Consider the following 72,089-nt stretch of genomic DNA (forward strand, 5'->3'; position numbering starts at 1 on the left):
TGTCAGGAGTTATGGGGCGAAGGCAGGAGAATGAGGTTAGGAGGGAGGGATAGATCAGCCATGAATGAATGGCGTAGTAGACTTGTTGGGACGAATTACCTATTTCTGCTCCAGTCACTTATTTCACATGTCTAATTTGCCTACAGAGAGGACAAAAGTGTTCTAAGCAAACACACTTGTTATTTTTGGGTTGATTGCTTTGGTATTATAGTAATGATATAATTTTGAAATGATACAGGTTTCTTTGGCCAAAAATTTTAAATGAAAAAAATGATTTTCTTTTCTATTTTTCAGTCCGAGGCCCTGGAAATGTCACCACAAATTGCTGCACAAGGGTGTCTCGGAAACGGATTACATTTCAGATTACTCATTACAAGATACAGCCAGAGTTACTACCTTGTGTCAATGCAATCATGTAAGTAACCTTTCTGTTTCCTTGTCCTCAAAGCCCATCTGTCTTATTTGAGACTGCGCTTGCCTTTAATAAAACATATATAAATGCTTTCAATTGGGTTTTTTTAAATTTTCTGTACCATCTAAAATATTTTGTAGAATAACTGTTTTTGGAAAATTGGAATACGCTCTTGCCTAACATTAAGCATATTTTTTGTATTTGTTTTTATGTGAAAACAGGACAAGGCTGTGCTTAAAATGAACACTGAGTTTAAAAAGAAAGTTGAACAGACATTAAACTTAAAAATACGTACTGTAATTGCGCATTATGAATTAGTTCAGAACCGTTTTGCAGAAAAGCACTAATTGCCGATTTGTGTGTTATGACATGCATAGGCCATTTAAAATGTATTTTCCAATCACTCATAGAGTCATACACACTCATATAACACAGATATTTCTGCTCTTTCAGATTTTACACTGTGGAAAAAGGGCCCCTCTGTGCTAACCCAAGAGCACCTTGGACAAGAAACAAAAGGAAGGAGATTGAGTAAGTAGAATTGATTAGGAAAATAACTGCAGATGCTCGTACAAATCGAAGGTGTCACAAAATGCTGAAGTAACTCAGTGGATCAGGCAGCATCTCAGGAGAGATGGAATGGGTGACGTTTCGGGTCGAGACCCTTCAGAAGGGTCACCCATTCCTTCTCTCCTGAGATGCTGCCTGACCCGCTGAGTTACTCCAGCATTTTGTGATACCTTCAAGTAGTATTGATTGTTCAGTTATAAGTGAATGACAAGGAGGTTAACCAACAAAGCAGTGGAACACACCCTAAATATTATCCTGAAAAACAATATTATGTTTTTTTTTACATGCAGTACTTATGTTTTATGTACAGAGGGTCATGACTTACAAGTTAATTAGATATATGGAAACATAATATGCAGCAGGGATTCTAACTGGGTGTACTGTACTAATTTAAACAAATATTGCATATTTGAAAAAATGTTGGATTTTAAGGATAATTATATGGAAAGTTAATGCTTAGCATTGAATAATATTCACTATATAAATGCTATGGCTGACATTTTTATCCATTTACTCACAAATATGTCCTTTTCATTTTAATATAGCATCAGGATTCAGGGTGGCACAAACTGAAGCTGGACGAATTATTTCTGATTTTAAGACTGAGAGAACATAAAATATGATGTTATTAAAAAGATTTGTATGTATTTATGTGAATGAGCTATATAGCGATTGCATATTTAATTTTGTGGGTGTGATATAATTGAAATATTCCTGTATTATTATCTCCTGTATTTAAAATTGCAGATTTGCATTTTATATTTTTACAATAAAATTATTTGTTGAAAAAACATTTCAAATGTGTTTTCTTGGAATCACTTATTAAGGAATAACATCATTTTTTATGATTTTCTGAAATGAATAGTCAATACTGACTACCATAGATGTGAATAAGAGGCATTGGGATGGTAATCTTTGATCTCTGGTATGTAGCTTCAAATCTATCTCAAAATATTGATTGGATGAAAACATATTCTCTGACAGGTTTAGTACCTCAAGATATTTAAATGTGTCTGAAGAAGGGTCTTGACCTGAAACGTCACCCATTTCTTCTATCCAGAGATGCTGCCTGTTCCACTGAATTACTCCAGCATTTTGTGTCTATCTTCGGTGTCATCCAGCATCTGCAGTTCCTTCCTACACCAAGATAATCTGTTCACTTCCTCAGAGGGTTTAACAACACAATGTTATTTTATAAACAGACACTCAATTGTAAAGTAAGAAGAATGTATCTGATAAAGACTTTAATTGGATTATGTATTTGAGCAACACAATGGGGGGAAATATGGTGGGACATTTTCTTTGATTTTTTATTCTTAGCATAAGGGTGGCACATGTGATCGAGCTGCTGCCTCTCAGCTCTGGAGACCCTAGTTTGATCAACTGGTGAGGCTTATTTCCCAAACCAAGGTCCTCAGGTGGGACTATCCACATACTGTTTCAAAAATCCCTCCTGGATGCACCTCAGATATTTTGCACCGTCGAAGCCTTTGGCACTGAGCAAGTCCCTGTCAATATAGGGATGGTAAACAATCACCCACTAAAACAACCTTGTTGCATTGTCGTCTTTCAGTAATCTGTCTACACCTCTGTTCCTTTACCTCCTGCTTGCTATTGGGGGGTCTATCGTGGAATGCCTTTAGAGTGCTTGCATCCTTCTTATTTCTAATCTCTAACCATATCATCTCAGTGGACAAACCCTCCAGTATATCCTCTCTGAGTGCACATGTGACAGTCTCCCTGATTAGTAGCGCATCTGCTCCACCTCTTTTCCCTCCCTCTCTATCACGTCTAAAAAACATTGAAACCCTGAAGCATTGAGCTGCCAGTCGTGTCCCTCCTGCAATGGCTGCAAGATCATAGACCCAAGCACTAGCACTAGCACAAGATCATAGTCCCAAGCCCTGATCCAGGCTCTAAGTTCATCGAATTTCTCCACAATACTACTTGCATTGAAATAAACACATTTCAGCCCATCAGCATCACAATATGCCTTCACCTTTCCCTTCTTGTCCCCCCTTTGAGACTTACTGGTCCTAACTGCCACCTTCCCATCAATCTTGCCAATTTCTAAACCTACGACTCTGGTTGCCACCCCACTGCCTCTCTAGTTCCAACCCTGCCAGGCATTTTATTGTCAATTTTACAATGGCCAATTAATCCACCAACTTGGAATACGGAAGGATGCTGGAGCATCAGGAGGATATCCAAGCAGTCACGATGAGTATATGCAAACTTCACACAGATAGCACCGGAGGTCGGTAAACCCCCCAAGCCATTTGTTACATCCCTTGTTAAATTCATGTTAGCTACAACAATACAACATTGAGTCTTGTTTTTTTTCTTAAAAATACAATACTTGTGGGACACAAGATCTTCTTTAAAAAATCGACATTAACTGCCCTCCATTAACCTGTACCCATCTAAATACTGGTTTATGGTGACCTTCAGAATTTTCTCCCGTCATTTCTTCATGCACTGATGATAGGCTGACTGACCTTTGGATATTTGGACTTTCTCGTTTTTAGATGCAACTTATGCAGTCTTCCGAACCTCCACCATTGCACCTGTAGGCAAACATAATCACAGAATGGTAGTCACAGCCTATGTTATCATTTCCCCTTGTGTCTACGGATTTATCCACATTTAAAGATTGTACATTGGAAGTGCTCTCTGGGTTTTCCTCTCTTCTCTTTCTCCCTCTCTCTTGTTGTCTTTTTCTGTTTCTCTGCCTATCTCTCTCACCCTTTTTCTTTTTAATTCATCCTCTGCAAGATGGGTTTCTACATCATGAAGATAGAAGCATATTATTGATTCTGAACTGCATGCACCTTTTCCGCTCACGCAATTGGATCTCTAATGGGACTAATTATTTCTCTCTCTATAAACATGTCATTTTGGGAAAAGATAAGGGCTGTGGTATGGGATACCACAGTGGCTGTGGTAAACAGGAAATTGGTTTAAAAACTGAAAGAAAATACAACAGTGGAGCTTAAGGCCAGAGTCCCACAAAGACTCTTCTATCTGTATATTACAATGATTTGAAACAAGCCCGCAAAAGACTATTGAATAGCGGAATCGACTTGATGGGCTGAGTGGCCTAATTCTGCTCTTAGAACTTATGAACTTATGAACAAGGAACCAAACATGTAAACGCATTTAATCCCACACTAGTGCTGCCTTCCTGTTTGCATGAAGGTTTCTGGAATAACATTTCTGACCTACTACTCAGACCCCCACCCCACTGCTTCTCTTGTTTAAACTGCAACTTCTAATACAGAGCCATAAGTGCAGTCACTGAGCCACAGTGGTCAAATGTCATCCCAATCTTTTACCATAATTTTCACCACAATTTCTACTGTAGCTCCCCAGATTCTTCACTTGACCCTAATTCAGCAATGAGCTGATGGACAGTATAGAGATAATCAGACATGGTTCAATGGTTCAACGATGCTTTCATTGTCACCATTCAAACGCACAGTGAAATTATTTTTTTCTTACGGTCCAGTACAGTATTCCTATACCCAAGCATATCCTCGATTAGCAAGTGTACAGAAATACTGTTGAGTCTGCAAGCAAGGGGCGCCATGTTTTCAAAGCCCAGTCCGCACTCTAGTTCTTATGGACGGTGCCCGATCCAGGCAAGACGGTGCCGACCTCATGATCACTTCCAGGCAACCCCAGGCTGCTGCGGACCTCCAGCCATCGCCTTCCAATGACACAACGTCCTTCTCTTTGCTTGTCAACCTTTGTGCCCTGGGGGCTCCTCCCGCAGCTGACCTTGAGGGTTTCAATGAGGTCCCCCCTCAACCATCTAAACTCCAGTGAGTAGAGGCCCAGTGCTGTCAAGCGCTCATCATATGCTAACCCACTCATTCCTGGAATCATTCTTGCAAACCTCCTCTGGACCTTCAACAGAGCCAGCACATCCTTCCTCAGATATGGGGCCCAAATTTGCTCACAGTACTCCAAATGCGGCCTGACCAGCACCTCATAGAGATTTAGCGTTTCATCTCTGTTTTTGTATATAAGTCCTAGCATTGAATTTGCCTTCCTTACTACTGATTCAACATGCAAATTAACATTATGGGAGTCCTGCACCAGCATTCCCAATTCCCTTTGCACCTCCGATTTCTGGATTCTCTCTTCATTTAGGAAATAATCTACACCTTTATTCTTATTACCAAAATGAATGACTCCGCACTTTGTTACACTGAATTTCATCTGCCACTTCTCTGCCTACTCTCCTAACCTGTCCAAGTCCTTCTGCAGAATCCTTGCTTCACTACACTGCCTGCCCCTCCACCTATTTTAGCATCATCTGCAAACTTGGTCACAAAGCATTCAATCCCCTTATCCCAATCGTTAATATACAATGTGAAGAGAAGCGGCCCCAGCGCCGACCCTTGCGGAACTCTACTAGTCACCGGCCAAAACTAGTCTCAACCCGTAACATCACCCATTCCTTCTCTCCAGAGATGCTGCCTGTCCCACTGAGTTACTCCAGGATCTTCAGTGTAAACCAGCATCTACAGTTCCCACCTATGCAATAAGGGTCTTATTGCTGAGAATGTTTTGCCTGGTACAGGATGCTGGCGTTGGCTTGGTTCTCCTCTCTCTGTAGATATGGAGGATTTTGAAGATACTGCATTGATACTGTGAGTCAAGGGCATTGATGATCTTGCTGCAAGTAACCTGCGCCTCAGAACTGGACCTGTGGGCAGAGTCTGCAGTTTCCACTGTCCATTATTTTACAATGCCTCCTTAATCCTGTATCAATAACAAGATTCAAGTCATAAGCAGTTACCTTGACTCCAATATCTCAGCACTTCTTGCCTGTCCAGTGTATATCAATAACGTATGCTGGCTGCAAGGTCTTGATCTTCAAACACTTTGTTCTTTCAACATTCACAAGGTTTGATGGTGTGTTGTAGGCTTTTGTTGAGCAATGACCCGCTAACATAGATATTTTCCAGGGGCTCATTATGGATGTTTATTGTCAGAGAGCAGAGTTATACAGTGGGAACAGATTAGTAGGGAATCTTTGCTTTGCAGGTTTACGGCTGGTTATTTCATAAGCAATGGAGCTTTTTCTTGCAAAGGAAGGAACTGCCGATGCTGGTTTAAAACGAAGACAGACACAAAAAACTGGAATAACAGTGAGTCAGACAGCATCTCTGGAGAAAAGGAATAGGTGACGTTTCAGGTCGAGACCCTTCTTCAGATTGAAAGGGGAAAGGCAAACAAGCTTTTTCTTGCATTATAACCAATATTTACCCTCAACTAATAGTGACCACAGCTGATGTAATTTTGAAGAACTTAAGTCAGGGTAACTGCTTGCATTTTTAATCTTGTTTAGTTTAGTTTAGTTTAGAGGTACAGCATACCAGGTCCTTGCTGACCGACGATTACCCTGACACTAATCCTATCGTACACCCAAGGGACAATTTACAAAGGCCAATTAACCTACGTACGTGCACGTCTTTGGAGCGTAGGAGGATGCCAGAACACCCGGAGAAACCTCAAGCAGTCACAGGGAGAATGTACAGACTCCGTACAGACACCTGTGACAGGATCGAACCTGGATCCTGTAAAGCAACAACTCTACCGATGTGCAATTGTGCCGCCCTGTGATTGATTAATAATTACTGAGGCATGGTAAAATAATGCACTGCAGACACTGCAGATGTTCGAATCTTGAGCAAAATATGAATGGCAGGAGGAACTCAGGGGGGCAAGGAACGTATGGGGATGGAATGGACAGATGACATTTGCCCTCCCTCACATTTTACATTTCACTCTTCCTCCTTTTTCCTTAACTGACAGCCTTTGGTCCTTTTTTCATCTCTAGGTTTTGTCACATACTCCTCCCATCTGCTAATTACACCCCCCTCCCTCCAACAACTCACCTGTGTCCACCTTTCCTCCAATTCGACGACACAGAAAAAAATCATTCACGCTTTCATTTCCTCCCGCCTAGACTACTGCAACTCCCTATACACTGGGATCAGCCAATCTTCCCTCTCCCGCCTGCAACTGGTCCAAAACGCCGCAGCGAGACTCCTGACGGGTACCCGTAAAAGGGACCACATCACCCCAATTCTGGCCTCTCTCCACTGTCTCCCTGTACGGTACAGAATCAACTTCAAGCTCCTCCTATTCACATATAAAGCCCTAAATGGACACTCCCCCCCCCCCCCCCCCCCACATCAAAAATCTTCTAACCCCCCTCTCTAACTCCAGGTCCCTCAGGTCGGCCGACTTGGGGCTACTCACTATCCCGCGGTCTAGGCTTAAGCTCAGGGGTGACCGCGCTTTTGCGGTTGCAGCTCCTAGACTGTGGAACAGCATCCCTCTCCCCATCAGAACTTCCCCCTCCATCGACTCCTTTAAGTCCAGGCTCAAAACCTATTTCTACTCCCTAGCGTTTGAGGCTCATTGAGGAGGCGCTGTGAACTGTTTGCGTGCTACTGTATGTTTCTTTTTTTTTTCCATTGGAACCTAATCAGATGTACAGCACGTTGGTCAACGTGGGTTGTTTTTAAATGTGCTATACAAATATAATTGACTTGACTTGACTTGACTTGATCTGACCTATCACTTGCCCCACTCACACCTCTCTTTTCCAGCTAATGCCAAGTGTGACATTAACTCGGGGCTGACTGTAAATCTTCCATTTTATCTGTTTATCTTCTGTTTATCTTCCAATTTGTTCAGATGTGGTTCAACTGAAACAATATCTGTCCATTCTCTCCACAGATGCTGTCTGACCCACTGAGTTCCTTCACCACTTTGCTTTTTGCTCACGGTAAAATAATGGGATGTATGAACGAGGAAAGAAACGTTATAAATGTTTTGTTTAAGTGTTTATGCCAGCCTTTAGATAAGACTAGATAAGGTCTGAGCTGCATACATGTGGCTAAAGTTGTCAAAGACGTAAAAAATACAAACGTGCAATTTCCGTGTCTATGTTGCACATAATTGAGCTGGCTGCGAAGCAACACCAATTCTTGCAGTTTTAACAAGTTTATTTCCTTTTCACCTTTGTAAATGCTCAAAGGTGTGACATATCTCAGAGGAAATCCGCAGAAATGAGATGGTGTTGGATTTCTAAACAAAATACACATCTTAAAACAAAAAAAAAAGAATCCTCCACAGTTTTAATATTGTGACTTCTTTAATGTTTTATTTTTAACGCAAGAGGAAGATTCGGACTGTTCTGATCGGAATACTACTCGGATACCAATGCAGATCAGTGAAGCGATAAAAATTTAAGGCAGTAATAATTTAGTTTAGTGCTCTACGTGCATTTGCTCATGCGACCCTTTCCTAAGCTATTTTCTTTTGAAAATTCCAGAACTCAAATCAAATGAGTTGAAAAACAAAAACCTGATGCTGGAAATTTGAAATAACAACAGAAAATATTGGAGAATTTCAGCATGTCAGGCTGCATCTGTGGAGAGTGAATTAGAGTTGACATTTGAGGTTGACGACCTGTTGGTGGAACAAACTTTCTGATCGTTCTGGCAACAGGGGTTGTGAAGATGAACTGCTGACACTGTTTCTTTCAATGCTGAGTACCTCCAGCAGCAACTGTTTCATTTCTAAAATACTAGGGTTTGTTGTGACAACTCTCTCCCAAGTATAGCATTAGGTTCAGAGTTGCATCCAGAGATGCCGCCTGTCCTGCTGTTACTCCAGCATTTTGTGTCCATCTATTAGATTCATTAACTCAGGGCCCACTGTAAATATTCCATTTTTTCTGTTTATGCGTTTATCTTCCATTTGTTCAGAGGTCAATCAACATTTGCTTTCTTATCAAAACAATTAAATCGCTTCATTTTTATGTCTATGAATCTCAAAGCACTTTCCCCGATTATTTTTAATCAGAAAACTTCAACATCATTAGTCTGAAGAAGTGCCCTGACCCGAAATGTCTGACCCGTTGAGATTCTCCAGGAGTTTGCTCCAGCAGTGTGTTTTTTGCTCAAGATTCCAGTATCAGCAGCCTCTTGTGCCTCCATTTTACTGCTGCACTGCAAAATCTCCTCACAGTATGCCCACATTAGGGTGGCCCACATCAAGGCATCCACAGTGGCACAGCGGTAGAGTTGCTGCCTTACAGCGCTTGCAGCGCCGGAGACCCGGGTTCGATTCCAACTACGGGTGCTGTCTGTAAGGAGTTTGTATGTTCTCCCCATGACCACATGGGTTTTCTCCGAGATCTTCGGTTTCTTCCCACACACCAAAGACGTAAAGGTATGTATGTTAATTGGCTTGGTGTGTGTGTAAATTTTACCTAGTGTGTGTAGGATAGTATTAATGTGCAGGCATCACTGGTCGGCGCGGACTCGGTGGGCTGAAGGACCTGTTTGCGCTCTGTAAAAAACTGTTCCTCTCCTCTCTCTGATGGGTGTTCTGTGAGACCTTTTCTCATTGCTCCCCATTTGTGATTCCTTCAGCTCTCCTGGTCTTTGACCATGTTCTAAACCAGATTCAATTTACTTATCAATTGCCAGCTCTTTCCCCATCCCTTCCCCTCGCCTCCATCTCCCCCTCTACTCCATCTGTTGCAGTCTTTAGGTTTATGATTGATTAATTATACAGAGTCATTGCTGAGCATAAGGTAAAGATATTTGTTTTACTGCAACACCAAACATACTGTCTTAAATTACATACTGTGTTTTCAAAAGGGACATTTACCACATTGCACAACAGTAACATACCTTTTCCCAAGTTATGGAAAAATAATATCCTGTCTTTCTTAGTCTTTATATTTTTCTTTACTTCTTGTATTCCTTTGTAAAAGCAGCACCTAGGTATGAAGGAGGCTATATTTGATGGAAAGCATTGACTTATTTTGGGATGTATAGCATTGAAGCAACAACTGTGTCTCCTCAATTTCATGAGATTATGTGCTTTGCATTCTCAGGCACCACCCTGGCATTGAGGATGACTACCTTCCACTCAAGGTTACTCTGTAATGAATAGTTTGAATGCTGCATGTTTGGTACTCATTCAAGATCAGAAAACTCATTCAGCAGCAGATTGTCTCAGATGCATGCAATATTGATCAATTGTTTCCCTTGCTTCCTGCCTTGCGGAAGAGGATACAATTGTCACAAACACCACAGTCTCCTTCATGGCTGTGTATCATCAGTTGTGTGTGATTATATTTCAACAATATCCTGTCATTTTTCACCACCACTGTGTAACTTATTCTGATCATTGCCCTGTCAAACTGGCAAAGCTGATTTTATCCTTTGATAAATCCAAGAAAATGCAGACACAAGAGGCTGAAGATGCTGGGATCCTAAGGGATAAATGCAAACCACTGGAGGAACTCAGCAGACTGATGGAGGGGAGAAAAAGGGTAGAGATAGGTGGGGGGAAGGGGTTGGGTAAGAACAAGCAAGTGATAATGTGTACAAGTGAGGAGGAGTGACTAGTAGATGGTGGAGATAGTAACAAAGATTGCAGGTGAAGTGGAGACAGTGGAGATGTGGAATCTGATAAGGAAAGAAGATAGGGAGTGAAATGTAGAACCAGAGGGAGGGATAGTGGGTGCAAGGGAATTTTGGGGGGGGGGGGGGGGTGAGGGGCAGGGTGGGAGTATGGAACAGTTTAACAGGGCAATGATGTTGGGTATATGGAATGAGCGATTAGAGAAGATAGTTGAGGCAGATACTGTAACAGCATTTAAGACAGTTGGACAGGGACATGGACGGAAAAGGTTTAGATGGATATAGGCCAAATATGGGGAAATGGAACTAGTTTAGATGTGACATCTTGGTTGGCTTGGCACGAGTTGGGCCAAACTGCCTGTTTTCGTGCTGTATGACTCTACGACTCTGTGAGTCTATGATAGGAATAAATTACACTGTGGAGGAACAGAATAACAGGATATAAAGCAACATTATCATGCACTGCAGGTGACACATAGCCGCAAAGGAGACAATGGAGATTATGCGACAATCACATCCTCTTACACAAGGCAAGGAAAAGAGAAACAATTGCATACATTTGAGTAGCTCCTGAACATCCGGCACACTGAAAGATATCAAAGTAATATCAACAGAACGGAAGATGGCTTGGAATGTACCATAGACTTGGAATGTATCGAGTGCCATAGCTGTTATCATTCTGCAGGTATACAAACACACTGAGTATCATTGCATAATTGTGCTATACATTTAAGGTACATTTATATAAAAATGTACATTTATATATATACATTAATATATTAAGTATCAATATACTTATGTATATTTAAGTACATATACATACAATGTACATTGTGCTATACATTTGACTTGCATGGATTCAACTTAATTAGATTAGGTTTGAGAATTTACTGTCTCCGAGGAATCTGTGGGTTCATGGGGAGGCTAATTTTGAAACAAGATACATAATGGTGCTGCAAGAAATCCCATATAATGGAGAAAAAAACAGCGACTATCTTTCTATTTTGATTATCCAAAAACCAATATGGGTGTGAGGCCCATTCAATAGCATGGTCAAATATAGAACAGGGCAGCACTGGAACAGATCCTTTGGACCATAATGTCTGTGCAAAACATTAAGTCAAGATAAACTAATTTCATCTGCCTGCTCATGATCCAAATCCCTCAATTCTCCGCATATTCATGTGCCTATCTAAAAGCCTCTTAAACATCATTATCATATTTGCCTCCACCACCACACTTGGCCACACATTCCAGGCACCCACAACCCTCAAAATTTGCCCTGCACATCTCCTGGAAACTTTGCCCCTCTCAATTTAAAGCTATGCCCTCTCATCTTTGACATTTCCACCTTTGGAAATGACTCTGTCTATCCTTTCTCTACCTCTCATAATTGTATATACTTCTCTCAGGTCTCCGCTCAACCTCCAGTGTTCCATAGTAAACTTTAAGGTGGAGATTGACAGGTTCTTGATTAGTACGGGTGTCAGGGGTTATGGGGAGAAGGGAGGAGAATGGGGTTGAGAGGGAAAGATAGATCAGCCATGATTGAATGGAAGAGTAGACTTGATGGGTCGAATGGCCTAATTCTGCTTCTAGATTTCATGAACTTCTGACCGTTGGAAATTGGGAATATGTCTAAGGCCTCATTTGAAAGGAATAAAATTGTTTCAATATTTAAAAAATATGTTTAATGATATTTTCATAAAAATGACAATATGTTTTATGTGTTACTATTGTAACTCATATGTAATCTGATAAAATAACATTCAGGAATAAATAAACACAGGAACGTTTTCATTTCATGTTAAACCGTTTTTTGTCAGCTTTCGCACTCACTTCATGTGGTGAAAGCGATGAACAGCTCTTCACCAGATTAGGTATGTTTCAAGCATATTACCAGCAGTAGAAAATAAAAACTCGGTCCCCTTTACCGTTCCTTCTCATTCTTTCCAAAAATATCGGACATTTAGTTATCAATGAAAAGGAAATAATATTCTTCTAAAATGTATGAAATACTTTGTAAAATTATCACTTGATATTAATTTAAATGTGTTACATTGTAACCCTTGAAGATTTTACTGCATTTTTTTTTACTGTTTGTAAGATTTGATTACCTTTGAAATATGGCTTTCAGAAAAGGCTTGACAACAATCAGTTTCATGGAGCATATTTTAGCTAAAATAGAAATAAATCTCAACAAAAATATCAAAATAATTTGCACTACTATGGTTCTGCTATGTACTTTTTTTTGCACGATCATGGTTTACTCAGAAAAACGGATAATTAATTGCACATATACTTCTTGTTGTTGCATCTAATGTGCCTGTAAAGATGCAGCAAGCAATACTTTTATTATTCTGGATCACATCCAGTGCATATGACAAACACAGTTAAACTCTCTTGAACCTGAACTCTAATAAAACTCTCAATAGAATTTCAATCAAAGTGGCAACAGAGTGGCGCAGCGGTAGAACTGCTGCCTCACAACACCAGAGACCTGGGTTCAATCCTGACTACAGGTGTTGTCTGTGCAGAGTTTGCACGTTTCCCCTGTGACCACGTGGGTTCTCTCCGGGTGCTGCAGTTTCCTCCCACATCCCAAAAACGGCAGGTTAGTAGATTGATTGGCTTCTGTAAATTGCAGGAGTGTCTCCCAGAATCCTAGTGTATAGGATACAAAAGTGGAATGACATAGAACTAGTAAACAGGTGATTGATGTTCGGCGTGGACTCAGTGGGTCAAAAGGCCTGTTTCAATGCTGTATCTCTAAACTAAACTAAATAGGTTTAACATAACCTAGCCATGCTGGACAGGGCCCAGCCGCCGGCTGGAGCCGACCATGAGCAGGCGCGGCTGCCAGCAGAGCCATCGGTGAGAGAGAGGGACATCGTCGGGCTGTGCGACAGAAGGTGGCTTCCCAGTGAGCCGCTACTCGCTGCCACGGCAACGAGAACGGGCCCGGAGATGTTGCCGCCGAGCTCGACCTATGCTTGCACTGGAGAGGAGGAAGACGGACCAGGGGCCGGTAAGCGGACCAGCGGTAGGAAGCAGGGCTGGGTCTCGACAGTGGTCAGGGTCACTGGAGGCCCTGCAGCAGCCTGCGGCCAAACGTAGGCCCGGCTTGCTTGGAGAGGGTGGGCTGCTGAGCCCAGCCTCTGCTCGCCCTGTGGACCTGGAAACAGAGAGAAAGCTAAGGGAGACAGTGACGGTGGTGGACATAGGACAAAGGGCCCGGTGAGAGAATCTGGGGGGGGTCTTACCTTCCACGCCCTCAAGATCAGCTGCGGGAGGTGACCAACCTGGGAACGAAGGCTGAAGAGGGCCAGTAGTGGAGGGGGACGATGATTCAAGGAACGACCAAAATGGAGGAGGAGATGACTACAACGGGATTTTGTGGCCAGCTACTGCCGGGACTGCAGCATTAACTTGATGTCCATCATGATCACGATACTGGATTGGAAAGTAGAGACCTAGAATGTTAACATTTGGATCTGACCATGGCAGCTGGGCCGGCTAAATTTAACCAAATAAAGAAATCTGGAAAAAATAAATAGGGCAACCAAAATAACCATGAATCTATTGGATCGTCATAAAAACTCATCTGGTTGACTAATGTCCTTTGGCGAGGAAATCTTTTACTATAACTTAATTCGGTCTATATATGTCTCTGGACCAGCCAATGTGGTTGACTCTTAAGTTCCTTCAAAGTTTAGAGAGAATGGAGGTGACAAATAAATGCTGATTATACTAGTGACATGCACATTCTGTGAGTGAATATTAAGAGAAAGATCTCAATTTCTCACTATTGTGCTCTTTTCCACATTCTAACCACACTCGGGAAAAAGAGGTTCCTTCTGGTTTCCCCACTTAAATTATTGGTGACAATTTTAGGTTAACCATCTTTGACTCTGTTCTTCTCCGCAAGGACGGCACGGTGGCGCAGCGGTAGAGTTGCAGACCTTATAGCTAATGCAGCACCAGAGACCCAGGTCAATCCTGACTACTTGTGCTGTCTGTAAAACCCGTGACCTGCGTGGGTTTTCTCCGAGATCTTTGGTTTCCTCCCACACTCCAAAGACGTGCAGGTATGTAGGTTAATTGGCTTGGTAAATGTAAAAAATTGTCCCTGGTGGGTGTAGGATAGCATTAATATGCGGGGATCGCTGGTCGGCGCGGACCCGGTGGGCCGAAAGGGCCTGTTTCCGCGCTATATCTCTAAACTAAACTAAAGTTGGGTGTGACAGATATTGGGTTTGGAATTGCTCTTATTCATCCGGTGGGTGACGAGGCAGTCTTTTGACCAGAAACAAGCTGGTGGTGAAATAATATTACGAGGCAGAGGGATGCATCGCTTGTGAGATCATGTGATGCTGTCACATTGTAGTAATGTGGCTTTCATGTCCTGGAATATAATTACACATGAGTATCATGAACTGGCCTGCTCAAGACCAACTAATTATTGCATAATGGTGCCAATTAATTCAGTTCAATGCTCTAAACCAATCAGTTTAAATCTGAAATGAAACAAAATAGCCATCAGCATCCCTATTAATATTCCAGTTTCAGTTACCATATTGCATTAACCGCAGACAAACGTCTGTAAGAACAAACCTCACATATTTCCTGTCATCTAAATTTTGAAATTAGTTTTGCAATTTTATTGACCTCTCTCATAAATTTCAAATTGATTTAGGTGGTGATCTTCATTTTTGTTCAGTATATCCAGAGTACAAAAGCAACGTAAAGTTTCTCATTCGCAATTCAGACAAGAGAGCAAGCACTTGTTTTAATTCTAAATATTATTTCATTTTCGCCGACAATCATATATCTTATATTTTTTCTTCACAAAGTTAGATTTTATCCACTAGAGTCATTCCCCAGTAAATATCACTGATGGCTGGAGAAAAGAAAATTAATCAGAATTTAGGAGAATGTCCGAAGAAGGGTCTGGACCCGAAACGTCACCCATTCCTTCTCTCCAGAGATGCTGTCTGTCCCGCTGAGTTACTCCAGCTTTTTGTGGACAAATCTTCTCCTAAGATTATGTTATCTTAGGAGAACATAATTTCTGTTTATATCTCCCCAGATGCTGACTGACTTTTTGAGTATCTCTTTATTTCCAGATTTATGTTTTCCGTTATAATAAAAAAAGCTTACACCTTCATGGGTCAAACTGAGATAACAGAGAGTGAACAGAGAGAGGACTGCAAAGAAAAAAAAATCGCACAAGAATCTACAAATAATGATCAACAGCAGATGTTGCTGTACACTTTGAAGGAATTAACTTGATCTCAGAGTTCAGACCATTTGCTTACTTACCCATTGCAGCACCTGCTGCGGCCTACCATTGGCCAAACGCCTGGAGCTGACGGCCTCCAGCTGGGACCACCTGGGCTCTGGTTCGCAGAGCCCACGGACCGGACTTACCATCTGTGGAGCTGTCTGCCTTCGGAGGCTGTGGTGGCGCTGCGAGTGTAGCTGCGACTCGCCTTCGGAGGCTCCGGAGGCTTCGGCCGTGGGCTGCGGGCCGCGTGGATATTGGAAGCTCGCAGGCCCCTGGGTGGGGGTCGACCTCGGGAGCTCTGGCAGTGGCAGCGTCTTCGTCCGCCCCGAATCGCGGGGCTTGGGTCGGCCCGCTGCGGACCTTTCACCGTCCGGCGTGGCCTGGAACCGGCCGCGGGATTTTCTCCGCCCAGCGGGGGCTTCAATGTCGGGAGCCACGACCGCCTCGACGTGGCAACTTCAACTGCCTGACCGCGGGAGAAGACGGCAGGGAAAGAGAAAAGACATTCTGGCCTTCCATCACAGTGAGGAGGTGACTGGAGGAGACTCACTGTGATGGATGTTTCTTTTTTTTGTTTTGTGTTTGTTTGTGATTGTGTGTGTTATTGCTTATTTTTATTGCTCTTATTGTTGGACTGTGGGTAACGGAATTGCATCCAAAAGACTTGGGGTTTTTTTGGATGACAATAAAGGTTATTCTGATTCTGATTCTGATTATAACCTTAAGCAAATCTCAAACATTCCGTTTGCACTTTCTACATTGCGGCATCAATTTTCTTTATCCTCTTTGTGCCCCTCCCTCGCTTTGTTCTCCAATTCATTTTCTCAGCTGGCTTTGTGACTCGCCTGTTGTGCAGAGCCTTTACTAGTTCCTGCACAATGTTGTACAGTATACATTAAGTTAGTGTTAAACATGCCCCTATCTGGAAACCCTGACAAATGTACATTGAAATCTATGCACAGCTACTCCTGACAATGGAGCCATGGAGTGTAAGAGTAATGCAGCATGCAGGAAGAGTCGGCCCACCAAGGCCCATGCTGAATTTCACCCTGGCATAGGAAGGAACTGCAGATGCAGTTTTACACCGAAGATAGACACAAAATGCTGGTGTAACTCAGCGGAACAGACAACATCTCTGGAGAGAAGGAATGGGTGACGTTTTGTGTCGAGACTCTTCTCCCTGCTGGATTTAAAGCTATCACTAAGGTTTTCCAAGGAGCATTGTGGCAGAGTCTTTGAACAAAGTCGTTCTCTGAATCAGTAAAGAAAGCAGGTGCAAACCTGTAGTATTTATGGGCAGATTTGCCTGTTAACAGCTCAGCCCCTTGCTGTGATTTCACTGCCCCGACCCAAAAGCTAATGGACTCTCAGCAGAAACTAAAAATAACTTTTATTAATATTGTGTATGTTTTTAATTTACCACATTGAAGCTGATGATACAGTTCCCAAGTGGTGGAGGTGGGATCCATATTTTGTTCGTCTAGCTTGGATTAAATTCAGAAGTCAGCAAGTTGGGTCATAGATTTCTAAAGTGGCTCAGTTCCACTGCATCCAACAATCACATTTGCAAGTTCACATGCTCACAGTGGTTAAAATACTTCAGAAATTCCCAATAAGCTTGATCCGAGTGATATGGTCTTGCACTTTTTAAAGTTGGAGCAGGTGCAATGGAATTTTAATTGTGAAAGGATTTTCCATACATTCTATTTATAATCTCCATGTAGTGTCCAAAATGAAGTCATTTCTGTTTTTAAGTCATGAAGTTACTCATGGGAGGAATTCCTTCAGTATTCTTGAAGAAAACACGTGATCTTTGATCTTTGACACAGACAACAGCTCTAGGGGAAATTTCACTTCCTGAACATAACTCATGTCAAACAGTAGCAGTGGTTTCTAAGGGATGACAGTCATGAGATATAAGTTGCATTGTGAAATAAATGTCTTCATGACCTGCAATGAGATTCCAAATACTTTCCATAGCTTAGGTTTGTTCTGATTCACTCAATATTAACACATTTTCTGTCAATTGCTGCAACGTCTTAGATTTTTTTTTGTTGATGGAAATATAAGGTGCTGAATGAAAGAAATATCTTGTGACTTTGAAGTGATAAAAAAGGAAAATAAAATTAATGAAAAAAACTACATTCACAGGGAATTTTGAGATTTTTAGAAGTTGGGTTATTGGATTCTTGATTCTATGATCTCCTGCACAATATACAGTCAGAACATGTTCCCCAGGGAGAGAAGGAAAGTTTAATGGGTAGGAAGAAAGTTGCTATTGAGGGCGTGCAGCGTAGGTTTACTAGGTTAATTCCCGGAATGGGCGGGACTTTCATATGTTGAAAGACTGGAGCGACTAGGCTTGTATACACTAGAATTTAGAAGGATGAGAGGAGATCTTATCGAAACGTATAAGATTATTAAGGGGTTGGACACGTTAGAGGCAGGATACATGTTCCCAATGTTGGGGGAGTCCAGAACAAGGGGCCACAGTTTGAGAATAAGGGGTAGGCCAATTAGAACTGAGATGAGGAAAAACTTTTTCAGTCAGAGAGTTGTGAATCTGTGGAATTCTCTGCCTCAGAAGGCAGTGGAGGCAAATTCTCTGAATGCATTCAAGAGAGAGCTGGATAGAGCTCTTAAGGATAGCGGAGTCAGGGGGTATGGGGAGAAGGCAGGAACGGGGTACTGATTGAGAATGATCAGCCATGATCACATTGAATGGCGGTGCTGGCTCGAAGGACCGAATGGCCTCCTCCTGCACCTATTGTCTATTGTCTATTGTCTATTGAAGGAACTCCAGATGCTGGTTTATACCAAAGATAGACCTAAAATGCTGGAGTAACTCAGCAGGTCAGGCAGCATCTCTGGACAAAAGGAATAGGTGATATTTTGGATCAAGACCATTCTGTGCTGGGCAATTTTTTTACAGAACGCATTACTAGGAGTGGTAGTTGAGGCAGATACGATAATGGTGTTTAAGAGGCTTTTTAGATCGATAACCTGCTGATAAATATTGATGATTCTGGATCTCTCAGCACTTGCTGCAAATACAAAGCCCAAAAATCCCAGTATGTACTCTAACTACTACTTCCCACACTAAACCACTTGCGCAACCCATTCCCACTTCTGCATCACCCAGTATCAAACCCACCTGCCTGTACACCCACCCGCCCAAACCCCCACCCTCCCGCACCATTCATTCCAAACCCCCCACACCTATCCACCACAAACCCACCATCCACCTACGCCACCGACCCGCCCCGACCCACCATGCACCTACACCACCCACTCACCCCGACCTTCCATTCACATGCAACTCCTACGCACCCCAACTCTCCACCCATCTGTACCACCCATCCCAAACCCCCACGCCCAGCACTCCCTACCCACCCCAACATACCATTCAATTACACTACTCACCCGCTCCAACCCACCATACACCTACACCCACATTCACCTGCAACACCCATCCACCCCCTCATCACCTTCCTGCACCATCCACCCATCTATCCCAATCCTACAACCTCCTGCTCCACCTACCCGCCACCTACCCACCCACTTCCTGCTCAATCTACCCACCACCTACCCACCCACCTCTGCATTACCCACCTACGCCAGTTCCCCACCTCCTTCACCAGCCACCCACCACCACTATCACCTCCCAAAACTTTATGGATATTCCTTTGAAGTCTAATTGTCTATTTATGAATACCAGGATTGCATATGCTGAAACAATAATTTAGATGAAGATTTGTAGGCTCATACATCCAGGTCCCTTTGTGCCTTTACTTTAGGTTGTCTCTGCTCATTTTGTTGCTAAAATGTGTTATATTTCACATTATTAAATTTAATTTGTTTGATCTGGCCTTTCTGGAAGATTATCTGCGGTCTACTATTTAGGTGCCACCAACAACTTTACCATTTTCCACCCAAGCACACTATTCAACTCATTCACATGTTTCTGAGAGAGAACCGGTGTGAGCCCGCCCAAGGATCTCTGCTCTCTTTGTTACTCCAGTCTGAAAAGCATCCTGTACCTAAACTTTCTGTTTATGCCTTTAGCCAATCTCTTATCCATCCTTCCCCTGCTGTTTTATTCCCTGCTACCCTGACTTTAAGGTTCAAAGTTTATTATTCTTTTGACAATGATTCATTTTTTAAATATTTCTGAAAGTCAGCATTCTAAACTGATGACCAGGAGAGGAAGTTAGGATCAGCAGGAGGGAAAATGAAGCGACTGCAGTTCCTTGTGTCTGCAAATAATTCTACATCTAATCACAGGCAATAGAAGAAATTAAAAATGAAGACAAATGGAAAAAAAACCTACTAACTATATATCGAGCTCGTGAGCAAGCAATTATGCTGCATTTGATCTTTTATTCTCTTTTAGATGCTTCTTCTTATTCATAAACTGATATAGAAAAAAATACAGAAGAGCTTTTGACAGGTAGGGATTGATCTATATATCTGGCTGATACATTTGAAACAATAGCAGTTTAAAAAGTTTTAAAATATCAGTTTAAAAAAAATTATGTGTTATAATACTCGTAATTATGATGGGATAGCACTTAGAAATTATACGTTTTCTGTTTAAGTCAGTGGTACCGTTGCGGTTGAATGAGGTCATACAACCTCTAAATTGCAAGGTAAAAGACTTGTATTCTTCTGTTGTGGTGATTGTTTGATTTATATCTTTATGATTCCTCCGCACTTTTCTCATGCTTGTTCTCTTGCGAACACAACATAACATTTCATCAACTGCGTAACTTCCATAAGGTGTGAATTTGGTTCAGCCGTACTTCAGTCGTACTTACTCGATAAAGGGCAGTTTGTGAGCTGGCCACAATGTTGGAGCCAAACCGAGCTGGCGGTGCCCAGTGGTTGAGTCACTCAGTGGTATACACTTCCAGGAATTCACATTCTGTGAAGAAGCAGAGTGGTGCATGTTGCTAGATCTGTTTCATTTTGACCAATTAAGTAGTTCTAATAAATGTAGATATTTAGGTTTACGATACGATACAATACGATACGATACGATACGATAGAACTTTATTTATCCCAGGAGGGAAATTGATCTGCCAACAGTCTTAAAAACACAAAATACACAAAACACAAAATACATGAAACATGCAATTAGAGTGACGAGTGGAAAGGCTTGGGGAATGTGCAAAGATTGGTGGGGGGGGGGGGGGGGGGGAGGGGAGTCAGTCTCAGTCTACCCCCATGACAGAAGGGGGAAGAGTTGGAAAGTTTGATAGCCACAGGGAAGAAGGATCTCCTGTGGCTTTCTGTCCTGCATCTTGGTGGAACTAGTCCGTTGCTGAAGGTGCTCCTCAGGTTGACCAGTGGGGGTCATGGAGGGGGTGAGCTGTATTGTCCAGGATGCTCCGCAGTTTGAGGAGCATCCTCCCCTCCAAGACCACCTCAATGAATCCAACTCCACCCCCAGGATGGAGCCAGCCTTCCTGATGACTTTGTTGATCCTATTGGCGTCCGCGGCCATCACCCTGCTGCCCGAGCACACGGCAGCAAAGAAGATAGCACTGGCTACCACCGATTGGTAGAACATCTGCAGCATGTTACTACAGACATTGAAGGAGCAGCCTTCTCAAAAAGTACAGCCGTCTCTGTCCCTTCTTATACAGGGCCTCAGCACTCCTGGACCAGTCCAGTTTACTGTCCAGGTACACTCCAAAGTATTTGTACTCCCTGGTAAACCTTGGTTTAGGTTTATTATTGTCATTTGCACCGAGGTACAGTGAAAAGGTATTTTTGCTTGCTATCAATCAGATCAGATAATACAATACAGAAATACATTCAAGTCAATCTCAAGTACAAGAGATAGAGTAAAATGCAAGATACAGGGTGCAGAATATAGTTCTCAACATTGTCGCATATCAGTTCCATTTCAAGCTTCTGTATCTTCAGATGGACGGGCGCTGGGAGAAGAAGGTATGACCATGGTGGGACATGTCTTTGATTATGTTGGCTTCCTTCCTGAGCCAGCATGGTGTAGATGGAATCAATGGTGATAAACCTGGTCTGTGTAATGGACTGGGCTGCAACTACAACTATCTCAGTATATTGGAGGCATTACAAATATCTAATGAGGTTTGGCACACTTTGACATGAGTTGAGCTTGATGGCTGTTCCTAACAAGGCTTGCCTGGTCTCTCTTAGGTTTTGACCTCAGCCAGCATGCCTGCTGAGGCCTAGTCTCACTGTATCATCTTTCACTCAAGGATGTGTGGGGAAAGCACAAAGGATGAGGCCAGGTGAAAAGCCAGTTGTAAGGATATCAATAGTGAAACACTTCGGAAATTAAGAAGAACAATCTCTTAGCTTCTAAATAAAAAGGGATTTTCATCAAAACCCTGCAACCCATTCCCCCCCACGTGAGTACAATAAAATGAGATAGTGTCCTATTATGTTTCCCACAGTCGCACCTGCCCATTGTTTGATCGTCAATTGTCTATTGTCTTCAAATGCACGTCAGAATTAAATTTTGGATGAAGATGGAATAACATTTCATTTCTTTGGTGCATTTAATATTGTGACATTTCTCCTATGTTACAGGGTATGATTTTCTTTATAGAACACAGATGCTGGAAATCTGAAACAAAACAAAAGATGCTGGAAATACTCAATTGCCTGTGGAAGGAGAGACAGCTAACACTTCAGATCCTGGACCCTCCATCAGAATTCAGTGTGGACAAAGGATCCCAGACCTGAAATATTAACTGTTTCTTTTTCCACAGATCCTGTCTGTCCTGCAGAGTGTTATCAGCGTTTTCTGTCTATATTGTCATGGAGAGTGTTGTGCTTTTCTCTGTAGGTTTGCATTGTCATGTTTCCAGTGAGACAAATAAGTCAAAAAATGCTGTGTGTTGCCTGGGATTCATTTGTTACTAAATTTCTTCATGCTAAGTCAATGAATTATCTCAGCAGCTATGTCATTTCTGCTGATGCATATTCTTGGTAAAAAAATATTATGATCTCAACATTGCTCATATTACGATATAATTTGCTCCACAATCTTAGATGTGCACATATCTCTGATGATCTGGCCTGGGCCCATTACAAATTAGAATGAAAGGTCATTACGAGTTTACTTCCTCAAATTTTTGAGGAGCTCAGGCAGGCTGCTCAATACTCTATGAAACTATGACAGGCGAGCATACCTTCAACAGGAAAGCATATTGACTGATTATACTACAGCCTGATTCAGTAACTCCAATGCCCAAGAACAAAAGAGGTTGTAGAAAGTGGTGGACATTGCCCGGACTATCACAGGCACTGACCTGATCGCCGTCAAAGGGATCTGTAGGAATTATCACCTGAAGAAGGCAATTAATATTGTCAAAGACCCACACCACCACACTCTCATTTAGATGCTACCATTGGGAAGATGATAGAAGAGCTTGGGAACCAATGTCTCCAGGTTCAAGAACAGCTTCTTTCTATTAACCATTAGGGTCTTGAACATCCCTGCACAAACCTAACTAGAACACCCCCCCCCCCCCCCCCCCCCACCCCCACCATCCCCCCCCCCCCCACCCCCGCAGATCTTCCATGCACATTGAAAAAGGTTGCACTATGTACTGTATACTTTTGCTTGCATTATTATTGTCTGGTTACCCTGTATAACTAATAATTTTTTTGCGTTATTGCGTTTAATGTGCCTGTAAAACGCACCAAATAAGAATTTAATTTTTCCGGTCCCAGTGCATATGACTATCAAATACTGTTGAGTCTCTTGACTCTATATGTCTGCACAGCAAAAAATGTGAGAAAGCAAACAGATAAAGAAAAGATAACAGGAAATATTGGCGATAGGTGTGGACCACACAGATGAACCTTCCCCGCCACCCTATTTGCAGTCTGCACTAATGGTTCTGCACTAAAAAGGAAACATATGCCCAGAAATTACTCCACAGTCACAATAACAACTTAGGTTGAAGCAGAGTAAAACACTCAGATATGGCAACAAAATTTTTTTAGCAATCCCAATCAAAAATACATTTCTGAGAAATTGTACCTTAAATTGGACAGAGCTGGTACTTTTTTAATCTAGTTTCAATTTAAAAAAGTCAATTCATAGAAACATAGAAAATAGGTGCAGGAGTAGGCCACTTGGCCCTTTGAGCCAGCACCGCCATTCAATATGATCATGGCTGATCATCCAAAATCAGTACCCCGTTCTGGCTTTTCCCCATATCCCTTGATTCCCTCAGCCCTAAGAGCTAAATCTAACTCTCTCTTGAAAACATCCAGTGAATTGGCCTCCACAGCCTTCTGTGGCAGAGAATTCCACAGATTCACAACTCTCTGGGTGAAAACATTTTTCCTCATTTCAGTCCTAAATGGCCTACCCCTTATTCTTAAACTGTGACCCCTGGTTCTGGACTCCCCCAACATCGGGAACATTTTTGCTGCATTTAGCCTGTCCAATCATCTAAGAATTTTATATGTTTCTATAAGAACCCCTCTCACCCTTCTAATATTCTTTTATTCAGAGGAATAAAAATAAAAATAAACCTCAGTAATAGCTCATGAGCACATATCATCGTCTTCAGGTATGGATCTTCTTCCCCTTGGTGACACTTTGTCCTGTGCAGAGGGGAGACGTCTTGAAATATCAGAAGAGTCAGGATCACATGCATTATCATTCCACTTTCTCAGTATTTGTATGAGCAAATATCCTTATAAAACAGAGTTGCAATTTGCAATGTGGATATCAGCTGAAGATAAATATTCAAATTGGAAGTAACTCTTCCAAGGTGTGATCTCTATTATATTATATCTCTATTAATGCATATCATTATCATTAACTAGAAAAAATGGTTTTTAAAAATTGCTTTCAGCACAACTTGCAAGTTTTCAGGAGCAATTCATATTTTCACATCTCTCTGGTGTCAAGAGCTGTTCGAAGGCAAAGGTTTGAGACAATTGACAAAACATTTTTGCGCCTTTAACGATTTCCTACTTTTGGATTGGAGATGGCATTCCCACTTTCTCCTCTCAGGAATCTGGCAATGATAGATTGCGGGCTGGAAAGTCTGAAGTGATCAGACCAATCCATCTGCGTAGGAAGGAACTGCAGATGCCGCTTTAAACTGAAGGTAGACAGAAAACGCTGGAGTAACTCTGCAGGTCTGGAGAAAAGGACTCAGTGAAGTTTTGGGTCGAGACCCTTCTGTGCGGGACAATTTTTTTACACAGAGAGTGGTGGGGATCTAGCACGCATTAGTGGAGGCAGATACGATAATGGTGTTTAAGGGACTTTTTAGATAGATACATGAAAGTGCTGGGATTAGAGGGATCGTTTTGGGTCGAGACTCTTCTTCAGACTGAGAGTCAGGAGAATGGAAACCGAGAGATATAGAACAAATGAATGTAAAAAGCAACAATGACCATCTGCTCATTTTGTCCTGTGCTGGCAGCAACTGGCACTTCCCCTGCAGAACTGCTATATCGTTTGCTCTTCATATATGCAGTACATTTGTTGCATCCAAAACTCAGTGATAGATTTTACTTCTCACCTTTATCTGAGTGCAGCAATCCTTCAAGTACCAACCTCATAACAGGAGATCTCACAGCAGTAGACCATTGCTATCCAGAATTGGAACCAGGGATAACTCCTCCAGATCTGGCCATTCAGAATTCAGGCAGCCATATAATATACTGGCGGGCATTGGTGTCTGCTGATATATCAGCAGTGGAAAATCCACCCACAGATCACTTGCTTCAGCCAAGCAGCATGTCACTTCCTGCAAGTCAGATGTGTAGCCATGGGCACTTGCATGGGCCCAAGCAATGCCTGCCATTTTGTTGGGTATGTCAAACAGTCCCTTTTTCAGGTGTACACTGGCCCTACATTCCCCAACTCTATCCCCGCTAAATTGATGACTGCATCAGGTCTACTTCCTGTACCTGTGTAGAATTCATGGACTTTATTGACTTCACCACTAACTTCCACACTGCCCTTAAATTCGCCTGGAAGGAAGAAGGGTTCCGACCTGAAATGTCAGGCGTGCCTTTTCTCCAGAGATGCTGCCTGACCTGTTGAGTTTAGTTTAGTATAGAGATACAGCGTCGAACAGCGATCACCGCACACTAACACTATCTTACACGCACACACTAGGGAAAATTTACCATTTTTACCAAAGCCAATGAACCTACAAACATGTGGAGTGTGAGAGGAAACCGGCGCTCCCGGGCAAAACCCATGCAAGTCACAGGGAGAACGTACAAACTCCGTACAGACAGCACCCATAGTCAGGATCAAACCTGGGTCTCTGGCGCTGTAAGGCAACAACTCTTGCGCTGTGCTACTGTGCCGCCCAGTAACTCCATGCTGGAGTTACTCCAGCATTTTGTGTCCAAGTCACTTCAAGAATCTTGGTTAGAAAGGGATATGGAAAAAAGATCACAGGACGTAATTAGGATTAGATTCTGCTGCGTTGGCCAGTCTACTCTGTAACCCGGATGAGGAAGACCACCATTTGACGAGAGGCACTGAGATGCTTTGTGCAGGTATAGGTCTCCCGCAGGTCAGGGATAAACATTCTTGCTGGGGTCTGTGAACTCGCAGTAACATTCATGAATTTGACCAAGTCTATAACAAAACCGTCTTGTTAATTGGCAACATATTCATTACTTTAAAAAATTACTCTCTATCATCAGGGGAAAATGACAAGCCTTGAATTTCTGCAGGAGGCACTGTGCCATGATGTACGATTCATTCCAGGTCCCCTGACGCTAAAGAGAGTAAATCCCCCAGGTCCTACAATGACAATCTCAAACCTGTGATCTCGCTGACAAAATAAAGCTGATGAGATGTAGGATCACTGTTAACTAAGTCGTTCCAAGCAGCAATCTCTTGTTCCCCTTTCCCTGACTCTCAGACTGAAGAATGGTCTCGACCAAATAAGGACCCTATTCCTTTTCTCCAGAGATGCTGCCTGACCTGCTGAGTTACTTCAGCTTTTTGTGTCAATCTTGACTTACATGTTCCTTCATTCAGATTCCTTTAAGTACATCACTAACAGCTCCATAGGAGACCTTCACTAGATTCACAGTCTTGAAATGTCAAAAGACCACTGCCTAGAAGTTTATCTGCAAAGTGCTGACGGAAATCACACTTCTACAACATTAACAAATTTTGTTTTGGTTTTGAGGAGAGTTAAAGCTCACTATTAACATGGATGTTTCTTTTTGGTCAAATGATATCAAAAGGAGTACAACACACAGAATTCTGGTGAGATTTACATTCACAACAGTCTTCATAAAGTTGCCACAGCACACCACCAGAAAATTAAATTTTCAGAATGTGGAGGGACGAAGTGAATATCATTTAAAGGAAAGGGCACTTTTCTCTGCGGTCATATGCTGAACATTGCACAGCTCTACAAAAACATGTATCATGTAGACCAACCCAAACTGAGATACTATTCACTGTACTAACGGTTCCCTTTCTAATTAAACTGGCTAGAAATGCAAGAAGAAAAAACACTTCAAAAAGGGAGGTGAAGCAAAATTCTTCAGCTCAAAAATGATTAAACACAAAACATCTGACAAAAGCAATAGTGGGCAAAACCTCTCTCCCTTTCTCATGGAAAATGATGCATAAATGGGTCACACTGCAAGCCAAACAGAACCCTGTTAGCCATGGGGAAGTGCTGGCAATGAATGAGGGCATGATGCAGTGATGGGAGAGACCCCACCAACAGTACAGGTAAACCTACATGGGCATCTAAAGATGATCAGAGTTGCCAGTCAGGTGTCTCTGAGAGGAATGTGTGCATCATACAAATACTTGCACCTTTAGGTGCTCCGCAATTCAGTCAAATGCCATTTTTAAGAGTTAGTGCAAAGGTCCCATTGACCAAGGCAAGGCTAGACTGTAAGAACTCCAGGAGAAAGAGGCTGAGTACATGCATTGCATAAGAATAGATATTTCTTTGAAAATCTGTCATAAAACTAAAATAACTGCATTTGGTGTGTGTTTTTCAAAAGCACATTTTCTCATATCTAGAAAACCACATGAATGCAACAGGTCATGACTGCGCATGCTTTTCTGTGTATGACGTTCATTATGGGTTCAATAAAAGGAAAGAAGTGAACAGTCGAGAGCGGATCAAAGCTGAGCCACTTTTAGCTTCACTGCAACTGTTTCTGCCGAAGAGCTGGGTTGGAAAATAGCCTTTTAAGAAATCTACAATGCATTGCACCAAATTGCTTCAAATCACCATTATCCTCGTGCTAGTGGGGACAATCTTCGGAACGAGCTCGTGTGAGTTTTGCACCTTTTAGTTCTGTTATGTTCGACGAACAGATGCAACAGATTTGATTTGGACTGCATTTACTGTATGTTTCTTTTTTTTTTTCCTAATCAGATGTGCAGCACTTTGGTCAACGTGGGTTGTTTTTAAATGTGCTATACAAATAAAATTGACTTGACTTGACTTGACTTGTGTCTTGCATCTTGCCTTCGACTAAAAACGCTTTGTGTTTTTCAGATCTCCGACCAAGCAGGGTCACCACAAACTGCTGCAAGAAAGTGTCAAGAAAGCCAATTCCCTTTCATATCACACATTATAAGATGCATAATGCTCTTTTTCCATGCGTGGAAGCTATAATGTAAGGAACTAATTCTAAGCTCTTCATTTACAAGTTATTAAAAATTCACAGCTATTTTCGAAATGTTCTTTTTATCCTTTGCTCCTTTCATGATAGATTTGAATGGTGTTTGATGGATAGGGTTTGAGTTTCTTGCTAATGACAGGTATATTGCCTGCACATACTGCCAAGCAGCTGAAGGAGAGAAGATATTGAGCTTAGCCAAAAGATGCAATCTAGAAATGCCCAATAAAAGTAACTAGCTCGGTGAATGTGGAACCCACATCCCAACATAACTCTTGATGTCTATTTTCAACGATGCTTGCTAACTGGACTATATCTGCTCATTAACTTTGTATGTTCACATGTTGACCATTTACAAGAGTGGGTTTCTAAAGGAAGATTGTGGAAGCATTAAATAAACAGTAATCATTTAGCAAAAGATCACAACCCCATATTGGTGTGCAGTGGAGGGGGTTGAGGACTGAGGGAGAGGGGGAAGCGATACGTTTGGGAACAGAAATTGCTTGTTCTTATTTGGCATGGCAACAGTAGTTTGTTTTTAAAAAATCATAAGATTATTCTATTTTAGATTTTTTAGATTTAGATTTAGAGATACAGCGCAGAAACAGGCCCTTCGGCCCACCAGGTCTGTGCCGCCCAGCGATCCCCGCACACTAACACTATTCTACACCCACTAGGGACCTTTTTTACATTTGCCCAGCCAATTAACCTACATACCTGTACGTCTTTGGGAGGAAACCGAAGATCTCGGGGAAAACCCACGCAGGTCATGGGGAGAACAGACAGCGCCCGTAGTCAGGATCGAACCTGAGTCTCCGGCGCTGCATTCGCTGTAAGGCAGCAACTCTACCGCTGCGCCACCGTGCCGCCCTTTTTTCTGATATAGCATGAACTGCAAATTACATTGACATTATTTTTGCAATATATTAGAAAAGTCTTTTATTGGCAGAGTCAAAGAAATCATCGTTTTAGTAATGGTAATGTCTACTTGAAAAAAAAGTTCAAAATGACTGGCCCAGAAACTGAAACCAATGGATTCTTGTAAATTTTGCACGTAACTGAGCTAATGCATAAAATTGTACATTATCTGAGAATTCTGTGCCCATTTTAACACTGACTAAAGTTATTATGACATTACATCTGGATAGTGGAATTTCACAAAGAGCATTTTTATGCATGAAAACCTCGACATGTTTTCAGCTTTAGGACCTTTAATAGTAGCAATTTATTATTGCAGTTTTATAGGAATTTGACAACCATGGCTAATCTTCCACTAAAAACTACAAAAATCAATTGCGTAATATAAAAGTTAAATGCTATCTACATATCTTGTTGGTTTGTTTACTCAGTAATGTCTAATTAAAAACTTCAAGTTAAATTATTCCATACATGAAAACTACTCATGGTAAGTAGTTTAAAGATTTATCATTTGCTAGAAAATGGAAATGATTTTGCTGTCATTTAATACTTATTACATTTATTACAATATCTAACAAGCTATGAATGATGAGTTGTGGCTCCAGTTGTAAACTGAGTAAAAATATTGCATATATGTTTTGGTATCTAACTTTGTCAAAGTTATAAAATGTTCCCATCTCCATTGGTATTTTAGTTTCTACACATCGGAGAGAGGAGCTTTCTGTTCAAACCCTTCCGTACGCTGGGTATCAAAAAGGATTATAGCGATCACGTAGGTTAAACTTCATATTTCAGAATTCCAGCACATGCAATTTTGTTTTTTAATTATGCTTCTCTGATATTTTGCCTGCTATAGTACCTTACTACTATTGTGCAATATCTGATTCTCTAAGATATACATATTGTGCATTCAGTGGAATAAAGATGCAATGCGGTACAGTGCATGAACTTTCACCCAAAAGTCTACCTAATAATATTTAGTAATATATCTGACACCATCTAAAAAATTGTGCAATTAGGAAACCTGGTTGATCTTGAAATTACTATGCCTGAGACAATATTAAATATCATATTTTAGCGTAAAATGTTTGATAGCACTGGACTTTTGTTGAAAAATATTTTGATTTAAAGAAAATGTCCATAAGTAAAGAGCCTCATTTACATTAAGTGTACTTTTCCTTGGTTTCCTTGGAGTCTAATTTTTAGGTCAAGGTTTCATGATGGATTATCAGTATTCCCCCATCTTCACTTCTCTGACGATAATTCACAAAGCATTCCTTCGATGTTTCATCCCTTCCTTCGTCTGTCCTCTAAGTTTTCACTTTTTCCTGTATTCTCCCAGTGAGAGGAAGATTTATCATGTAGTCTTATCTTTATGTCTACCCTTTCCCAGGGTCTTAACCTTACATTTTTTTAATAACCACAATAGCAGTTAACCACCATTTTCTTACTTACTTCATCTTTGCTTTCACATTTCAATCTTGCTTGCTTGAGTTTTGATCCATCACCAAAGATTCTGAATAGGCAGCACAGAGGCGCAGATGTAGAGCTGCTGCCTCACAGCGCCAGAGATCCTGGTTCAATCCTGAACTCGGGTGCTGCCTGTGCAGAGTTTGTACGTTCTCCCAGTGACCACATGGGTTAACTCCGGGTCCTCTAGTTTCCTCGCACATTCCAAAGATGTGCAGGATTGTAGGTTAATTGGCGTCTGTGAAAGTGGGATAATGTGGAACTAATGTACGGGCGATTGATAGGAAAAAAAACTACATATGCTGGTTTAAATCGAAGGTAGACACAAAAAGCTGGAGTAACTCAGTGGGTCAGGCAGCATCTCTGGAGAGAAGGAATAGGTGATGTTTCGGGTGGAGACCCTTCTTCAGACTGAAATACGTGTGATTGATGATCGGCATGAGCCGAATGGCCTGTTTCCATGTTGTATCCCTAAACTGAACCAAACTGAACTAAGCTAAACTAAACTAAACTAAACTAATTTTGTTTTTAAATGGCTTCATTTATTTCAGCCTTGCTCCTCATCTTTGAGCCGATTTCCTCTGGATCTTGGAATTTGACTTTATTTTCAAGAAAAACATACTTGCATGTACAAATCACATCTCTTCTGAAATTTTAAAGCAGTTCATATAAACATACACTTTAAAGCATAGTAATTGTTGCAAAGTAGGAAACATGGAATATAATTGAATGCTAGAAACAGGAACAATAATGACTGAATAACATAACTTTTACTCATGTTAATTATGGGAACAATTTTGGCCAGAACATCAGCAAGTCAGTCCTACTTTTCTTTGAAATAGCTCATCCGCTTTTTTTCATCCACGTTTCCCGAAAATGCATTTCAGTATTATGTCTATTAATTCCTCTGAATTATGCAAATTCAGAGATGGGATTATGTGAATGATTTGAGATTTGATCATATATTCTTTCTCTTTATTTCCAGCAACCGGACAGAAAATGGCAGTACCTAACAATAGCAAAGAGATGAAGACAGAAAACATTTTTAAGTTTTGCTCTTTTGATCTCCAAATCAACTCTTTCTTACAGAAACTCCATGAATTCCAGATTTTCTGCTATAAATGATGATGAAATAAAACTTGTATTGGATATTGGAATCCACTAATTCTCTCAAAACACAATTATATAGTCATTTTTAACGATGAGCATAAAAATTGTTTGACTCATGCTACAAATTATATTTTTAGGTCAACTACAACATTCGGGCTTAATAAAATTATTCAGGTATAGAACATCAGAATACGTTTGAATATTTGACTGTAATCCAACAATTTTTTAATTATTTGATTACATATCTTAGTTTTACTTATTGTACAAAACATAGAAGTAAGTATGCTTGGGCATTATAGTCATCCCAAAAGGGAATGTTAAAATTATTTAGATGTGTGGGACAGAAGACAGGATTAGAGGCCCTGCTGGCATCTTGTGCAGATGTTATGCAAGCAATAGGAGATTTACCAACATGCTTCTTGCTGGAAACTGGGGCACAATTATTCTTCCTTGGGTGGGGGGTGGGGGAGAAAGCGAAAGATTAGGAAGCAACGTCTTTGGCTAAGGGAAATTGGAGATACTGGCTCACAATTGAAGGAGGGTTTGGGGATTGTGGTACTCTTCCTACGAGGAGGAGAAGGGAAAGGTGCTAGTGAGAGATCAACAGTCAAGAAATTGGCTCCAACGCTTTGGAGAGCCAGTGAGAAGTAAAAATATCAGTGAAATAATATATTTTACCATTTGAAATGTGACCATAACATGATCCTTGAGAGCGCCATTACATCTGAGGTTCCAAAGTAAGAGGTCTTCAGAGACTTCCTGGTTCCAATTACAAAGCCCATCTTAAGGTGTCGAACATATTTGTGATGTTGTTTTGCTCTTTAATTGTCAACATCACATTTTATGCAAAGTCATATGTGGCAATTAAAAATGCTCAGGACATGAAACTGACACAACTGAATTTCAGTTTTATACTCTTCATGTAATAAACATTTTTCCTTTGTTCAATTTATAGCTTTATCTTTTTTCAGGTAAGAGTATCGAGAGACATATAGTTTACAGTAGCTGGATAATGAATTTGAAGCAGGTAAACCTCGATCTAACATAGGCTGAAGGAAGTTAATGACCTACTGTAAGCTCCACAATTGTCAGCCATTAGATTCTTGGAAGCAAAGATGAAACAATGCTTGAGATTGCTGCAAGTTAGTTATGCATTTCAGGTAACATCATAAGTAAGCTTTAGTTGCTAAATTATTTCTTTTTGCGTTGTGCACTAATGTTAAAACAATGCCAGGGAAACTGCGAGAGCATAGTTTAGATCATTGAACAATTTCTGTCTATGAGGATTCTTTTATAGACTTGTTATTGGATTTGTTACATTTATTTTTCTATTCTATATAGTTAGATTGTTGTTCACTTCTTAATAAAAATAAATGTGGGCATCAAATCAGCTGTTTTTTGTGTTCATTAAAACCACTCTAGAACATGCATTGACGACAATCACAAGCTACATACTGTATTCCACCATCAGGTTCAGTTCATGTCAGCTCCTAACAGATTAGTCATATCACTTCCATTCCCCATATATATATATATATCTACTTACCATCCTGGAATTTAGTCATGCTTACCCAGCCTATCATCGCTGCTACTGTCTGCGTGGAGTTTGCCCGTTCTCTCTGAGACCACTGGAGCCAGGGGTTCTTGTAAGTTAATTGACCAATGTAAATTATGGTAAGTCGCAAAAGAATCAATGTGCAGATTTCATACAGACAGTGGTAGATATTTAGTTTAGTTTAGTTTAGAGATACAGTGCGGAAACAGGCCCTTTGGCTGACTGACTCCCCACCGACCAGCGATCCCCACACATTAACACTATCCTTCACATACTAGGGACAAGCATTTACACTTATATCAAGCCAATTAACATACAAAGCTGTACATGTTTGGAGTGTGGGAGGAAACCGGAGATCCCTGAGGAAACCCTCGTAGGTCACAGGGAGAATGTGCAAACTCTGTATAGACAAGCACCCTTAGTCAGAATCGAACCCGGGACCCTGGTGCTGTAAGGCAGCAACTCTACCGCTGTGCCACCGCGCCGCCTGAAATCTAAAATCTTGGAGGAAACCCTTGCGGTCACAGGGAGAACATACAAACTCCTTACAGACAGTACATGTAGTCAGGATCAAACACGTAATAATAATAATAATAATAATATTCATTTATTGTCATTGCAACGAGTACAACGAAATTAAAAAATAGCCAATCCTGACGGTGCGTACAAACATATATGCAATAAATGCAAAAACAAATAAATACATAAATACAATTATATTAAGTACAAGATTTTTTAACGGTGTTGCCTAGTGCAAAGGTAGTGTTCAGTTCTCGTATGGCCCTGGGGTAAAAACTGTTCTTAAGTCTGTTTGTTCGGGATTTGATCGACCTGAAACGTCGACCAGAGGGCAGATGAACAAACAGACGGTGGCCGGGGTGGGATGGATCTTTTATTATTTTGCCTGCTCTACTGAGGCAGCGTAGGCTGAACAGGTGCTCCAGGGAGGGCAGTGAGCAGCCGATGATCTTCTGGGCCGTCGTGATGACCCTCTGAAGGGCCTTCCTGTCCTTTTCTGAGCAGCTGGCATACCATGTGGTTATACAGTATGCCAGCACACTCTCGATGGAGCAGCGATAGAAGGACAACATGAGCTTCTCCTGCAGGTTGGTTTTCCTGAGGATCCTCAGGAAGTGGAGTCTCTGCTGTGCCTTCTTTACTGTGGTGATGGTGTTGGTAGACCAGGTAAGATCCTCTGCGATGTGCGTACCCAGGAACCTGAAAGCGGGTACCCTTTCCACACAGACCCCATTGATGTAGAGTGGGTCGTATTCTACACTGGTTTTTCTAAAGTCAATTATAAGTTCCTTTGTTTTGGAGGAGTTCAGGACCAGATTGTTCACTGAACACCATGCTGCCAGCCTTTGGATTTCATCCCTATAGGCTGTCTCATCTCCTCCTGAGATGAGTCCAACCACAGTCGTGTCATCCGCGAACCTGATGATGGTGTTGGTGGGATGGGTGGGGGCGCAGTCGTGAGTGTAGAGGGAGTAAAGGATGGGGCTCAACACACAGCCCTGTGGTGAGCCGGTGCTCAGTGTAATGGTGGAGGAGAGGTGAGGGCCTATTTTGACTGTCTGGGGGCGGTTGGTCAGGAAGTCTTGGATCCATTGGCAGATGGTTTGGGAAAATCCAAGGTCGGAAAGTTTGGTGACCAGTCTGCTCGGGATGACCGTGTTAAAGGCAGAGCTGGAGTCGAGGAAGAGCATCCTCACATAGCTCCCCTGGTGTTCAAGGTGGATCAGTGCAGTGTGAAGAGCAGTGTCGATGGCATCCCCTGTAGACCTATTTGCTCTGTAGGCAAACTGGTGTGGGTCGAAGGTGGGTGGGAGGCTGGCTTTGATGTGCTGCAGGACCAGTCTCTCGAAGCACTTTGTGATGACCGGTGTGAGTGCTACCGGACGGTAGTCGTTAAGGCCGCTGATGACAGACTTTTTCGGCAGTGGGATGATTGTGGCGGACTTCAGGCAGGGAGGGATGGTGGATTTTAAAAGGGACAGGTTGAAGATTTTTGTGAAGACCTCAGATAATTGGTCTGCACATTCCCTCAGCACTCTGCCCGTCACACCATCGGGGCCTGCAGCTTTCCTGGGATTCACTGCTCTGAGCACGCGCTTAACATCATACTCCTGCACAGTGAAGGTGTTGCTGTCAGGTGCTGGAGAGGGTGTTATGTCTGCCACTGTAGCTTTCACCTCGAAACGAGCAAAGAAACAGTTAAGTTCCTCTGCCAGCGAGGCGTCGCCGTCGGCAGTCGTGCGGTTGCTGGTCTTGTAGTTGGTGATGTGCTGGATGCCTTGCCATACCCGCCGTGGGTCATTGTTGGTGTCTCTGTTGCTGCAAGTGCTGTAAGGCAGCAACTCTACACGTTGCGCCACCGATCTGGATCAAATCTGGATCCTGAGAGCATTGAGACACCAGCACTACCTGCTGTACCACCACACCACCCACATAAGGATAGTCACAGTACATGATTTATTTTAAAATTATCTGAGATTGTAGATGACAAAGTTCTTCATGTTAAATTTACTTCAGATCCCCCACTGATTTTCTGGCACCCTTGGTTCCAGAGGTTTACTGGATTATCCATTTTGCCAGACCAACAGAGGCCATGGGCTCCAAGAGGAGTCCAATGGTATCAGAAAGATCTTCCTGGGCCGTCCAAGATACCGGCCCACAAAGTTGGCCTCGGAAGTTGACTATGAGAAGGAATCCTGCTGGACTGGAGTTCCAGAGCTCCGGCCACAGAAGGCAAATTCAACCCGCTGATCAGCACGGAGGTCCCTATGAGGTCGAGATCGACCTTCTCACCCGGCCTGGATACCACATTTTCGGGTGGTCTTCCGAGCGGGATTTCAAGTACGTTCTGTAATTTTGTCCAGATTAAAGGAGGTGCGAGACCACCAGCTGCTAGAAACTATATTGCCTTGACAATGGTGAACCTATATTGCCTTTACAATGGCTTGACCATTGATGAATTATCAATTTGGTGTCATTGTGGAGATATTGATGTCTGCTCAGCTCAGTCAGTATTACATTTCCCTCTGAATCAGAAAATTACATCGCTAGCCCATCAACAAAATATGCTCATAAATTCATGTTCATAAGTGATAGGAACAGAATTAGGCCATTCATATTCCAATACCCATTCCATTGATGTCAATGAAATGAATCTTGGAAGCAGAGTACGACCACTGACATCATGATATAGCAGATTTAGAACTATTGATTAGGCATGAATTTCTAGGTAATTGTTTCTTGCCTTATTGGTAACTTGATCATTTAATCGTATGTAAGCCCCGTATTGTTAATACATCCTATGTAGATCAGACATTTAACTCAGCCTCTGATTCCCAACTTCGGTAGTTCTATAACACTTGGACATTTGTGAAGCAGTTGAATGTATTCCCTTATGTTCTGGTCATATCTCCTTCAATTGCAGCCACATCTGCACTTTGTTTAACACCACCTAAAACACAGTTTCTGTTGACTAAGTTAATTCTTGTTGACGGGATTTGGCTGAGTGAAGAATAATTCAAGAGGCGCCACTTTGGGAAACTTTCATTTAAAAGGAAATGATCATGTATGTGGCAAGAGAGAATAGAGCAGAAAGTCTTTTTTTTAAATAATTAGTCCATTAAGCAAAAGGATTTGGTGCACTGCTATTTCCTTAAAGTGATTAAACACATTTTTATTTGCATTACTGCCCTGCAGTTCAAAAGAGTGAACTTTTACCATTTGGGAAGTCGAAAAAAGGAAGATCACTCTGCAGAATAACTCATGAAAAGCTTTGGAAATGTGCAGGCCAATTTAAAAGTTGGAACTGACCCTGGTTTGCATCCAATTCCCTTCTTTCTCCTCACTGACTTTTAATCGTGTGCCCTACTTGAGGCATTCCCCCTTATATCTTTTGATCTCGCCCTCGGTTGTCTCTTTTAAGATCCTCTAAACCCTAGTCCTTTTCGGTGGACAGGTATCTGGATAGAATAGATATGGACCAAATGAGGCCAGAATGCCAATTTGGTGGGCATGGCCAAGTTGGGCAAATGGGCCTGTTTCTACACTGTACAGCTTCATGCCTGGATGGCTCAATGTAACAGTCCCATTGCAACTATTAGAATTGCATACCTGCTATTACCTTTGTGCATGAAGAGCATAAGGACCTCATGGTTTGAAGTCAGAAAGATTCTAATATGAGATGTTCCAATTAGGGTTTATGCCTGAATAAAGATTTTTCACATCTACAGCTCTGGTCTCCCTGTGGCTCATTCAGTCAAAACAACTTGTTGACAGGTTAATACTGTTTGTTTCCCCTGGTGGAAGAATCTGGAATGAGAGTGCATTTTCAGGATAAGATATTACCCATTCAGGATGAAGGTAAGAATCAATTTCTGTTCTCAGCGGGTCATGAATCTTCAGTGTTCTCCACCCAGAGACCTGTGAAGGATGTAATTGAATCCATTCATTGCTGAGTTAGACAGATCATTGTTACAAAGGAATGTCATGGGTTGTGGGAAACAAGCAGAACAGTGACGCTCAGGTGAAATTAGATTAAGCATAGTTGTGTCGAAATGGCAAAGCTGTCAAGAGTGGACATTTGGTCTGCTCCTGTTTATTGTATTCATTAATTTATCTGTTCTTTGGCAGAGCTGAAAACTCGTAATGGACCGACTTTCCAATACACATAATGTTTCATTTTCCATTCTATTCTATTCTATTCTATTCTATTCTATTCGCCACATTGAAAAGGAACATTGCACAGAGTATATAGGAATAGAGAGACCATTGACAGCAGATGTGGAAATGGTTCAGGGTACACCACATTGCCTTTGAGAGTTACAGAGGTCAACTAACCTCAATATTTATTCACTCTCATTCCAATTTATTCCCCTGTCTTTGGCTTCCTACAATATTCTAGTGAAGCTCAATATATTGAGCAGGTAAACGGATAGTAAAGGTTTAGAGATTTATGGGCCAAATGCAGGCAAATGGGGCATCTTGGTTCCACACAGGAAGCTTGTTTGTATTGGTAAGTGGAGACATGAAACTGAAAGAGCTTGCCAGGCAAAGCAAGTAATGAAGATGGCAAAATATATGTTTTCTTGTGCCTCAATAGTGGCTAGATTCCTACTATTCAATATATAAAGCCTTGTTTCATTAGTCCTTCCAAAAAGTATCACATCACATTTTTTAGGAATAACTTCCATCTCCCATCTTCTAACTGGTTAATATCATGTTGTAGCTAAAGACTACTCTCCTCACTACCAACACCACCATCAGTCTGTGTGTTAACTTCAAACTTACTTATCATATCTCCCATACCCACATACAGATGATAAATGTGCAGAACAAATGATAAGGATTCAACATCGATCCCTATGATAAAGTATTGGTCAAAGTTTTACAATCACAAGAACAAACCTTAACCATCAATCATCTGCCTTTGATCATCAAGCCAATATTGAATCCTTTAGCAAATTGCTATGGGTTCCCATGGGTGCTTATTGTTTGATCCTGATCCGTGACTTTATTGAAAGCCATGTAGACTGCATCAATCATCATAATCAGTAGAGTTGCTGCCTTACAGTGCTTGCAGTGCCGGAGATCCGGGTTTGATCCCGACTCTGGGTGCTGTCTGTACGGAGTTTGTACGTTCTCCCCGTGACCACATGAGTTTTCTCCGAGATCTTAGGTTTCCTCCCACACTCCAAAGACGTACAGATATGTAGGTTAATTGGCTTGGTGTATGTGTAATAAATTGTCCCCATTGTGTGTAGGATGGTGCTAATGTGAGGGGATTGTTGGTCGGTGCAGACTTGGTGGGCCGAAGGGCCTGTTTGCACGCTATATCTCTGAACTAAACTAAACTAAACAATGACTTTGCTTATTTCTGTTGCCCTTTTGAATAAAGTTACCACATTCACTATCCTCCAGTGGTGTGCCACTTATTCTGTTGTCAGAAAAGATTTTTAAGAGCCCCAGCAATCTCCTCCCATTGTATTTTTGGGATACGTCTCATCTGACTTTGGAGATGTATCCACATTTATCTAATACGTCTAATACCTCCTTTAGTAGGTATTACCATCAATGTTATTTTTCTCTAGAATGACATTATCCCTTCTTCCTGTATTCTCCAACCACGTTGTCCTTCTCTTTGATGAGCACAGACACGAAGTATTATTTAAGACTCTCCATCTTCATGCACGGATTGCGTCCCTGCACTCTAATGGGCTCTACACTTTCTCTGGTAAACCTCTTGCTCTCAATTTAGTTTAACTCAAGAGACTTGTTCTTGTTTACGACAAACCATTGTGGACACAGATATATTGATTATATGTAGAAAAGATAAATTAAGTAAGTTGTGCCCAACCAACAAAGCAATACTTAAGACAGTAATCATTATCTGTTCCGTGAAACTTCAGAGGTTTGCTCTTTCAGTGATTGCAGCATGAGCCACCTTTTCTCTTGCTTTTCTCTTCACAAAGTTCTGGAGTAATTCAGCGAGTCAGGCGGCATCTGTAGGAAAAAAATGGTTGGGACCCTTCTCCAGACCTCCAGATTTTTCAGAGCAGCATGCCTGAACTACTGAGTTACTCCAGCACTTTGTGTCTATCTTTGGTATAAACCAGCATCTGTAGATCTTTGTTTTTACTTTTCTCTTGCTTTATCATGTTGTCAACAGATTATATTTGTTCTGGTTGTGCTTGCCTCTGTCCATGCCTCTGTCCATGCCTCTGTCCACATCTGTCTGTGTCTGTGTCTGTGTCTGTGTCTGTGTCTGTGTCTGTGTCTGTGTCTGTGTCTGTGTCTGTGTCTGTGTCTGTGTCTGTGTCTGTGTCTGTGTCTGTGTCTGTGTCTGTGTCTGTGTCTGTGTCTGTGTCTGTGTCTGTGTCTGTGTCTGTGTCTGTGTCTGTGTCTGTGTCTGTGTCTGTGTCTGTGTCTGTCTCTGTCGCTGTCTCTGTCACTCTCTGTCTTTGTCACTCTCTGCCTTTGTCTCTTTTTTTCCATATTTTATTCTCCTTTTGATTTTACCTCAAACCAATTTTCAGAGCAGAATTGTTCCTTTCAAAACCCATAATTTCTGTTTCATTTATTATCACCCTAGCTTCTCTTCTGCAGACTGAAACATTTCATCATCTTTTATCTACTTTCTTGCAGACTGAGTTTCTCTCTGAATGTTTCCCTCACACGGATTGCTTAGAATTCTGTGACAAATGTTGCTTGGTTCTGCTATATGGTCCTGTGCCTTAAAGGATCTTATTGAGTTGTGCCAGAACAACATTAGCAATCAAAATGAGCAAGACCATGGGTCTGATTGTTGATTTCAGGAAGAGAAAGCCAAGGGACTGTGCATCTGTCTTCATCATTTGGTTGGAAGCGGATGGAGTTAGTTGTTTAGATTTCACGGGTTCACACATCTTTGAAGATCTGTTGTGGGTCTAGCACATTGATGCAATTACAAAGAAGGCTTACCAACAACTCTATTTCCTCTGATATTTGAAAAGATTGAGCATGTTGCTGAATACTCTATTGAAACTCTACAGATGTATGTTGGAGAGCACATCGATGGGTTACATCACGACCTGCTATGGTAAGTTGATCCACCAAGAATGAAAGAGGCTGCAGAAAATGGCAGACATTGCCTGACCCATCACGGGCATTGACTTCCTCACCAGTGAAGGGATCTTCAGGAAGCACTGCCTCAGGAAGGCAGCTAATATCAACATAGGCCCACACCACAGTGCTATGCTCTCATTTCACTGCTACCATTGGGACAAAGGTACAGGACCCTGAGAAACGTTCTATCTAGGGGTCGAAAACAGCTTCCTCCCATAAACCATTAGGCTATTCTACCGCCCTGTACAAACCTAACCACAATCCTACCTCAGCACCAAACTATCATGGACTTTGAACTAGTAAGGTTTCACTGCATGCTTTGGCTTGCACTATTATGGTCTGGTTCTTCTTATCGAGACTACATCACAAGATTAGAAATTATTCAGCCAGAGCTGAACACAACTCTCGGCATCTGCAGCCAATGGCACCTTGCATTTCTTGTGCTTCTTGTGCATAGTGGTGGAAAGATTGGTGGAAACAGGGCCGCAACATAAATGCTCTTTCGTTTACCGAGGATAACTGAGAATTTATTGTTTGTTTACTGGTGTTTTTGTTGTGTCAATGTGACTATTTAACATATTTGCAGCATTTAACAAATTTCATTGTTCCTGTCCCAGTGCATATGACAATTAAACACTTGATTCTTGACTCCCTTTTGATGTTGGAGCTCCTCCTTTGCTCTCTCTATTTCTTAATCAGTCTTGACCATACTTGTTTTAAGTACTATACTTTCTCAGCATGTTCTTCGTAAAATTAATGTTGTTTTATATGGCATGCCATGTTGCCTGTTTCCAATGCCACAGCCTAAATTAGTGCTCTAACTTTCACACCCTCTGAGTTGAAATAAAATTCTGATCAGCACAATCTCTGTGGTTACCGTTTCTGATAACTGACTGTTATGCTTTGCTTTTCAACCTTGTACCTTTTGAAGAGAGTTTAGGTGTTTAATATTTGTTTTTTGCAATCCTTAAAACACTGTCCCATTAAAACATGATAACATTAAAATACAATGCTTTAAAGTATGGTTATTTGCTTTTGCTACTTTCATCTCTTGACTAGATTTCAGCAAAGTGTTTCATGCAAAGTTTTTCCCACAGTACTCTGCATACTTTAGCCTGACTAACTAGAATGTAAAGCAGCGCCCTCTGCTGGCTGTTTACTATATTTGCTGCACTGATATGGCAAGTGGTATAATGATGCAATGACACAATCACATTAACCCGGCAAGCATTTGGATCAACTATACTGGCAGCAGGCAGGTCCAGTTAGCTTTCATCACCCTTTCCATACCACCCACTCCATATATTTATGACCAGGGCTTTTGCCATCCATAAGGTTCTTGTGATTACACACATCAACATTATGACCCTGAAATAAAGCAGATTGAGATGTGATAACACAATTCCCTCCAAATTAATCCTCTCCTCCAGATGATATCTTCCATCACATGCCACCATCCAGATTCCCATGCCCTTAGCACCAAATTCAACAAGGTTCCACTTGGTCGACTGCTCTAAAAGGTTAGAGCTCGACCTTTTGCATGGGATCCAAGGAGAGATAGCTGACTGGATAGAAAATTGGCTTCATGGAAGGAAGCAGAGGGCGATGGTGGAAATTGCTTCTCAGACTGGAGCCCTGGTGTGCCTCAGGGTTCGGCGCTGGGCCCATTGTTATTTGTCATGTGTATCAATGACTTGGATGAGAGAGGACAAGGCATGATCAGCAATTTTGCAGGTGACACAAACGTGGGTGGTATTGTAGATTGTGAAGATGGTGGTCAAAAATTGCAGCTGTATCTTGATCAGTTGGGCAGATGGGCTGAGGAATGATTGGTGGAATTTAACACTGAGAAATGTGTGGTGTTGCATTTTGGGAAGACAAACATTATTTCGATTGTATGCTGAAAAGATGCTATGTATGATTCCATGTTTTTCCCACTGCTAACAAACTGCCTGGGTGGTGGGTTTCCCCCAGGTCTCCCTGGCTCATGCAGATTTAAGGACAGTCTCTTCCCCATGGCTTAGGTGAAGAGACTCAGACCTGAAAATTTAACAGTTTGCCTGTCCACAGATGCTGCCCAACATGCTGAGTTTTTCCAGTGTTTGCACTCTTTGGCACCATCTGTTGAACTGAAGCACAGTATGATTGCACTCATTAGTATAAGAAAATAACTGCAGATGCTGGTACAAATCGATTCACAAAATGCTGGAGTAACTCAGCAGGTCAGGCAGCATCTCGGGAGAGAAGGAATGGGTGACGTTTCGGGTCGAGACCCTTCTTCAGACTGATGTCGGGGGTGGGACAAAGGAAGGATATAGGTGGAGACAGGAAGATAGAGGGAGATCTGGGAAGGAGGAGGGGAAGGGAGGGACAGAGGAGCTATCTGAAGTTGGAGAAGTCGACGTTCATACCACCGGGCCGCAAACTGCCCAGGCGAAATATGAGGTGCTGCTCCTCCAATTTCTGGCGGGCCTCACTATGGCACTGGAGGAGGCCCATGACAGAGAGGTCAGACTGGGAATGGGAGGGGGAGTTAAAGTGCTGGGCCACCGGGAGATCAGTTGCGTTAATGCGGACCGAGCGCAGGTGTTCAGCGAAGCGATCGCCGAGCCTGCGCTTGGTTTCGCCGATATAAATAAGTTGACATCTAGAGCAGCGGATGCAATAGATGAGGTTGGAGGAGGTGCAGGTGAACCTCTGTCTCACCTGGAAAGACTGTTTGGGTCCTTTGATGGAGTTGAGGGGGGAGGTAAAGGGACAGGTGTTGCATCTCGTGCGGTTGCAAGGGAAAGTGCCCGGGGTTAGGGTGGTTTGGGTAGGAAGGGACGAGTGGACCAGGGAGTTGCGGAGGGAACGGTCTCTGCGGAACGCAGAGAGGGGAGGGGATGGGAAGATATGGCCAGTGGTGGGGTCCTGTTGTAGGTGACGGAAATGTTGGTGGATGATATGTTGGATCCGCTGGCTGGTGGGGTGGAAGGTGAGAACGAGGGGGATCCTGTCCATGTTGCGAGTGGGAGGAGGGGGAGCAAGAGCGGAGCTGCGGGATGTAGAAGAGACCCTAGTGAGAGCCTCATCTATAATGGAGGAGGGGAAGCCCCGTTTTCTGAAGAACGAGGACATCTCGGAAGCCCTAGTCTGAAACACCTCATCCCGGGCGCAGATGCGGCGTAGACGGAGGAATTGGGAGTGGGGGATAGACTTTTTGCAGGGGACCGGGTGGGAAGAAGTGTAGTCCAGATAGCTGTGCGAGTCGGTGGGCTTGTAGTAAATGTCCGTCACTAGTTTTTCTCCTGTGGTGGAGATGGTGAGGTCCAGAAACGGGAAGGAGATGTCAGAGATAGTCCAGGTATATTTAATGTCTGGTATAAACTACCCGAATAGTACGCAAAACAAAAGTTTCCACTGAATCTCAGCACGTGTAACAATAACAAATCAATATTAATGTCAATGCTACCATCTGGTGGCCCAAGTGGTACTTGTAAGATTTGAGAAGTTTTCCCTCATTCTGAAATCAACACCAAACCAAAGAGCTGCAGTTTGGACATTTTAAACGGGATACTGGGGCTGATAGCGGAGAAAGGCTGCGGTCAGTTTACCAAGGGATGTCACAATCTGTGGGTCCTAAGATGGCTGCAGGACCTCGTGACCAGCCACAAAAGTAAAAACCTTACAGCCCAGTCTCTAGGTTTCTGCAAAGCCACGGCCAGAACAATGGATGGGTATTGGCCATGCAGAAACCTGCGAAACCAGGTCGAAGTCCAGACACTGGGGCGCTGACATCAGCATACTCACAATGCCCCAAGCCGACCTACACAGTTAATCTCGTTAAGGGGGCACAATAGCCCATAGAAAACTACCTGGTAGGTGATGGGAAACCAGTTAAACCCATCACCTCGCAACGAAATACCAATTAACACCGTCTGGCCATCCCCGGTACCCCTGGACATAAGCACAGATCAAAGGGAAAACTCATACATATCGTTTAAACAAAGAGATCCCGAGATCTGGCGGGAGATAGGACGGGTCAGAATAGTATAACTGGCCACGACTTTTGGGTTTTAAACTCAAGAAGAAACCTGCAACTCAGGAATGCAACTCAAGTCAAACGGATGCAGGAGGAAGAAAAGACAAGCAAGAAGAAGCGAAGTGCAAGAGAGAGGAACCGGCACGCAACTCGAGAAGAAATACTGCAAGAAAACCTGCAAGGAACGCAAAAAACGGAAGGAAGAAACTCAGGGGACAAGCACGACCCTCACGGAAAGCAGCGGAGAAGCAGCACGAACAGCCAGTAACCCCAGTAATAGCCCCATGGTGAGCATGTACTCCGATCCTGCATATCCTGGACATAGTTTAGTGTAGAGGGGAGGGTGGTTTGAATAAACGTGGGTGTGTAAAGGAATATGTGTTGGTCAATTTTGCGATGTGTCGTACGTTCCCCATCTTACAGTCGTGTATATGTCTTGTAGAACTGTGCGTTTTAGAATTCAGAGTAAAAGGTATTCATGTATATGTCTTGTAGAACTGTGCGTTTTATGATTCATAGTCAAAAGTATTCATGTAATTCGGTATGTGTCTTATAGATATGTCTTATAGAACTGTATAAGTATTCATGGACAATAGTCCCAAGCGTTCAATAAAAGCCTTTTCCATTTAAACCCTGGTCTTCAAATCTGGTTTGGTTGAATTTTTCTGCACTATAAACGCTCCTGCATCTAAGCCCAGTGTCTAGAACCGTAGGGGGTGAGTGGGTCGAACCACTCACGGGGAACCAGTGTGCGCTGCCTGGTCAAGGGATCAGAGCAAGGCACGGGGACCTTAGGTCGGGCGAAAGCTCGGCGCAGAAACCCCTTACATACTTTCAACTGATGTAATGATTCACTTGAACTTTATCCAGTCTAGGGCACTGAATTCAATGCCCGGCACATGGCCTCATCCACCTGGAAGAATTCAAGAGTCAATTGGGTGACTACTTTGTGAAATCCTCCTTTCATTGACAAGGTCCTCACTGGTAGGGATAGGCTATTCCGGGAGGTTGGATCACATAGAAAATTGGACCGCCCTGCACAGGAACAGGTCTTTTGGCTCACAGTGTCTGTGCTCAGCGTGATGCCAAGTTAAAATAATCTCCTCTGCCTTCACATGATCCATATCCTTCATTCCATACATATCCATGTGCCTATCTAAAAGCATCTTAAATGCCGTAATCGTGTCTGTTTGCACCATCACCCCTGACAGTGTGTTTCAGGCACCCACCACTCTCTGAGTAAAAGACTTGCCCCACACACATCCTTTACACTTTCCTCCACTGACCAGAAAACTATGCCCATATAAGAAAATAACTGCAGATGCTGGTACAAATCGATTTAGTTACAAAATGCTGGAGTAACTCAGCAGGTCAGGCAGCATCTCGGGAGAGAAGGAATGGGTGATGTTTCGGGTCTGAAGAAGGGTCTCGACCTGAAACGTCACCCATTCCTTCTCTCCCGAGATGCTGCCTGACCTGCTGAGTTACTCCAGCATTTTGTGAATAAATAGAAAACTATGCCCTCTATGTCTTTGATATTTTCATCCTGTGAAAAACTTTCTGACTACCGGATATCAATGCTATCCATGTTTCTCATAATTGTATATACTTCTCCCCTCAACTTTTAATGTTTCAGAGAAAATAATCCAAGTTAGTCTCACCTCTCTTTATAGCTGATATCCTCTAATCCAGGCAGCGTTCTGGTAAACCTCTTCTGTACCCTCTCCAAGCCATTCACATCTTTCCTGTAATGAAGCGACCAGAATTGCACACAATATTCCAAATGCGACCCCACCAAAAGTCCAATAAAACTGCACCATGAATTCCTGGCTCTTATACTCGATATTCTGTATTCTGTATGCTACATTCTATGCTAGCAGAATCAAGGCAATCCGAACTTCAGTTAAAAGTCAGAAGGCTTACTTTCTTTACTCATGATCACCTCAAGGGTATCTAACCAACAATCTTAAATTGAAGGAGACAAACTACTCACAGACATTATAAACACACTAACTCCCATTTACCTTGACTACCTCAATACAGATGCAGAGCACAGAATGTAGTTCTCACATTGTAGCACATTGTACAGGTGAAGCAAACAGTGTTCTAGTTTATGGTAGGGTACTGTGCAAACGAAATAACAAACCAAACTTATATCACCACATAACATACAAACTCATAACAAACAAAATATACTAATGCCCCCAATGTTTCTGCAACAAAAAAAAAACAAAGTCATTAGTGCAGGTGGGAGTAGTATAGATGGGGCATGGTGATCGATGTGGGCAAGTTGGGCCAAAGGGTCTGATCCACGCAGAGTGACTCCATGGATCTGGAAATGGTCCATCGTTCATAGTTGTGGTTGGTATTGTGTAGTGTTTCAAGAGTCTGACGGATGTTAGAAACAAGCTGTTTTTGAACTTAGTGTTCACGGTTTTCAGACACTTATATTTTCTTCCCAATGTTAGCAGTGAAATGAGAGTGTGGTGTGGGTATTTTAATGATATTGGCTACCTTTCTGAAGTACTGTGATGGACCGGGCATGTAGAAATCTAGCAATAAATGATAAGCTGCAGTTAATAATAAGTAGAAAGTTCAAGCAGTAGGCTTAGAATGAGAAAGGCCCGGACTTGATTAGCCGGATAATGTTTCATATTACACATTTTACTTCTAATTTCTAAACATTTCTGATGCCTCCATCGTAATTTTGGAGCTTGGGCATTAAACTGGAAAGGAGAGCTTCCCTCATCTTGTAATAACAGAGAAAATGTCCGAGTTGGTCACAGTCCAGGATACTATAGACGCTACAACTTCCATAAATAGCATTTCTGTTCGCGTATTCCGACATTCGAATGCCCATTCTCCATGTTTATCTTCTGCGAACAATAATGAACCTAAAACATTGCCCTGGTGAGATTGCATCGGTAAAATTCTACAGGGGTCGGGTCTCCCAATCCAAGAAAGTATTTGGTTGGGATACCATGTGTGAAATGAAAGTTCACCAGCTTCATTTCTGGGAGCGGGATTGTTGTGGGGAGAATTTAACCAGACTAGGCCCATGCAGTCTACAGTTAAAAATGGGACGTGACCTAACTGAATTACAGAATTCTTCTAGGTTTGACAGGTAAAAAGGTCAACGTTTCCCTGGCCTGGCTGTATAAATCCAGAGGAAACACTATAGCCAAATCTGAATTACCTTTTCAGGAATGAAATAAGAAATAAATTGGGAGTGAACCTTTGGAATTGGGCAGCTTACAGCCCAGAGGTATGAATATAGATTTTTCTAACTTCAAGTAACCCCGGCATTCCTTCTCTCTCTATCCCTCCCCCACCCAGGTCACACCAGCTTCTGATTGTCACCCAATAAACAGCTATCAATGGCCTGTTTCCTTTATCATCGTTACTTTTTTACATATCTTTCATTCGTTGTTCTTTTATCTCTCTACATCATCGTCTATATCTGTCGTTTCCCTTGTCCCTAACTAGTCTGAAGAAGGGTCTCGGCCCGAAACGTCACCCATTCCTTCTCTCCAGAGATGCTGCCTGTCCCGCTGAGTTACTCCAGGTTTTTGTGTCTATCTTTGGAATTCTTTACCAAGATGATTGTGAAGGTGCAGCTATAATCTGGAAAAGGACTGATAAATTCTGAGACTTTGAGATTAATTCAGTGGTGTGGGCTTACTGCAGGAAAGTGGCACAAAGGCAAAAGGTCATCTGAGATCTTATTGAATGGTGCATGGGCCGAGAATGACTGAATGGCCTACTCCTCTATCATTTTATTTTCCTTTTGACACAGAATGTGGTCATTTCAGCCATCAAGTCAATTCCATTTGTAAGAGAAATCTTATTCCGCACCAACTCTCTCTGTAACCCATTCTCTCAATTTTTCCCATCTATTTCTCCAGATTCTACCACTTACACAAGAGGGGAATGTTTACATTGGCCAGTGACCTACCAACCCACACGTCTATGGGATGTGGGTGGAAACCAGAGCACCCAGAGGCAACCCACTATGCAGCTCACAGAATTGATGTTCGTATAATTTTGCATTTGTAAATGCATAATGTCTAAACACACACAATTTTGCAAGTTGTTAGGCTTACTGGAAGGGGAAGTGCAACGAGACCTTGGTGTCCTTGTACACCAGTCACTAAAAGTAAGCGTGCAGGTACAGCAGGCAGTGAAGAAAGCTAATGGCATGTTGGCCTTTATAATGAGTACAGGAGCAAAGATGTCCTTCTGCAGTTGTATAGGGCCCTGGTGAGACAACATCTGGAGTATTGTGTGCAGTTTTGGTCTCCCAATTTGAGGAAGGACGTCCTTGCTATTGATGCAGTGCAGCGTAGGTTCACGAGGTTAATCTCTGGGATGGAGGGACTGTCATATGAAGAAAGATTGGAAAAACTAGGCTTGTATTCACTGGAGTTTAGAAGGATGAGAGGGGATCTTATAGAGACGTATAAAATTAGAAAAGGACTAGCAAGCTAGATGCAGGAAAAATGTTCCCAATGTTGGGGGAGTCCAGAACTAGTGGACACAGTCTAAGAATAAAGGGGAGGCCATTTAAAACTGAGGTGAGAAGAAACTTTTTCACCCAGAGAGTTGTGAATTTGTGGAATTCTCTGCCACAGAAGGCAAAGGAGGCTAATTCACTGGATGAATTTAAAAGAGAGTTAAATAGAGCTCTAGGGGCTAGTGGAATCAAGAGATGTGGGGAGAAGGCAGGCACAGGTTATTGATTGTAGATGATCAGCCATGATCACAATGAATGGCAGTGCTGGCTCGAAGGGCCAAATGGCCTCCTCCAGCACCTATTTTCTATGTTTCTATGTTTCTACGATCTATTTCAAGATGATTTCCTCTGGCGATAGACCCACAAAGCTGAGGTAACTCAGCGGGTCAGACAGCATCTCTGGAGAAAAGGAATAGGTGATGTTCGGGTCGAGACCCTTCCAGTGTCTATCTTCGGTTTAAACCAGCATCTGCAGTTCCTTCCTATACATAATTTCCGTTGGGTTTGCCTTGATTTAAATCAATCCTGGGGTATTTACAATGTCATTTATTGTAGTCACCACTAGATGGTCTAGTTGCACTGTCACACAAGGAATTAGGTTTAGTTTAGGTTTAGCTTCATTATTGTCAAGAGAGTCATGAGTGTTTTATTGTCATAAATGCAGGTACAGCAGGCAGTGAAGAAAGCCAATGGAATGTTGGCCTTCATAACAAGAGGAGTTGAGTATAGGAGCAAAGAGGTCCTTCTGCAGTTGTACAGGGCCCTAGTGAGACCGCACCTGGAGTAATGTGTGCAGTTTTGGTTTCCAAATTTGAGGAAGGATATTCTTGCTATTGAGGGCGTGCAGCGTAGGATTACTAGGTTAATTCCCGGAATGGTGGGACTGTCATATTTTGAAAGACCGGAGCGACTAGGCTTGTATACACTGGAATTTAGAAGGATGAGAAGGGATCCTATCGAAACATATAAGATTATTAAGGGGTTGGACACGTTAGAGGCAGGAAACATGTTCCCAATGTTGGGGGAGTCCAGAACAAGGGGCCACAGTTTAAGAATAAGGGGTAGGCCATTTAGAACGGAGATGGGGAAAAACTTTTTCAGTCAGAGAGTTGTGAATCTGTGGAATTCTCTGCCTCAGAGGGCAGTGGAGGCCAATTCTCTGAATGCATTCAAGAGAGAGCTAGATAGAGCTCTTAAGAATAGCAGAGTCAGGGGGTATGGGGAGAAGGCAGGAACGGTGTACCGATTGAGAATGATCAGCCATGAATGGTGGTGCTGGCTCGAAGGACCGAATGGCCTACTCCTGCACCTATTGTCTATTGTCTATTGTCTATTGTCATGTAAGTTCCAGATAGACACACACACACACACATACACAAAAAAACAACAACAATAGTGCAATAATAACAATGATAGTCGATTGTAGTTCAGAGCTTTTTTGAGGTTGTAGAGTTTAATAGCTAATGGCTGTAGGGGAGAAGCTGTTCCTGAACCTGGACATTACAGTTTTCAGGCTCCTTACCCAGGGGTGAAATGAGTGTGTGGCCAGGGTGGTGTGGGTCTCTAAATATGCTGGCTGCCTATTTGAGGCAGCGACTCCAGTAAATCCCTTCAATGGTGAGGATGTCAGAACCCGTAATGGACTGGGCAGTGTTCGCATCTTTTTGCAGTCTTCTTCATTGCTGGGCATTCAAGTGGCCGAACCAGGCCATGATGCAACCAGTCAATATGCTCTCTACTGTACACCTATAGAAGTTCAAGAGAATCCTCTCTGACATACCAAATCTCCGTAATCTTCTCAGGAAGTGGAGGTGTTGGAGTGCTTTATTTATAATTGCATCAGTGTGCTGGGTCCAGGAAAGATCTTCGGAAATATGCACACCCAGGAATTTGAAGTTTTTGTCCCTCTCCACCAGATATAAACAGGATTGTGGGTCCTCATCCTTCCTCTTCCAAAGTCCACAATCAGTTCATTGGTTTTACTGATATTGAGAGCCAGGTTGTTGTGCTGGCACCATTTGGTCAATCGGTCGATCTCACTTCTATAGTCTGACTCATCACCATCTGTAATTCGTCCAACAACGGTGGTGTCGTCGGCGAACTTGAAAATGGAGTTTGCACTGTGTCTGACTACACAGTCGTGAGTATAGTGAGTAGAGCTGAGCACGCAGCCTTGAGGTGCTCCCATACTGATTGTTATTGAGGAAGAGGTATTTCTGCCAATTCAAACAGACTGTGGTCTATTGATGAGGAAGTCGATGATCCAATTGCAGAGGGATGCGCAGAGACCCAGTTCCGTGAGCTTGGTAACCAGCTTGGAGGGGATGATGGTATTGAACTCCGAGCTGCAGTCTATAAACAACAGCTTGTTTATATGTGTTTCTATTGTCCAAGTGGTCCAGTGCAGAGTGGAGAGTCAGTGAGATGGCGTCCTCCGTTGACCTGTTGTGGCGGTGGGCAAACTGTAATGTGTCGAGGTTTTTGTTGAGGTAGGAGTTGATATGCGCCATAACCAACCTCTCAAAGCACTTCATGCGTGTACCGTACAGTAAAAAGCTTTATTTTGCATGCTATCCAATAAAATCAGCCAATATTATACATAAATACAATCAAGCTAAACTCAGGTAGAATAGGTAGAGCAAAGGAAAAGACACAGAGTGCAGAATATAGTTCTCAGCAATGCAGGGCAACAGTTTGGTAACCCTACTTCTTTGGCTTTGAATACTCAAGCACTTTGGGCTATGGGTAATAATCGACGTATAGTTGGTTTTCTTTCATTTTCTTTAATCACAATCGCAGGTAACTCAACATATCATATCTGTGTGTCCACTTGGGGACTTCCCGTGCTGCACAAAACCAGTCCCCAATACAACAATTTGCTAGTAGGGACCAACATTGATGTGGGGCATGACTGACTAACCAAAATCTTGCTCAACATGAATAATATAATTAATAGTCATATAATCAAAGCTATAGTAATAATATATTGCATAGTATTATTATGAACCATACAAAAAATGCAATACAATAAACTAAGATTACAGTTCCATAGACAAAGTCCAATGTCTACAATGGGAAAGAGGTGAATAGGACTGTACCCTAGCTCATGGAAGGACCATTCAGAAGCCTGATAACAGAGGGGAAAAGTTGTTCCTGAGTCTGGTGGTGTGCACTGACTCCGGGTAATAATGGTAATATGGGTGAAAATAATCTAAACCAGAAAAAAGATAGATAGATTGATAGATTGATAGATAGATAGACAGACAGACAGATAGACAGATAGACAGATAGACAGATAGACAGATAGACAGATAGACAGATAGACAGATAGACAGATAGACAGATAGACAGATAGACAGATAGACAGATAGACAGATAGACAGATAGATAGATAGATAGATAGATAGATAGATAGATAGATAGATAGATAGATAGATAGATAGATAGATAGATAGATAGATAGATAGATAGATAGATAGATAGATAGATAGATAGATAGATAGATAGATAGATAGATAGATAGATAGATAGATAGATAGATAGATAGATAGATAGATAGATAGATAGATAGCAATGAGAAATTCCTGACTGGTGATGCCTCGGGATATTTTGCCGTCTGCACTCCAGCCAAGGGTCTCGACCCAAAACATTCCTTCTTTCCAGAGATGCTGTCTGTCCCACTGAGTTACTCCAGCATTTTGTGTCTATCTTCAGTTTAAACCAACAATGTGCAGTTCTCTCCTACACATTGGCTTATTCAGTTGAGCCAGAAAATTCAAGTCAAGTCAAGTCAAGTCAAGTCAAATTTATTTGTCACATACACATACACGATGTGCAGTGAAATTAAAGTGGCAATGCCTGCGGGTTGTGCACAAAAAGAATTACAGTTACAGCATATAAATAAAGTTAATAAGTTACTATTAGTGTCGGCAAAAATTTAGTCTCTGGGGTTATAAAAGTTGACAGTCCTGATGGCCTGTGGGAAGAAGCTCCGTCTCATCCTCTCCGTTTTCACAGCGTGACAGCGGAGGCGTTTGCCTGATCGTAGCATCTGGAACAGTCCGTTACTGGGGTGGCAGGGGTCCCTCATGAGCTTACTTGCTCTGGATCTGCACCTCCTGATGTATAGGTCCTGCAGGGGGACGAGTATAGTTCCCATGGTGCGTTCTGCCGAACGCACTACTCTCTGCAGGGCCATCCTGTCCTGGGCAGAGCTGTTCCCAAACCAGACTGTAATGTTGCCGGACAGGATGCTCTCTACAGCCCCAGAGTAGAAGCAATGAAGGATCTTCAGAGACACTCTGAATTTCCTCAGTTGTCTAAGGTGGTAAAGGCGCTGCTTAGCCTTACCCACCAGTGCGGCAATGTGCGTTGCCCACGTCAGATCCTCTGCGATGCGGACTCCCAAGTATTTAAAACTGCTCACCCTATCCACAATCGACCCATTTATCTCCAGTGGCGTGTACGTCCTTGGATGTTTAGCCCTTCTGAAGTCCACAATCAGCTCCTTTGTTTTAGTGACATTCAAGAGGAGGCTATTGTCCTGACACCAGAGTGCCAGATCAGCCACCTCCTCCCGGTAGGCCTTCTCATCGTTGTTGGAGATCCGGCCCACCACCACAGTGTCATCAGCAAACTTGATGATGGAGTTTGATGTGTGTTCCCCCATCCTGACCACTTGGGGCCTGGCAGTGAGAAAGTCCAGGACCCAGGCATACAGAGGGGTGCTAAGCCCCAGTTCCAGCAGCTTCTCAACCAGTCTGCTGGGGACTATTGTGTTGAATGCTGAACTAAAGTCAATGAACAGCATCCTCACATAGCTCCCCTGGCTGTCCAGATGAGAGAGAGCGGTGTGTAGAACCTGGGAGACCGCATCATCCGTGGACCTGTTCGGACGGTATGCGAACTGTAGTGGGTCCATGTTGCGAGGAAGGAGGGTGCAGATGTGCTTCTTGACTAGCCTCTCAAAGCATTTCATGACAACCGAGGTGAGGGCCACCGGTCGGTAGTCATTTAAACACGCTGGAGAGGCATTCTTTGGCACCGGTACAATGATGGATCTTTTGAAGCATGCAGGGACCACGGACTTTGCCAAGGAGAGGTTGAATATTGTGGTGAGCACTGGAGCAAGCTGAGTAGCACAAGACTTTAGTACTCGCCCAGATATACCATCTGGGCCTCCAGCTTTCCTCGTGTTCACACGCGTCAGAGCCCACCTCACCTCATGCTCGGACACCGAGAATGTGTGCACATCCCCGGCGGTGGATCCCCCTCCAGCCTCGCTAGCCAGCGCCCCTTCGGTGCTGTTTTTAGACGGCGAGCTGGTGGTGTTACCCGTCTCAAACCGTGCATAAAAAGAGTTCAGGTCATCAGCTAAGGAGGAGCCGGCACTTCCGGTTGAGGGGGTGCTGGACCTGTAGCTAGTTATAGTCCGTAGCCCCTGCCAAAGGCGCCTGGTGTCCTGCTGCTCCATCTGTGACTCCATCTTGTCCCGGTACCTCCTTTTTGCATCCTTCACTGCCCTTCGCAGTCGGTAGGACTCTCCCTTGTAGTCATCCATGTTGCCGGATGCCAGTCCGGAGTTGTAAGCAGGGGTGCGAGCATTCAAGGCCACGCGAATAGACCTGTCCACCCAGGGTTTTTGGTTAGGGAAGATACTGACCCTTACCGTGGGGATGATGGTATCGGCTATTGTGGCAATGAAGTCCGTAACCGCTTCCGCAAACTCATTTACGTCTCTGGAACTTGCTTGGAACATGTTCCAGTCGACTTCGCTCAGTGCATCCTGCAGCATGGCCTCTGAATGGTCAGCCCACCGCTTTACGTCCCTCGTCACTGTCGCTTCCCGTACTTGTGTGATCTCCCGGACAAGTTTCGATTGCCTAGCTTGGGGTCGGAGAGGAATTTCCCGGATTTTTTCCCAAATTGGCATGGGTTTTTTATCCGGTTTTTCGCCTCTCCCAGGAGATCACTCAGTTCTTTTGGGTGGGCGGTTGGAGCGGTTGGAGCAGCGGCCGGGCGGTTGGTTTAGTAACCGAGCACGGGGCTTTGTTTGGAGAGTATGAGTGCCAGGGCAGTTTTTTGTTCTGGGTGTCGGATGTGGGGAATCTGGGAGTCTGATAGTCTTCCAGACATCCACATCTGCGCCAGGTGCGATGAGATGGGGCTCCTAAGGGACCGTATTAGGAACCTGGAGCGGCAGATTGATGACCTCCGTCTGGTCAGGGAGAGTGAGGAGGTTATAGATTTGAGTTACAGAGAGGTGGTCACTCCTAGACCACGGGAGGTAGACAAGTGGGTCACTGTTAGGGGGGGCAAGGAGCAGAGGCAGGGACTAGGGAGTACCCCGGTGGCTGTACCCCTTGGAAATAAGTACTCCTGTTTAAGTACTGTTGGGGGGGACAGCCTACCTGGGGGCAGCGACGGTGCCCGGGCCTCTGGCAAGGAGTCCGGCCCTGTTGCTCAGAAGTGTAGGGAAAGGAAGAGGAGAGCGATAGTAATAGGGGACTCTATAGTGAGGGGGTCAGATAGGCGTTTCTGTGGACGCAGTCGGGAGATCCGGATGGTGGTTTGCCTCCCTGGTGCCGGTGTCCGGGATGTGTCTGAGCGTGTCCAGGATATCCTGAAAGGGGAGGGAGAGGAGCCAGAGGTCGTGGTACATATAGGTACCAACAATATAGGTAGGATAAGGGAAGAGGTCCTGAAAGGAGAATTTAGGGGGCTAGGAAGAGAGTTAAAAAAAAGGACTTCCAAAGCAATAATCTCAGGCTTACTGCCTGTGCCACGCGATAGTGAGAATAGGAATGGAGTGAGGTGGAGGATAAATAAGTGGCTGAGGAACTGGTGCAGGGAGCAGGGTTTCAAGTTTCTGGATCATTGGGACCTCTTCTGGGGGAAGTATGACCTGTACAAAAAGGACGGGTTGCATCTGAACCTGAGGGGAACCAATATCCTGGCGGGGAGATTTGCTAAAATAATTGCGGAGACTTTAAACTAGTACGGTTGGGACTCAAACACAGATAGCTAACAGGCAGTGTGTGAGGCAGGAGGCAGAAAAGGGAAACACTCAGACCCAATATGTAGGAGAGAAAGAAGGGAAAAGAAATAAACTGAGAATAAGAAATGATGGGTCCCTTAAATGTGTATATTTTAATGCTAGGAGCATTGTAAGAAAGGTGGATGAGCTTAGAGCCTGGATTGACATCTGGAAGTATGATGTTGTGGCGATCAGTGAAACATGGTTGCAGGAGGGTTGCGATTGGCAATTAAATATTCCAGGATTTCATTGTTTCAGATGTGATAGAATCGGAGGGGCAAGAGGTGGGGGTGTTGCATTGCTTGTCAGGGAGGATATCACAGCAGTGCTTTGGCAGGACAGACTAGAAGGCTCGATTAGGGAGGCTGTTTGGGTGGAACTCAGAAATGAGAAAGGTTTAGCAACACTTATAGGGGTGTATTATAGACCGCCAAATAGGGAACGAGAATTGGAAGAGCAAATATGTAAGGAGATAGCAGATATTAGTAGTAAGCACAGAGTGGTGATTGTGGGTGATTTCAATTTTCCGTATATAGACTGGGAATCGCATTCTGTTAAAGGGCTGGATGGTTTGGAGTTTGTAAAATGTGTGCAGGATAGTTTTTTGCAGCAATATGTAGAGGTGCCTACCAGAGAAGGGGCAGTGTTGGACCTCCTGTTAGGAAATGAGATGGGTCAGGTGACGGAGGTATGTGTTGAGGAGCACTTTGGGTCTAGTGATCACAATGTCATTAGTTTTAATATCATTATGGAGAAGGTCAAATCTGGACCAAGGGTTGAGATTTTGGATTGGAGAAAGGCTAATTTTGAGGAGATGAGAAAGGATTTAAAAGGAGTGAAATGGAAATTTTTGTTTTATGAAAAGGATATAATAGAGAAATGGAGGATATTTAAAGGTGAAATTTTGAGAGTACAGAGTCTTTATGTCCCTGTTCGGTGGAAAGGAAAGAATAATAATTTGAAAGAGCCGTGGTTTTCCAGGGAAATTGGACACTTGGTTCGGAAAAAGAGGGAGATATACAATAAATATAAGCGGCAGGGAGTAAATGAGGTTCTTGAGGAATATAAAGAATGTAAAAGGAATCTTAAGAAGGAAATTAGAAAAGCGAAAAAAAGATATGAGGCTGCTTTGGCAAGTAATGTAAAGGTAAACCCCAAGGGGTTCTACAGATATGTCAATAGCAAAAGGATAGTGAGGGATAAAATTGGTCCATTAGAGAGTCAGAGTGGTCAGCTATGTGCTGAGCCGGAAGAAATGGGGGAGATATTAAACAATTTCTTTTCTTCGGTATTTACCGAGGAGAAGGATATTGAATTATGTGAGGTAAGCGAAACAAGTAGAGTAGTGATGGAAATTAGGAGGATTAAAGAAGAGGAGGTACGGACACTTTTGAAAAATATAAAAGTGGATAAGTCTCCAGGTCCTGATAGGATATTCCCTAGGACATTGAGGGAAGTTAGTGCAGAAATAGCAGGGGCTATGACGGAAATATTTCAAACGTCATTAGAAACGGGGATGGTGCCGGAAGATTGGCGCATTGCGCATGTTGTGCCCTTGTTTAAAAAAGGTTCTAAAAGTAAACCTAGCAATTATAGACCTATTAGTTTGACGTCTGTGGTGGGAAAATTAATGGAAAAGATACTTAGGGACAATATATATAATTATTTGGCTAATCAAGGCCTGATTAGAAACAGTCAACATGGATTTATGCCTGGAAGGTCATTTTTGACTAATCTTCTTGAATTTTTTGAAGAGGTTACCAGGGAAATTGATAAGGGCAAGGCTGTGGATGTTGTCTATATGGACTTCAGTAAGGCATTTGACAAGGTTCCACATGGAAGGTTGATTAAGAAGGTTAAATCGTTGGGTATTAATAGTGAGGTTGCAAGATGGATTCAACAATGGCTGAATGGGAGATACCAGAGGGTAACGGTTGACAATTGTATGTCAGGTTGGAGGCCAGTGTCTAGTGGAGTACCCCAAGGATCTGTGTTGGGTCCACTGTTGTTTGTCATTTACATTAATGATCTGGATGATGGTGTGGCAAATTGGATTAGTAAATATGCAGATGATACTAAGATAGGTGGAGTAGTTGATAGTGAGGTAGATTTTCAAAGTCTACAGAGAGACTTGGGCCTTTTGGAAGGGTGGGCTGAAAGATGGCAGATGGAGTTTAATGCTGATAAGTGTGAGGTGCTGCATTTTGGTAGGACAAATCAAAATAGGACGTACAGGGTAAATGGTAGGGAATTGAGGAATGCAGTGGAACAGAGGGATCTGGGAATAACTGTGCATTGTTCCCTGAAGGTGGAATCTCATGTGGATAGGGTGGTGAAGAAGGCGTTTGGTATGCTTGCCTTTATAAATCAGAGCATCGAGTATAGAAGTTGGGATGTAATGTTAAAATTGTACAGGGCATTGGTGAGGCCGAATCTGGAGTATGGTGTGCAGTTCTGGTCGCCAAATTATAGGAAGGATGTCCACAAAATGGAGAGGGTACAGAGGAGATTTACTAGAATGTTGCCTGGGTTTGAGCACTTAGGCTACAGAGAGAGGTTGAACAGGTTGGGTCGTTATTCTTTGGAGCGTAGAAGGTTGAGGGGGGACTTGATAGAGGTTTTTAAAATTTTGAGAGGGACGGACAGAGTTGACGTGGGTAGGCTTTTCCCTTTGAGAGTGGGGAAGATTCCAACAAGGGGACATAGCTTCAGAATTGAGGGACAAAGGTTTAGGGGTAACATGAGGGGGAACTTCTTTACTCAGAGGGTGGTGGCTGTATGGAATGGGCTTCCGGTGGAAGTGGTGGAGGCTGGCTCGATTTTATTATTTAAGAGTAAATTGGATAGGTATATGGATAGGAGGGGATTAGAGGGTTATGGTCTGAGTGCAGGTAGATGAGACTAGGTCAGGGAGAATGGTCGGCGTGGACTGGTAGGGCCGGACAGGCCTGTTTCCATGCTGTAGTTGTTATATGTTATATATGTTATATGTTATCCGTTGTTTGTACTCCGGCAGCAGGAAAATGGCAGCGTGGTCAGATTTTCCAAAAGGAGGGAGAGAAACGGCCTTGTAGCCTTTCCTGAACGGCGTGTAGCAGTGGTCCAAAGTTCTTTCCCCCCTGGTGACACACGTGATGTGTTGGTAGAAGTTGGGCATGACCTTTTTGAGATTTCCCCTATTGAAGTCTCCAGCCACCAGCACAGCCGCATCAGGGTTCTTGTTTTGGTGTTGACACAACACATCGTGTAGGGTCGACAGTGCCACGTCGGTGTCCGCATGCGGTGGGATATAGACGGCTGTGATGATCACCGAGCTGAACTCCCGGGGTAGGTAGAATGGTTGGCATGAGATAGTTAGATGTTCCAGGTCCGGCGAGCAGGATCGAGAAAGTGTCTTAATATTTCCAGGATTACACCAGTTATTGTTGGTCAAGAAGCAGACTCCTCCGCCCTTGGATTTCCCGGATTCTTCCGTTCTGTCCGCCCGGAAAACAGTGAAGGACTCGGATGGGCAGATCACCTGGTCAGGCACCAGCGGGGTCAGCCATGTCTCAGTCAGACAAAGGATGTTACAGTTCTTTATGTCCCTCTGGAATCTGATCCTTGCCCTCAGGTCATCCAGCTTGTTCTCCAGGGACTGGACGTTGGCCAGAAGTATGCTGGGCAGAGGTGGACGTAAGGCTTGGGTTCTCAGCCTGTTCCGAATCCCCCCTCGCTTCCCTCGGATTTCTCTATTCATTTGGGAATTCCAAAACTTAACGGCACTTCCACTGAAGAATGTTGTGATACTGTGCAGAGCAAACTCCAGGCCCAGAGCACACGGAATAATTGAAACACAAAACCTAGACACAATAAAGGAGCATGTTTGGAGCTTGTGTGACAGGGAAGGAGATGGGGATATGGGAGCTCAGCAACACATTGGAATGTTAGTGGAAAGAGGCTCCTTCCAAAACCAAAAGAAATTGCAGAAAGTTTTGGACATAGTCCTGACTTTCATGTAAATGACGGCTCGTTTATAATCATATATAGTCATTTTGATGACTGGATAGCACGCAACAATTTTTTTTCCGCTGTAACTCAGTACATGTGACAACAATAAACTAACCTAAGCTAAACGCTAAACTAAAAATGAGGAATAAACAATTGCTACAAAATAGCTTCTATGATGGGGTATCTGAAATAAAATAAAAGTGAAAAATATTTCCCCGTTAAGAGGTTAAACCAGTGAAGTGTGGTCAATAACAAGTAGAATGTACAGGCGGCAATCTTAAACTAACAAAGATCCTGGGTTGATTAATTGGCCATTGCTTTATGTACGCTGTTCTTTCACTTTTTAAGCCTTTCTGATTCCGCTATTGAAGATTTGCAACATGAACGATAAACTGGAAATGTTAGCTGCCCTTTTGATGCAAACTGCCTGTAATAGTGAGGGGTTATTGATTAGCAAAGTCCCAGGAAATTGTACAGCTATAATGATGCACCCTCTATGGACAATAATTGCAAATTCACACACATTCAGAAGTGTATTTCCTTATTTCCTTTTTGTAACCAATAACCCTCCATTTGCAACTGCGTAATAATACACACCCCTTGTGCAAACCAGCCCTGTGAACTGAGAGGATAGGTCAGCTGGCAGTGCATCAACTAAGCGTTTGCCCAGAATTGAAAAGTTTTCTGTTAGTCCAGTTATCAAAATGGCCACTAGATGGCCCAGTTGCATTATTGCACGAGAGAAGTGAGACTCGAAACTAGAGTTTTATTCATTCGAAACAATACATCAAAGAGAAATAAGTAAAACAATGTAATTATTTTCTTCCCCTTCTGCTCTGCAGCCTAAAAGTTTCCAGACTAACAAATGGAGCAATCAATGGGTGGTGAATCTATGGAATTATTTCCCACAAAAGGCTGTGGAGGCCAAGTCAGTGGATATTTTTAAGGCAGAGATAGATAGATTCTTGATTAGTACAGGTGTCAGAGGTTATGGGGAGAAGGTAGGAGATTGGGGTTAGGAGGGAGAGATAGATCAGCCATGATTGAATGGCGGAGTAAGCTTGATGGGCCGGTGGCCTAATTTTCCTTACGTCATAAGGCCTTATGACCTTATGACGTAAACCCCTTCCTGGGTTTATCCTGAAGCAGAACACAATGTGCTGGAGGAACTCAGTGGGTCAGGCAGCTTCTGGAGAGGGAGTGGACAGGGGATATTTCTGGTCAGGACCCCTCTTCAGACTGAAGCAGGTTTGGAGAGCAGATTCCCAAAGTGCATGCAGTGGAATCTTGTCCAGCAAGCTCTCCATTGTAGACCATGGGCAGATTTTGTGAATGCTATGGGAGCAAAATAGGAATATTAAAAGGAGTTTCATGTGAAGTGTAAAAAAATGACAACACAAGTAGGCAGGGCGGTGTAGAAGGCTTTTACCATGCTAGCCTCCATCAGTCAGGAAAATTAGTACAAGGTTTGGGACATGATGTTCTAGACATGAGGGAGACTGCACTTGGGATACTATGTGCAGTTCCAGCCCCCAACCTATAGGAAGGATGTCACAAGGATGTACTGGGCTTGGAGGGCTTCAGTTACAAGGAGAGGTTGGATAGGATTTGTTTTGAGAGGTATATAAAATCATGGGAGGCATTAATGGTCACTGTCTTTCTCCCAGGATAGGGGAGTAAAAAATCAAAGTCCATAGATTTAAAGTGAGAGGTGAAAGATTTGAAGGGGACCTGAGGGCCAACCTTTTCACACAGAGGGTGGTGGATATGTGGAAATGTCGCAGGAAGTAGTAAAGGTGAGTACAGTTATGGCGTTTAAATGACAGGTAGATGGATAGGAAAGTTCAGAGAATATAGGCAAAATGCAAGCAAATAGGACTAGGTCATATATGCATCACAATTGGAATAGATGAGTTGGGCTGAAGGGCCTGTTCAGAGGTCCCATTTGCTTGTATTTGATCTGCATAGTCTGAACCTTTCAATATCTACATGTCTAAATGCCTTTTAATGCTGTGACTCTGACTCTAAATGGCAATAGAATGACCGGAGTGCTGTGGATTCTTCTACTGTATGTAATGAAATAAATACTGGACACTTTTCCTCCTGGTGGCTCTATTATGCAATAAATACAAAGCAGCATCTCAAAGAAGTAGTTTAGTTTAGATTAGTTTAGAGATACAGCGCGGAAACAGGCCCTTCGACCCACCAAATCCGCACCGAGCAGCGATCACCGCACGTTAACACTATCCTATTACTAGGGACAATTTAGACTTACACCAAGCCAAGTAACCTAAATATCTGTACATCTTTGGAGTGTGGGAGGAAACCGAAGATCTCGGAGAAAACCCACGCGGTCACGGGGAGAACGTACAAACTCCGTACAGACAGGACCCGTAGTCGGGATCGAACTCGGGTCTCCGACGCTGCAAGCGTTGTAAGGCAGCAACTCTCCCACGGCTCCACCTTAGTCTTAGAATTGAAATAAAAGACAAGACAGAGACGTTTCAGTCCTATGGTATACTTTGGTTTCTCAAACATTTCCAATTCCTCTTTCAGGTTTTTTGGGATGTGAACAGTGAAGTGGAAAGTGATGTATCCCAGCCTTGCAAAGTGAAGAACACAATTAGTCAAGATCCAGAATACTAAGTCAAGTTGTGATGAAGCATGTCCTCTGCAAATAACTTTTTCAGGTCGAAAGTCTCACACTTTAGAAAGTGTGTCAACCATATTTACTCACTTTAAACAATATTTTTCATGACATACATTCACTGCCTCTAATTAACCATGTGGACTGAGTGAAAAGGCCCATTTGGGTCTATCGGGTTTGTCCTGCTTTTAGACTTTAGACTTTAGTTGCAGCACAGAAACAGACTTATTGGCCCACCAGGTTCCCACCGACCAGCGCTTACCTCGTACACCGGCACTATTCTACACACCAGGGACAATTTACAATTTTACCAAAGCCAATTCCCTACAAATCTGCTCGTTTTTGGAGTGTGAGAGAAAACAAGAGCACCAGGAGAAAACCCACGCGGTCACAGTGAGAACATACAAACTCCATATAGACAGCACTCGTAGTGAGGATCGAACCTACGTCTCTAGCGTTGTAAGGCAGCAACTCTACCGATGTGCCACTGTGGGAATGAATATATTTTTGGAAATATATTTTGGGAACTCACGAACTAAATTCAATCTTTGAACACTAGATGGCCCAGTTGTTTTAATACATAGTACATATATTAGAACATAAAAAGAGAAGCATTATTAGGCTTTACAGCCCTGTGCTCTTGCTATGCTCTATAACGGCTGATCTTTGACCACAGCACCACTTCCTGCACTCAACGCACAATCCTTATTTCTCTCAATATCCAAAAATCTAATCTCTGTCTTGAATCGAATCAACAACTGAACCTCCAAAGCCCTCCTTGGCAGAGGAGACCCAGATTCCAAAGATTCAGAACCCGCTGAGAGAATACATTTCTTCTCATCCCAATCCTCAATGGTTGATGCTTGATCATGAGACTGTCCTGAAATGCAGAATCCTTTCTTTGAGACAAAGTCTCTGGTTCTGGAAGCCCCAGGCAAAATAAACATCACCCCTGCATGCCCTTGTCTCCATAAGAACTTTGTATGTTTCAATGATATCACCATTCATCCGTCTAAACCCAAGAATGTATAGGTTTGTCATCCTTGTCAGATTAACTTCACATCGCAGGGATCAATCTGGTGAACAATCCCACCATCCCACTATTGCAAATGCCTACTTAATCAGGGCCCTAGGGTTTTCTCAGTTTCTCACTTTAGGTTATTGTCCCATGTACCGAGGTACAGTGAAAAACTTTTGTTGCGTGCTGTCCAGTCAGCAGAAAGACAATGCATGATTACAATCGAGCCATTTACAATGTATAGTTACAATGTATAGACAAGTTGACTGGTCACAGGGAGACCAGATTTGTGCACCATATTCCACGTTCATTAACCCTGGTACCCAGTATGGTTGCAAACATAAACAGAACCCTGCATAAATGTAGTAAAAGAAGTTCTAAATAGAGTCTGAACTGCAAACGCAAGATTTCAAAGAGAAAGATAAGGACACTGCACACATGCACTCAAGAGATGCCAACAGCAGGGATAATTGCACAAATGGACAGGCAATGCTTATTTGAAGCTGCTGCCAACAACATTTTTCACCACATCTCAGCACACATGACACAAATAAACCAGTACCAATGTTGGCATATTGCGCAATGCAGATAACACCCTAACCTCACAGAGGAAGACCACAATCAATCTTTCCACCTCATCAATGCTTTAGGGGGAAAATATTTACCAGCTTGTCTTACAGCATTTGCAGATGGTTTGAAATAAAAATAGAAAGCGCTGGAAATGCTCAACGGTCTCAAGCATCTGGTTGATTGCCTTCTGTTAATATTGGGAAAGAAAGAAAATAAGTTGAGGTGAAGGATGAGGGATGGGGAGAACAAAAGAAATGTGGATCTGGTTCTATGCTGTAACTCCAAACTAAAGTAAACTGAAGTAAACTTAACTAAAGTAAAGTAAACTAAACTAAACAGCAGTCACAGGAAATATGATTAAAAGAGAATGCTGGAAATACTCAGACTGGGGTTATTCAGTACATATTTTTAGAAGCTTTCTTCACCAAAGATTGAGTTGATAGAGATCCTCCAGCTGCTCTAATGATACTCCCACACCTCTCTGTTTTTGACCTCCTAGTTTGCACTAATGAATCCCAATGAAGCTCCACATAACAATCTGAGCCTTGTGGGCTGCTGTGATATCACCCATCTGGCAATGAAAAATTAGGTATGGAGGAGAAAGTAAGATGTGTGCGAACACTGCAGTCTGTGGGTCAGAAGAACCTAAGAGTTGAAGAGGAGTAGGATGACGAGAGGGGGGAACAGCCCAGAGAAAGTCTCACTACTGTCCACAACTTCAACTATTCCCACCTTGTTGGACAACATGGTGTTCCATGGTGTGTAAAAGGTGCAGCCCACATGTCCTCTTCCAATGGTTGTGGTCTATTGCATGCATTCACATTTCCTGCAAAAATAAATGGTAAGTATAGTTTAGTTTATAGGATGTAGGCCCTTCGGTCCACCAGTTCGGACGGATCAGCGATCCCCGTACATTAACTCTATCCTACACACTAAGGACAATTTAGTTACACCAAGCCAATTAACCTACAAACCTGTACAACTTAGGAGTGTGAGGAGAAACCGAAGATCTCGGAGAAAACCCATGCAAGTCATGGGGAGCACATACAAACTCCGTACGGGCAGCACCTGTAGTCAGGATCGAACTCAGGTCTCTGACACTGTAAGACAGCAATTCTACATCTGTGTAAGTATGTGTAATGAAATATAAGCAGGTTTCAAGGATTCGGATCAATGAATGGAAAAATAACATTTTCGAGAGTACAAACAACTATATTTTATTAATACAAAATACAGGAAAATTATTAATAAAGCAACAAGTCTCACACCCTTCTGCAGATCTGAGACTCCTGTCTGCAATGGCTGGCTTTAAGAGCTCAAGAGTCCTGACACCTGCCCACACCATGGTCCAGGGTCTCTATCTCCCTGACGGTGGAGTTTCTACTCTAACGGTCGAAGCTGCACTTATATAATGAGTTTATCTCCAAGACCAACAGGTGACAATGTGTCAAAACTATCCTTCTTCCTTTGTGCCTTAGACAATAGACAACAGACAATAGGTGCAGGAGGAGGCCATTCGGCCCTTTGAGCCAGCACCGCCATTCAATGTGATCATGGCTGATCATTCTCAATCAGTACCCCGTTCCTGCCTTCTCCCCATACTCCCTGACTCTGCTGTCCTTAAGAGCTCTATCTAGCTCTCTCTTGAATGCATTCAGAGAATTGGCCTCCACTGCCTTCTGAGGCCGAGAATTCCACAGATTCGCCACTCTCTGACTGAAAAAGTTTTTTCTCATCTCAGTTCTAAATGGCCTACCCCTTATTCTTAAACTGTTCTTGTTCTGGACTCCCCCAACATTGGGAACATGTTTCCTGCCTCTAACGTGTACAACCCCTTAATAATCTTATACGTTTCGATAAGATCCCCTCTCATCCTTCTAAATTCCAGTGTATACAAGCCTAGTCGCTCCAGTCTTTCAACAAATGACAGTCCCGCCATTCCGGGAATTAACCTAGTAAACCTACGCTGCACGCCCTCAATAGCAAGAATATCATTTGAAATGCTTGTCACATTTGGAACTCTTTCCAATGCGAAAGATAGCCAGATCATGGAAGCATAGAAAATGGGTGCAGGAGTAGGCCATTTGGCCCTTCAAGCCAGCACTGCCATTCAATATGATCATGGCTGATCATCTAAAAGCTTGCTTCTGCTTTTCTGCTTTCTCCCCATATCCCTTGATTCTGTTAGCCCGAAGAGCTATATCTAACTCTCTCTTGAAAACATCCAGTGAATTGGCCTCCACTGCCCGCTGTGGCAGAGAAATCCACAGATTCACAACTCTCTCGGTGAAAAGGTTTTTCCTCATCTCAGTCCTAAATGGCTTTCCCCTTATTCTTAAACTGTTCATATAAACAGTTCATGGAACAGGCCACGCCATTGCCTCACTGTTTACTGGGATTGAGAAAGGACAGGTTATGTGGTTAGAAACATGACTGATGATTAGACAGGTTGTGAAAGGCAGAGAAGATTGATTACTGGGTTCAGTGTGAGCATTCCAGAGCAGCTGCGAGCATGGAAATAGAGTGCCAATGAAAGCAATGAGCCAACTGCAAATACAGAATAGGAATAAAAAATATGGGATGTATAATTAAATAAGAGTTCCAGTCTTTTGTATAGTTTTGAGGAGAATAAGCAACACCCCAGAATCTTTCCTCTTGAAATAAAATGGAGATGTTTCTTTGTCCGCTGATGAGTCGTATCTTCATGGTACCCGGAATCAATAATGAGGATGACTAGAGTTACTTCCCCCACCTGCACACTGCTGTATCATCACCTCTGGCAGCTCGGTCCTGTCTGTAGGATTCAAGGATTGTGATGGAGGAGACTAGAATATTCATTCTGTAAGTATGATTATGTCAGGCTATTGATTAGGTGGCCTATGGGACAATTTAGACAGCATTCCCCTGTGCTAAAATATATTATGCATAACTACCGATAGTACTCCAGATATAGACACAAAGTGCTGGAGTAACTCAGCTGCATCTCTGGAGAAAAGGGATGGGTGATGTTTCTTCTCCAGATAGGATGGCACTGTCAAGCTGTCAGGGTGACATGGTGGTGCAGCGGTAGAGTTGCTGCCTGACAGCAACATTGACCCGGGTTCGATCCTGACCACGGCTGCTGTCTGTACGTTCACTCTGTGACCATGTGGGTTTTCTCTGGGATCTTCAGTTTCCTCCCATACTCTAAAGAATAAAGCCCTTCGGCCCAGAGTTAATGCTCATCAAAACTCTATGAGTTCGTTTGTTATTGATTATTAGTTTAATATTGGCATGTGTACTGAGGTATAGATAAGAGCTTATTTTTGCATGCTATCTAATCAAATCAGATAATATCAAATATAAATACAATTAAGCCAAACTAAAATATAATAGTCACAGCAATTGGAATGAAACAGAGTGCAGAATATAGTTCACAGCATTGTAGGATAACTGTTCCAGGATAAAGTCCAATGTCTGTAATGAGGTAGGTTTAGGTTTTAGACAAGTTTATTATTGTCACGTGTACCAAAGTACAATGAAAAGCATAGATTGGTATGTTCTCCAAACAGAGAAGATGTACCATATATACATACAATCAAGTAAAACTCAAGTACTATAGATGGAGCAAAGGGGAAGATGGAGAGCGCAGACCCATTATCGGGTAATATATCTAGAGCTGACATGGATTCCATTCAAGGGAGGAGAAATCTTTCTTTGCTCCATGTGAACTGCACCCACTTCAATAACTAGCAGCCTCTTCAAGTTAATATGGTAATTTTACTGATTTAAAAGACATTTAGGGGCAGCACAGTGGCTCAGCTGTAGAGTAGCTGCCTCACAGCGCCAGAGACCCGGGTTCTATCCTGACTACGGGTGTTGTCTGTACGGAGTTTGTACTTTCTCCCCGTGACCTGCGTGGGTTTTCTCCGAGATCTTCGGTTTCCTCTCACACTCCAAAGATGTACAGGCTAATTGGCTTGGTATAGATGTAAAATTGTCCCTAGAGCATGTAGGATAATGTTAATGTGCAGGGATCGCTGGTCGGTGCGGACTCTGTGGACCGAACTGCCTGCTTCCATGCTGTATCACTAAACTAAACTAAACTAAACTAAACATGCCTTCATACAAGCTTTGGGTCTCTCTCCTGTGTATGGTATCTTTCAAGTTCTATTCCCAGTTAAGAGATAAAATTACTTTCATTATACTTAGAACATAACACCATTGCTCATACCATCTGATTGAAAATTCATTCCAACGCATTCTTGGTTTGTTACATTTTGATTTTATGCCACATCTAAACTCAGATTAAATATAAAGGGAATAACATCTCAGTCTTTATTGATAATAAAGACTTTAAAAAAGAGTCAACTCTAACAAAAAGTAATGATATCTTGAAGTTGGTCTCATATTTAAAATCTAAGTTATCATAAAAACCATTTGATTGTTTTGCAGAGTTCGGTTGCTTGGTGCTCAGTGTCCCAATTTTTAATTAAAATGTATTTTATGTTTTTTTGAAATCTTTTCTTTTGAAATCTACTAAAACACAAATTTATATTATTAACATTTCATGTACCAACCAATATTTTATCAGGGTAAATGTTTAAAATTTTAAAAATCCCTACCAAAACTACTTTCCCGAATTGTCAATGTGACTTAATCAAAGTGTCTAGTTAAATTGATGTAAAGGATTTCATCTAAGACCTCATTTCTTCCAGTTATCTGAAATGAATCTTGTTAAATAATTTTGTTTTCTGTGAACTATTTTCTCCAATTTGTTTAGGTTTTCTTCTTTCGTGTCCATCATCTATGTTTCAAATGTTACATCACTGTCATCGTCCGTCCTGAAAAGGGCGCAAGCTTCTGGCGACAATCAGTGGGAGCCATCACTTGTACAGTAGACGATGGCGGTAGCAGAATTAGCTCAGGACACTTCCAGTTTCCAGCCCCGCGACGTGGACGCTTCTGCTATGGGGCCATTTGTTTAGATGCACAAGAAGGATCGATAGTTCATTTAGCAATAGGAGCATGCAAATAACCGCAGAGATTGTTCCCTCCTCAAATCCCTGGTTAACTCATCACTTCCCACCCAAACCACCCCCTCCCCGGGTACTTTCTCCCGAAACCACAGGAGATGCAGCACTTGTCCCTATACCTCCTCCCTTGACTCCACCCAAGGACCCTGACAGTCCTTTCAGGTGAGACAGAAGTTCACTTGCACCTCCTCCAACCTCATCTACTCTATCCACTGTTCCAGGTGTGGACTCCTATATGTCGGTGAGACCAAGCGCAGGCTCAGCGATCATTTCGCTGAACATCTCTGCTCAGTCCGCCTAGGCCTTCACGATCTCCCAGTTGCTAGACACTTCAGCGTAAACCAGCATCTGCAGTTCCTTCCTACACCTTTTTCTTGCAAATAAAGAGTGTTTCATGCTCAACATCATCGGTTTCTGGAATCTTTAGATTGGCAAATCAAAATACAGGTCTGTTTTGCAAGCTTTCAGTTAAACTCATCAAGTATCAGATATGCATTAACAGGAGCTCTGAGCTGATGTTAGATTGTTTTGCCATATGTTCATGGAATCTAACATTTGATTTTACTTTCTAACCCACCCCTGTATTGCATCAGTCAATAGCTCAAGAACTAGTAGGTGGCACAGCGGTAGAGTTGCTGCCTTACCACGCTTGCAGTGCCGGAGACCCGGGTTTGATGCTGACTACGGGTGCTGTCTATATGGAGTTTGTACGTTCTCCCCGTGACCGTGTGGGTTTTCTCTGAGAACTTCGGTTCCCTTCCACATTGCAAAGACGTACAGGTTTGTAGGTTAATTGGTTGATATAAGTGTAAAATGTCCCTAGTTTGTGTAGGATAGTGTTAATGTGCAGGGATCGCTGGTCGGTGCGGACTCGGTGGGCCGAAGGGCCTGTTTCCGCGCTGTGTCTTTAAACTAAATTTTAAAAACTAAAAAAAAGATAGAGAGTAGATATAAAGGAACTGCAGGTGCTGGTTTACAAAAACAGAGACAACGTGTTGTGAGTAACCTAACAGGACAGGCAGAACATGGACAGGTGACATTTCAGGTCGTGACCCTTCTTCAGAGAAGGATACATTGATTATGTGATGTCTTCACAGAGACCGCATGATCTGGATCTCCACTAAATGATGAAAGGAAAAAAAATCAATAAAAGATATTCAACTTCAAATGCTACTCCCCTGAAGGGTGGCAAGGATTTTTTTTGAAAATTGAATAAATCAACATCTAATCAAGCCAAGCTAAATTTGGGCTTCAAAGCAGATTTAATTGATTATTTTTTAATTCCATTCATGGGAGGTTTGTTAGCAAAGTCCAAAATTCATTGCCCAAACTAAGGACATGAGACTGAAGTCACAAAAATCCCAGACTGGGAAGCTTCCTCCATATTTTGGGTCAAATTGGTTTATGGAACAAAGATTGGCATTATTACAAAAGGCTGAATTTAAATTGTTGAGTCACAAGATGAGATTTCTATTGTACATGTCCAGTACATTCTTTCACACCTGATGATGACCAGGGATGTAACATGATCACTATCCTATCTTGTCCCAATTATGAATATAGAGTAAAGGGAAATTATTTTGCAAGAAGCTTATCCACTTTAAAGATCCATTTTAAATCAGATCCATTTTAAAGAAGGGAACCTAATAATTTTATTTTCTAAATCAATTTAATCATTAAAATGTGAAGTTTTAAGTCACTACCAAGTGAAAATGTATGTCAACTTTGTTTAAGACAAACAGGAAGTTAGAGGGTTAGCTGAACTAGTTTATATTTTCAGATCTGTATCTATCTAATCTCCTCTAGAATATGAATGTGGTAATAAGCAGAAGATTTTATCTGAAAGGATACGTGTCTATAGAGATCTGCAAGTTTAGAGGACAGGATTTAAAATCCCACAAGCGATCATGCCTTATTTATTATTTATTCTGGGTCTTTTGTTACATTTTTATTTCTGAATACTGGAGGATTTTGTTGAGTTTTCAAGGTAAAAACTGTAGAGTGACAGCAAGCTGCTCGATGAATAATGTGGCCACTGATATAAGTTGGCTCATAGTTTGGCATTGCTTATTAAGAACAGAAGTTCACCCACACCCACACCCACAGACTATTGCAACCTAATTTTGCCCTCATTATGGCTTACTGCCACACACTTGAAATATCCTTAATCCTACCTGTGGTGGGTTGGGGTATTTTTGAGAATGCCATGTGGCTCTACATTTTTC

General features: G+C 42.6%; 1 protein-coding gene and 1 long non-coding RNA gene across 2 annotated transcripts in view; both read left to right on the forward strand.

Moving 5' to 3' along the window:
* The window catches only part of LOC144599221 (eotaxin-like), a 2,487-nt gene extending 794 nt beyond the window's left edge, over positions 1-1,693 (forward strand). Inside the window, exons 2-4 of the mRNA XM_078409979.1 lie at positions 295-415; positions 866-943; positions 1,528-1,693. Coding sequence (XP_078266105.1) covers positions 295-415; positions 866-943; positions 1,528-1,555 — 227 coding nt within the window. The 3' untranslated portion in view covers positions 1,556-1,693. The remainder of the gene's footprint in view (positions 1-294; positions 416-865; positions 944-1,527) is intronic.
* A 26,156-nt stretch (positions 1,694-27,849) lies between these two features.
* Positions 27,850-33,253, forward strand: LOC144599222 (uncharacterized). The gene is made up of 4 exons (XR_013547977.1): positions 27,850-28,031; positions 28,258-28,378; positions 29,994-30,071; positions 31,755-33,253. It is a non-coding gene; the product is annotated as an uncharacterized LOC144599222 (long non-coding RNA).
* Positions 33,254-72,089: the final 38,836 nt, after the last annotated feature.

Source organism: Rhinoraja longicauda, chromosome 13 (genome assembly GCF_053455715.1).
Source record: "Rhinoraja longicauda isolate Sanriku21f chromosome 13, sRhiLon1.1, whole genome shotgun sequence".
Lineage (NCBI taxonomy): Eukaryota > Metazoa > Chordata > Chondrichthyes > Rajiformes > Arhynchobatidae > Rhinoraja > Rhinoraja longicauda.